Here is a 72,089-nt window from a genome sequence, read left to right as displayed (position 1 = left end):
TTGAAGGTTTGTATTCAGCCAGGGCCAACTTCAAGGATATATATATATATATATCATAGTTCTTGTTGTGTTCGTGTTTGTGGTGTCTCTCTGTTGTTGTTCATTCTTGTCCTTATTGTGGTTGTATATGTTATTCTGCCAGAAGACAAGTTAAGGAAGCAGGGATTCATCCACCATCTCCTCCTCTTCGTCTTCCTCTCCTCCTCCTCCTCCTCCTCCTCCTCCATTCTCGAGGATCCTGAGCAACGTTTACAGAGACAACAGTATCATCTCTGGTCGGCCAGAAAACAAATTAAGGAAGCAGAGATTCTCCCCCGTCCTCCTCCTCCCCCTCCTCTTCTTCTCATCTCCTCCTCCCCCTCCTTCTTCCCCCCTCTCCTCCTCCTCCTCCTCCTTCCTTTCCAAGAATCGTCTGCAACGTTACGTTTTTTATCTGTCCTATGACCTGGCTAATCCTTCCCCGCCTATTTCAGTTAACTTTTATCATCCAGATTTGCGCTAATCCTATCTTTATGGCGGACACTTATTTCCTATCTTTTTCTCTCTCTCTCTTTTTCGTCTTTACGCTTTTGTTCCTCTTTTCTTACCACGTTCCATATTCAGCTTCCTTGGACGTGATATATATATATATATATATATATATATATATATATATATATATATATATATATATATATATATTATTCTCGTTTTCATGGTTTTGGGGATCTATTTTCCTTGTATTTATCATCTTTGCGCATTTCTCAACCCTTGCGCTCTCTCTCTCTCTCTCTCTCTCTCTCTCTCTCTCTCTCTCTCTCTCTCTCTCACACACACACACACACACACACACACACACACACACACACACGGGCCTCCGAAGTGAAGTGGTTAGCACAACGACCGAACCAATCTCAGGGGCTCTTGGGTACGACTCCTGGACAGGGTAGCCGGCTCACAACCAACCCCACTGTTCATCCTCCCCCTGTCGGGGCCTGGGCGAAGAGCAGGTACCTGGCGTAACCTGGGGTATAATGTATATGAGGGACGGTAAATATGCGAGGCTAAGACGTGGGACAACACGAGCATAAAAACACTCCTCCCGTTAACACACAATCGCATAGCAATCAGACCGTATTCCAACCACAGTGACGCAAGTAACACTCTTAAAGTCTCACTCGGTCATTTTACAAGGTCAGTACTGAACACTTTCCCGGGCGACACAACACATTCGCGAGACTTAAGTTAACTTTCAAGTTCAACTTTCTGAGTGAAGCGGGTGGTGGCTGAGCTTGCAGGGCGTTGCGTGTCAGGGCTTCGACCTGTCTCCCTGATGGCGTCACAGACAGGTAAAAGATTACATTGTCTGGTTGTCGTTGAATAAGTTTTCTACACGGTGGTAGGCTCTCTCAGGCCAGCGATGGTAGCTTCCTTTCTTTCTTTCAAACTATTCGCCATTTCCCGCATTAGCAAGGTAGCGTTAAGAACAGAGGACTGGACCCCTGGGGGAATATCCTCACCTGGCCCCCTTCTCTGTTCCTTCTTTTGGAAAATTAAAAAAGAAAAAGAAAAAAAATGGTAGCTATCCATGTATATTTACTTTTTTTTTTTAGCTGAGATATCACGGGGAACTGAGGCCCTAATCAAGTTCATCTCATTAACCCTATGTATACCTAGTTAAAGCCATCTCATTAACCATATGTATATCTAATCAAGGTCATCTCATTAACCCTATGTATACCTAATCAAGGTCATCTCATTAACTCTTTGTATATATGTACCTAAGCCTGAGCCAGGTACCCATTTTCTCGATCAACCCTGAAAGTTGGATGAACAGCTGAGTTGACTGTGGGCCGACTGCCGCAACCAGGATTCGAACCTATGCGTGGCTCGACCCCTGGGCGGTCCTTGAATGCGTCAAGGTCCGGGAACGTTAACCACGGACAGAGTGATATGACTGCCAAACTTCTCATCATAAAACTAGACTGTATGTTAATGGTTTCATTTCTCTCATCCTTGATGTTCATAGATTCAATAGTACGATACTGGGAGATTGATTATAATGCTCAGATGACCTCGTGCATCCACAATAGAGACACCCTTACCGCGTCGGGAAACATACAGGCGCCACACACTTTCATGCATACGTAAATATCTTCATCTTGTAAGTGTTCCTGTAACATGCCACTATCATGCTTAGAAAACACGATGCTTCTCCTTCGTCATTCATTATGCATTTCAACGTCCTGCTTATGCAAGGTGGAGGACAAGGCTTTCATCACATGATGATAACCAGGTGTTGTGTGTGTGTGTGGCATATATTTTGGAGACGTGTGTTAGTCTCGTGCCGATGGATTGTAGGCTGTCTCATATCATTTCCCATCATCATTTCCCCATCATCGCTTCCCATCACCTTCCGCTGAGCGAGTGATTTCAGCGGTGCATCGCTAGCCTCTCTCACTGTTCCACGTTTAGATTCTTGGATAAGAAGGTAGAATCGCTCTGGACGACGGTGCAGCCTTCGGAGTGTGTGTGACGTCCTGGCCCTTTTCCAGTTGGGTCGTCGTAAGGTCGTGCTCGGGGGGGGGGGGGGTGTCGTCGTACCACAGTACCACAGAGATTTCCAAATGATGACCCCCTCCCCCTTTTTCTAATTATGGAATTCCTTTGAAGATCAGTCTCTTGATGTCCCTTTTGTTAACACCCGCATGACAGCCATAAGCCACAATTGTACTGTCGTATCGTGTGAAGAAGAATGGGGGTGAGGGGGTGGCTGCCCTCCTTGATGGAGGCCTTATAATATAGCATATTCTTTGGCTGGTACCCGGCTGCTGGCAGCGGTAGTTTCCGAATCAATAGCGAATGTTTACCGGCACAGTTGGCTGGAATGGCACCATCTTAATTGAATTTCATTATCAGTTGCTTCTTGAATAGCTCGTTGGTGGCTGGTCGAGCAGACGTTGTCAGATGTGTCGACCCCCCGCCGCCCCCCCAGCATTTCATAGTACTCCAGAGCATCATAATAAACACTGTTTGTGGAAGGGAGTTGTTCTCGCTCACCCCTAGAGAAAATGGTGTGTCGATTGGCTGGTATCTCGGTCGACGAACATGGACGGTGGATTTGTATACTGCTAGTTGGACTGTTATGTTGTCGGTGACGACAGCGAAAACCAACCCAACGTTTTCCAGCAAAGACTCTTGAGGGTGTAGACTAGGCTGAGATAAAATTTCTGACTCGATCGCTTTACTTTGATCTAGCGGTCTCTGTCATTTGAAAATGGACTCATTCACGTGGTTCACCATTGTGTTCACTTTCTCATAATCCCTCTGCCATGACCCTTGTGTCGTGCCCCATTCGTCACGGTCTCTTTTTCTTCCGACAACTCTTGACCCGGTCCATCGGGAAATGGTCCACCTGTTTACACATTCCCGCCACCACACTCCCTAGACAAATACGAGTCACACTGTCTCGCTCAACGCTCTGGACATCATCGCCCATCGCTACCACACTACAAACACCGGGCCAGTACGTACACTCCAAGACCCTTCATGTCCACGACTCAAACTACCGTAAAGAAGACGCAGTGCACTAACTACCCAATTGTCTTACGCGCTCTGCACATTGGCGCACACACACACACATCACAGCACTTTATAACCCGTAGTCCCGACTGGTAGACGTGGCTTGCTCCCTAGGTGCTGCGAGAGCATCATAATGATAGAAGGAACTCCTGGGGCAGGGTAGGAAGCAAGAAAGTCAATCAGTCAGTAATCCCACTAAACATTGTCCTCCTCTTAACACACCCACACCCACACACACACACACACACACACACACACACACACACACACACACACACACACCACACACCCACACCCACCCACACACACACACACACCGTCATGACCTGTTTATCATAATTTAAGATCATGAATTTCTTGGACATTTTGCTGAACCCCCTCTGAAGAAGGCGAGACAATTCGACGACGTAAAGGCAATTACCACCATCCTCTGTCTCACCTAACAACAGACCTTCAAACACAACCTTCAAAGCTCCTCCTTCCAAAACCAAAATATACAATATTCTTTTGTAAGGTTTTCGTACAATGATTAACTGGTTATAATCTGATTGGCCAAGTTTCTCTTTGTTGTCCCCAACGCTCTTTGAGGCGATTCCTAAATGATAATCCCAATAATTAGACGTCTTTGTAAGATTCTGTGAACATTGTTGTCGACCCGAAAATATAATATGTTTACGAAGCCAAGATCGTCCCACCGTGTTCGGTGAGCGAGGATGTTGCAGTAAAGCCTTCGTTAATGAGATACAACTCCATTAGACCCATTTATGAAATGGATTATTTGTAGTTTAGGGAAAGGATTCCTCATCAGTCCATATCAGTTTGAGGAAAGGTACGGAGGCTTCGAGAACCGTCTGTACGACAGGATGTCTAAAATAGAGATTTCGTGACTTGAGGGAAGTGAGGTTGCTTAGACCAGACGCAGGGATGTTGCCGAGAGAGAGAGAGAGAGAGAGAGAGAGAGAGAGAGAGAGAGAGAGAGAGAGAGAGAGAGAGAGAGAGAGTGATTTAAGAACATGGTATGATGATACACCGCCAGAAGCAGGTGACATTGTTTTCTTCGAGCCAAAATGGAATGACTTTGTTAAGAAGAGGTACAGGTGATGGCCTCCCCCGAGGCCAGCTGGCCCAGCTCTGGCGAGGCCAGCCGAAATAATGCGTCACGAGAGAGAGACCCACGGAATAAACCTCGTCGAGAACTAAGGGGGTAAATCCGGCGTAGCCTAGGGCCACCCGAGGGGCCGTTAGGGCCAACCGAGATGGTAACACCTCCAGGATGAAGCAACATGACGTTGCGAAGGTGAACGATAACCGACGGGACCAGGCAGAAGAATAAGAGATATCTCTAAGAGACCACATAGGGTATGATAGCCGTCGAAACCAGATGATATAAATGCTGAAAAAGAAAAAACACCACGTAACAACACGCTTCCTGCGCCCGACGCAGCGATAGCGTCAAACACAAGGTATTACGATACCTTCATGTGAAGATGGACGGCGATGGTGAACAGTCGAGGGGCGGGAAAATGATTCTACCGTGTGGCCATACCGCCTTCTGTCGCATCAAGAAGAAGGAAGAGAGGAGGAGGAGGACTAATAAATGTTGCGAGAGCAAGATTGAATTTACTCTCTCCATCGTGTCGTGTATACGGCGCCAAATGAACTGATGCTGTCGCAAGCCTTCGGGGCGGAGCAAGCGATGACTGTCATGTGACAGAAAATAAAAGGAGGATGGTTTGTTGACGTCGTGTAAGTCTTTAAGTAGTTAGAAGGCGTTGGTGAAGTGGAAGTTTGGTAGGATAATAAGAGTTGTTAAGGATGGTTTGATAGTTTCTGTACGGCTCTTAAGTTGACGATATATTAAAAGAAAACACGTATGACTGTTTGAGACGAAGATAAGAGTGTGAAGAATCTTCTTTTTTTGATTTCTCCTGAAGATCTTTTAACGACGCGTAAGTGATTTCGTTATATTGATCGTGACTGGGTGACGATTCCCCTTCGTTAATGCACCGCCGACGTCACCCGCTTACTCAGAATATGAGAGAGAGAGAGAGAGAGAGAGAGAGAGAGAGAGAGAGAGAGAGAGAGAGAGAGAGAGAGAGAGAGAGAGGAGGTGTTCCTCCTACCCCAATGGCAAGGTGATAACTAGCGAGACATCATTGCCCGTATCAGCGCAGGTCGCTCGCCAGAATGGGCCGGAGCCACAGCCCAGCTGTTCCCTCTCCCGTGGAGTCAGCCCTCGAAATAGATCAGATAGAAAACGCATCCCTCGAAATAGATCAGATAGAAAACGCATCCCTCGAAATAGATCAGATAGAAAACGCATCCCTCGAAATGGATCAGATAGAAAACGCATCCCTCGAAATGGATCAGATAGAAAACGCATCCCTCGAAATGGATCAGATAGAAAACGCATCCCTCGAAATAGATCAGATAGAAAACGCATCCCTCGAAATGGATCAGATAGAAAACGCATCCCTCGAAATAGATCAGATAGAAAACGCATCCCTCGAAATAGATCAGATAGAAAACGCATCCCTCGAAATAGATCAGATAGAAAACGCATCCCTCGAAATGGATCAGATAGAAAACGCATCCCTCGAAATAGATCAGATAGAAAACGCATCCCTCGAAATAGATCGGATAGAAAACGCATCCCTCGAAATAGATCAGATAGAAAACGCATCAAAAGTTCTTTTAATGAGTAAAAGGATGAGACATGTTCTTTTTTTTCTTTTCCTCGGTGAAGTAAGTGATACGTATCACATCGTCTGTTAGAATGAGATCCACAATGTAGAGTTAATTGCTCTATGTTGTCGTCAGACGTAGAGAGAGAGAGAGAGAGAGAGAGAGAGAGAGAGAGAGAGAGAGAGAGAGAGAGAGAGTCATCCATGGTGTGTGTGTGTGTGTGTGTGTGTGTGTGTGTGTGTGTGTGTGTGTGTGTGTTTTGCATGCATGTGTGTATGTGTTTGACGTGTCTGCATGTATGGGAATGAAATGTTACGTTCATGTGTCTATAATTCAACCTTTTTTTTTTTTTCATGTACTGTTTCTTAGGCTTTCCAATACTCGTTGCGTTCACTTTCTCCCCCACCTAGTGTGTCTCGGTCTCCTACATCCGTTACTGTAAGAGTTCTCTGTCATTCTTCTTTCCTTCTGCCTGTGTCTCTTAAGGCAGTATCGACACGGTCGTATATAAACCCATCATCAGGTCACAACTCTTATGATGTGGGTTTGTTTTTTGGCACTGGGTCCAACGTCGACCCTTACCTGTAGGTTCCAGTAGCATCATGTTCTGTGTGAAATGGTCCCCACTACTGGTCTCCCTCTCTCCCGCCTGCCTTTGATACCTCGCCTTTTGGATTGAAGTTGGGTCACCCATGTACTCGACCAATGGTGGTGCCTGTGTAAGCCTTCTATGTGGGTCGTTCCGACAGGATCATAGTTACCTGTAGGTCTGGAGGGTCATTTGATAAGTGTGTGTGTGTGTGTGTGTGTGTGTGTGTGTGTGTGTGTGTGTGTGTTGCTCCGTGACCTATCCCGCTACCTTCAGTGTGTGACCTCGTGGATAATGCCTTATCTCCCTTATCTCCCATGGAGGAGATAGCGTTATACTCTTCAGTGATTCCCCCAATGGCATCATTATAGACTTAACTACCATAGGTATAGTTTGTAGAACGAGTCAAATGTCGTGCACTTCCCTTCCAGTCGGACGTTGGTGTGGGCTATCGGTTCCCATTTTCTTTCTATAAAAGTCTTGATAATTCTTTCCCCCCCCCCCCTCGAGATCGCGCCCGGTACTGTCTCATATTTACCCAGCGTCTTCACTCTGGACGCCAGCTATATTGAGCAGCCTTATCTCACCTACAGCTTCGAGAATTCAACCTCGCCTCAAAGCCCAGCCCGCCCACCCTCAAATCCTCGCGTATCTTTCGCCATCCTCTCATCTCGCTTATACACACTGCAAGTCCAGTCCACTTCCTCGAAGTGATGATGCATGATGACAAGACGAGGTGAGGTGGGGAGGTGAGGTGGGGTGAGGTGAGGTGAGGTGAGGTGAGATGGGGTGAGGTCTCATCTCCTGGTTATCTACCTCCGGGGGGCAAACTTGGCTGGGGTCCTCGAAACAAGCATGTATGTTAGGTCGGAATTCTCATTAGAGATGGACAACTTTCGTTGTAACTTCGCCTTCCTCCTCCTCTTTTTTTCCCCCCCTCCTCCTTCCCTCCCCCTCTACCTTGAGGGGTTCATCTGCAGATGGCGTGTGGTGGTGGTGAGTCTCCTCCTCCTCCCCCCCCCCCCCCCCCCCCCCCAGCGGAGTTTTAATTAGCAAAGTCTCAACTCCTTCTTGAACTTATCGTATCTCTCTCTCTCTCTCTCTCTCTCTCTCTCTCTCTCTCTCTCTCTCTCTCTCTCTCTCTCTCTCTCTCTCTCTCTCTCTCTCTCTCTCTTTAGTTCTTTAACGCGCTCTACGTTCTTCTTCCCTCCTCCTCCTCCTCGTCTCTTATTCTGTTCTCCGTACATCTTGTGTTCGAAGTTCTGTGTTCTTCACTTCCTAGTTGTATATCAGCTGACTGTCATATTTCTCTCTTGTAGACGTCTCCCCTGATGATGTGATGATTACACGAAAGTGCACTTGGGAACTTATCGTGTTTCATTTCCCGTGGACTCATAGGAATGTATGTGTGTGTGTGTTGTGTGTATGTGTGTGTGTGTGTGTGTGTGTGTGTGTGTGTGTGTCCTGAGGTTACATGGTTACATATATCGCCAATCATTTTGTAATGACATTATATCTCCATCTCTTTGTATCATAAATGATCATCCTCGACTGGTGAATGTTTCTTAATCTGCAAGTCGATGAATGATGAAGCCCTTAAGGTCTGTATGATAATCAGGAGCCTTAATGGAACGCGTCAACATCGCAGTTCAGTACTAGCGTTCGTGAATCGTCTCCGTTGAGAATGTTTTCCTTTAGTCCCCCCTCCACCCCTCTCACACACACACACACACCCAAAGGAAAAAGCTAAAAAAAAATAAAAGGGGAAAAAAAGTGTTTAGCTTCGTCCCTTGATGTGGGTTCAGAGGAGCTGGTGAATGAGAGCTGTTGGTTATGATTAAGGATGGGAGGTGGGTTGGTTTCCACATAATGCGACGCACTGAAGATGGTCCAGGGGACTTTGAGAGAAAATTATGATGTTAATCAAAGCGATTCCGTCTCATTCGAATTATACCATATTCACTATAATTCTTTGACAAAATCATTAAGACTTTTGATGCACTAAACTGAATGATACCTATTTCATGTGCAAGACGATTATTTTGATACGTGTACATATGTATATATGATTATTTTTTTTTACCACAAATCAATAAAAATTATATATTGAGTTGTGGCCTTGAGTGTTGCAGGTTGCGAAATATTTCTGGCAGACGTGGGGTTAGTGGATGATATACCCTAGCCTAAGCCAGGTACCCATTTTATCGACTCACCCCTAAGGGAGGATGAACAGCTAGGGTGACTGTTTAGCCAGACTTTTGACCATTTTAAGTCTCAACGAGTCTCCTGCATCATCTTCCATGATCGTAAACACCTCAGTGGTCTGTTGCCGTTTGAATATTCCTGTATTCTTTTGTATATACGTTATAGAAAAGGGAGATAACCCAGGCATAGAATGCAAGCAAGAGATAGAGCGGTTGAAAGTCTATTTGAGAATACGTATGAATACGTAGCAACGGCTGAAAGTCTATTTGAGAATACGTATAGATACGTAGCAACGGTCGAAAGTCTATTTTAGAATACGTACAAATACGTAGCAACGGTTGAAAGTCTATTTGAGCATACGTATGAATACGTAGCAACATAAAGCGAGTCTTTAAGACACATGGCAGTGAACTGTTGATGAAATGGGGAGTGGACCAGGTTGGAGTTAGCGGAGGAAGACGGGAGTGATATTGGGTAACTCCTGGCTGGAGTTGAGCGGTTATTGTGAGAATGACGAGTCCTCTCTCTCCTCGCATGGTTCCTGGCGTATCCGTGGGTTTTGATGCTCCCGGTACAACGGGAACAATAGCCTCTAACGAGCCAGCGACACTGCAGGTGTAACAGAAGACTCAATTTGGACCTATACAGGAGAGAATTGGAATACCTCGCGTGATGTTTTGCACAGCAAAAGAGAGATGAAGTCAGTTCGGCCTTGGATATGATTCACGAACTATGTCCCCAGCTCTCACTGTTCCGGTAATTACGGCAGTACATTAGGTGATCAGCAGTTAACGAGTGGCATCGTTTCATATCGTCGTCTCCATATTGTGCCAACCAAATTGGCATCTTTTCACATCGTCGTCTCCATACTGTGCCAACCAGCTGTGGTTCTTTTTCCATCCAAGCTCCTTTCTAGGCGTGCAGCGCAAGGGATCATAGTTCCTGTTTAAAGGAATTGTGGCACTCCATTGTTACAGGAGCCAGAGCCTCGGCCGGTATTCTTAATCATAGATATCGTTATAGGAATCCCAGGAAGTTCGCCGTGGGTGTGATTCTAACGGAGACGCAAGAGAGTATATGTGTTCGACGGGCAACATTGTTCTGGCTGAGAGAATAGGATCAGATCCCATGTCATGGGCTTCAACGCTGTTGCTGCGTTAGTCTTCGATCGGTACCGCGTTCTGCTCGGTTGGTACTGGATCCTTTGTGTTAAGCTACTACAGACGTGTTTTTCCCGTCATAGATGAAATATGGATTTCGCATCGACGACCATAGGAGACACGTCCCGCGAAACATATCACCCACGTAGAGGAAGGAGTCGTGACCAACATAAGAAGGTGGATGTGACGGATGGCCACAACGACGTCTGGCTGCAAGAGGTACTAGAGGAACATGACTCACAGCAACACGGCGTCAACACCAGGGTGAGGACAGACCTCCTGGCGTCTTGTGGGTATAATACGATCAAGGTGGCCCGCTGGTATTGACCCCAGGGTGAGGACAGACCTCCTGTGGTTATAACACGATCAAGGAGGCCAACTGGTATTGTGAGGTGAGAGAACCAACACCCGAAAACGCTGGTCGAAGAATTCGTCACATAGGGACTGTAAAAGGCAGGGGGGCGGGCTTCTAGCTGTGGAGTGTAGCAGGATAGGGAGGGCCCTAGCTGTGGAGTGCAGCAGGAGAGGGTGGGCCCTAGCTAAGGAGTGCAGCAGGGGATGGAGGGCCCTAGCTGTGCAGTGTAGCAGGAGAGGGTGGGCCCTAGCCGTGCAGTGCAGCAGGAGAGGGTGGGCCCTAGCCGTGCAGTGCAGCAGGAGAGGGTGGGCTCTAGCTGTGGAGTGCAGCAGGAGATGGAGGGCCCGAGCTATGGAGTGCAGGAAGGACTGTGGCCCTAGCAGTGGAATGTAGCAGGGTAAAGAGTCCTGGCTGTGGAGTGTAGCAGGGAAGGGGGCCCTAGCTGTGGAGTTCAGTAAGGAAGGAGGTCCATATCTGTGGAGTGCAGAATGGGGGGAGACCTGGCTATTGTGTACCCTATGGCTGTGGAGTCCAAGGGAGGGAGCCCTGGCTGTGTGGTACAGAGAAGGGGTCCTGCCAGCAGGGTGTGAGGGAGGTCTTCCCTCGCAGATGTACCTCACGAAGGTTCTTGGTGGAGATAATCCTGTAGGACGAAGCCGTAGCAAGGGAGAGGAGACTTATGGACGGGTTGGAGGTGTTGCCGAACTCGCCAGTGTCCTTGTGAGACGTGACAGACATATCGTGTATATGTGTGTGTCGTGTATCCATAACCCTTGATGGAGAAGGAGAAAGGTTGGTGCAAGGCGCCCATGAAAAGGTGATGGTGGAACGCGAGTGTTGAGGTGTTGTGTGGATGACAAGAGCAAGTCCACCACTATGTCATTGGCTCCCTGTCAGGACACCACTTTGAACAACCATCTAAGAAGAGGTCGAGTCCTTATACTAGTGGTTGTGGTGCCCAGCAAGGATGTTATGAGAAGCGACAGTGTGAGTGCCACATATTCTGAATGTCGATAAATCGATCGATTATCTTTATATTCAATTAAGGGTGAGATTTATTATCAGATTTAACTTCAGTAAAGAACTTATAATGAATTTCTTTTTTTCAAGAACAGAACTTGGTCGCTATTTTCTTCCCACCGAGTCCTTAAAAACCAGTCATGCCAATGAGTAGAGGAATTTGAACTTGTATACACAACGACACATATTGAGAGAGATTCCAGTGTCAGACTATATAATACTTTATTCTACTACCATTATAGAATTTCCTTAGAGTCTCTATATTCCTTTTGCATATTAGATTTCTTTTTCGTGTAAAGGTTGGTTGGTTAGTTTGGTTCGGGCTTAGGGCCAATCAACTGTCAGGGTTCGTTTAGGGGACGTAAGCGTCAATTATGCATTAACCGCCCAACCAAAATACTTATAACATCTTATTTAAGGTTTTAAGGGGATTCTTAGACGATGTACGCTCTCATTATGCATGTGGCCCCGTGCATTGCTGTGTTCCTGGCTCCAATAACACTACAGGAAGAACGAATGAGAACAGACTGATGTCTGTCATAGTATAATATTCACATATAACAGAATATCATTTGATAGAGCATGTAAATAAATGAATGAGTGAATAAATGATCAGGGATTTGAGTGAGCTGTCCATTATTCATATAAGCACAAAGCTGCATCGCATGTGAATATCGTGTATATCAAAGCCTTTAAGTAGATGATGAATGAATAAATTATTAGGGTTTTTGATGACTGTAACATTGTTTTGTCCATGACGAAACGTTAAAGACGATTTTCCTGGTTCGATTGGTGCCCGTCCCGTGCATAATTCTTGCCCACCTCTCACTTCTCCTTCGAGTGGGTGTAATGCAAGGATCGGGCGTCGCTCCCTCCCTCGACCCATCTTCATTACCCTCTTATTCAGTTGGGCTCAGTGCCTCAATATCTGGGGGGGGGGGGGGGGGGGCGCTTTGTGGACTACGATTCATGCACTAAACGGCTAGGCAAGGGAGGAACACACGGGGTATGGTGTGGGCCTGGTGTGGTACCCTGCTGTCGGCGGTCAGCAGTCGTCCTAGCTGTTCATCCTCTCCTATACTGCAGGTCGATGAATTAGGTCCCTGGCTTAGGTTAGGATATATATATATATATATATATATATATATATATATATATATATATATATATATATTCTCTTAGATGCATCTATAAAGTGCCATGTGGAAATTGTGATAAATTTTATGTTGGGCAGACTGGTAAGGATCTTTCTGTTAGACTTAAGCAACATAGATATAGTATAAGAACGGGACAAGAATCAAATGCCTTGTTTAGTCACGTTAAAAACTATGATCATTGTATTGACTGAAGTAATGCCATCTCAGTTATTAACTCAACTCTGTTACCACGACAAATATCATTGAATCTTCTATTATTAGATACACAAAGAATTACAATCTTATTATTAGTGATGGTCTTTACAAATTAGATAACTTTATTGTTGATAAAATGGCGTCCTGGCTTTGTCTCTTCGATGTATATCAACTGACATATATTTCTCTCTTGTGTCTCCCCTGATGATGTGATTATTACACGAAAGTGCATTTGGGAACTTATCGTGCTTCATTTTCCCCATGGACTCATAGGAACATATATATATATATATATATATATATATAGTATATATATATATATAGTTATATGAATAGAGGAGGAGCCAGAAAGAAGGCACAGATAGATGCATATACAATAGTTATATCATCACTTACGTATAACCTTATATGAGGTGAACGTGGGAGACCGTGTATAGGGAAAGTATATATACGTAACGGTAAAACGGATTGAAAACCTCCACTCCCGCGTATGTCGAATTTTGTGACCGTTCACTTTTTACTTGGGGTGAGGAAGGGAAATGCGGGAGTCCGTATCGAGATAACGTTTTCTACATAAAAATTCTCAAATCCGGGGAGAATGTGAGTATTTTGTTACAGGAGGAGGAGGAGGAGGAGGTTGTGGCGAGGGATGGAGGAGGAGGAGGAGGAGGATGGGAAGACGGACGGGTGACTCCACCAGGAGATGAGGCCATGGCTGGAAATTGGATTCGGTGGGTGGGGGGTTGGTCGAGCTGTTTGCCATCTTCGGGTCTGGGTTTATGAGGAAGCCAAGGGAAGAACATGACGGTAGGGTTATGGGGCACTGGCACACACACACACACACACACACACACACACACACACACACACACGCATCGGAACGTACGTGGACGACTGGAGGAGTGTAGAAGAGATAGATAGATAGATAGATAGAGAGAGAGAGAGAGAGAGAGAGAGAGAGAGAGAGAGAGAGAGAGAGAGAGAGGAGGGGGGGGGGGGGGAAGGGAGGCCCTAGCAGCTAGGTCGTCCTAGGAGGACCACGGGAGTGTAGGCATGGCATGGGGGCCCACGACTGATGAGCGTGAGGGAAGACTTAGAACAATGAAGATAGTCGTGACGGACCATGACAGCGGTAGACCATGGAAATGAGGCTTGTGGCAGAGAGAACATGACAGGAGGATCATGACTCAAGGGCCCACCTTGTCATTTGGCGACTGACTGACAGTTCATCTGGGACACAGGGCCGGCATAACATGACTGCCTTTACCCTTAATCCCCTTACATCACAGACCTGAATTGTGCACCCTGATCTCCCAGCCCTTGACTCTCGTATCCTGGCTAAGCTTAGATATCCACACCCTCGACCCTGACCTCTCCCTTCTTGATTCTAACATCCTGGCGATGGATGTGACTCACAACTCCCAGCCTCAGTTCCTTACATCCCAGTCTCTAGTATTCCGTTCTTGACCTCTGTATCCCAGCAGTCACTCAGACATCCCAGCCCTCGGTCTTACATTCCAGCCCTCGGTCTTACATCCCAGCCCTCGGTCTTACATCCCAGGCCTAGGTCTTATATCCCAGGCCTAGGTCTTATATCCCAGGCCTTTTCCTCCCCGACGTGGTCTTTGATCTATATTTTTTCTATCCATTCTGTTAGAATCTAATATTGCTTCAAGATTTCTCTTGAATTGTATTTTGTTTTTAATCTTTTTAATTCTATCTCTCCTTTTTTTTTTATCCTCTTGTGTCTGTCATAGTTGTCTCCCTCATTGCCCCCGTGCAATATGCCACAGTATTCTTCCAGCAGTTCACCTTTATTTCCACAAATCATATGTTACGACCTCGATTGCATTCAAACATTTTCGAGAAACTGCTTGCTGGCTCACATCTCCATCGCGTTTTCTTATCATATATTCTATGCATCAATTTCTGTATGTACACAGCAGTATCTTTGGCATTTCGTCTGGCTATATAACCTTTTTTTCTATCTCCCGTTATTTTGCAGTAATCTTGCGTGAAGACGATTACAATATATTTAAAGTTCATTGGCAAAGGGTAACATGTTAAGTCCGTGGGGGGAAAAAAGATATTGAGTTTAGATACTTTTCATCCTTAATAAGCTGATTAATTTGACTTCACATGCCAGTTCGATGAAGAAAGAAAGAAAGAAAAAAAAAGAAATTGATAACATCCATTTGATTGCATGGCTTCATTCCCTTCTTAAAATGTTGTGAGTGGAATTCCTAGTATAGCGTGAATGAAGCTTTCATTTCACTCGCATTGCATGCACAGTCGCTGAATAGTCTGTAGCTCTTGAGCAATCGCGTCTTGTTAATGATATTGGACGCGGTGGAAACTTTCTGATCATGCTACTTATGGTTTGGTTCGGTCGGAGGGCAAGTTCGAACCATTTGGTCATTGTTTCCACCAAGCCACCAGCCCCGTTGGTTTGGTCGGAGGGCAAGTTCGAACCATTTGGTCATTGTTTCCCCCAAGCCACCAGCCCCGTTGGTTTGGTCGGAGGGCAAGTTCGAACCATTTGGTCATTGTTTCCACCAAGCCGCCAGCCCCGTTGAGCCCCTTCATATGGTAGACAGTGGACTCTTTAAGTGTCTGGTTGGTATGTTCCTCCCACCTTCAGCTCCGTCCGGCAGCCCCTTGTGGTAGACAAGGGCTCGCTCTCTGGTCGGTGTTCCTCCTCCTCCTTCAGGCTGTACGGTGCATAGAGGCGTCTTGCGTTTGCAGGGCATCTTCCCTCTGTGACAGCCGACAACAGTGGCATTTTATGTTACTGGGACCCTTGACCCATCTCAGGTCTAGAAACATCCACGTATCCCTCTCCTTACTGGTCCAGTCAACAACCACCCATGCCTCCATTTTTTCTACGCAGTACAGTAAAAGTACCCGCGATGATGCCCCTCTTCTCACTCCTCATGCATTCCCGTGCCGCTCACATTCGCTTTCCCACCTCATCCCAACTGAAGCACATCCATGCTCGCTGCCTTTCGCCTTCGAGCCCGGAGCCATTCATTGGTCCCTCCTGTTCAACGCGCCGTCCACTTTTACAGTCGCCCATGTTTCCACACACCCTCCGACCCCGTAACTCGTCCAGCAGTCAAGGGACTTCCATTATTCCTCTCCCACCTCGTCCAGTCTGGAACCAACACACGCTCACCTCTCCAAACGTCCTTTGGCCCGTGTTGCCCGTACCCCACGCCTCCTTCCTCCCATCTGGTCCAGTCTGGAGCTGCCAGTGTGGTGCCCGTTCCACCTCTTCCATGAGAGAGAGAGAGAGAGAGAGAGAGAGAGAGAGAGAGAGGGTCGTCTATGATCCTGCGCAAGGAGCCGTTCACATTCTCCGTCTTCCACACTATCTCCGGTGTCCAGCCACCCACGTATCCTCCCTCTCCAGCTCGTCCGATCTGGCCTCACCCGTGCCTCCACTCCCGCCTCCGCCAGTCGCAACTCACACATGAACGCGAAGACCAAGAGCTTCCTGCGCTCACAACACCTCGAGAACCACGACTAAAGATAACCCATAAGTAAAGCACAACCTTTGTTGTGTGTTCGTGGTCACCTGAGGGTTGTGGCTTGGTTGCCGGGACTGCCACGGTAAATTGGCTGCGCCAGTTTAAACGTGTGTAGTCCGGGGGGGGGGGGGGGGGGTGGCCTTCGCTGATGTGTTCATTTAGACAAGAGAAAGGGTTTGGGTTTCTGTGGCTTCGCCCTGATTTTCGAGGGGCTTTTACCCGTGGTAGCAATTGTGAGAATAGACCCGGGCTTTGTTTTTCTTACTCGGTGCACACACACACACACACACACACACACACACACACACACTCTCTCTCTCTCTCTCTCTCTCTCTCTCTCTCTCTCTCTCTCTCTCTCTCTCTCTCTCTCTTTTGTTTACCGTTTCCTGCCTTAACTGAAGACATTTTTATGTGTGTCTATATATATATATATATATATATATATATATATATATATATATATATATATATATGTCACATGAAACAAAACCATGATACAATGTTCCACATCGTTACAAATACTACCGGTGAAAAGTTAACGTGATCTCCGACAGTTTTTGGTAATGAGCGATGATGTGTGATAAGAGTTGAGAGATCTGGGCAGTTTTTGACGAGCTGTGTGTAATTCGACGCGGGCCAGCGTCAGCGGGGAACGTGCCCTTGCTTGGTGTCACCCACGGGGGTGGTGGGTTAAGCCCTATGGCATTCAGGAATTGCCATATCCAGCTACAGATGTACGTCGAGCGAGATGGTCGCATACACCATTGAACAGGATTTCGGACGTTTTCTCGTGAGAGATTGGTTTGATTATGGTTGTAGAATCGAGGAGCGTTTATAGGGATTGGCACCTTTTGATCTTTTCAGTTCGCTTTCGTCGTGAGAATTAGATTTGAGGTATATATATATATATATATATATATATATATATATATATATATATATATATATATATATATATATATATATATATTTATTATATATATATATATATATATATATATATATATATATATATATATATATATATATATATATATATATATATATATATATATATATAAAGCTTGATGTTTCCTCAGAGGCCCAGTCCTCTGTTTTTAACGCTACCTCGCTGAGGCGGGAAATGGCGAATAGTAGTAGTATGATGATAAAACTTGAAAAGAAATATAATGAAATGGCTCAAGACGCACACTCGAAGTGATTAACGAACCCCAGTTAATGAGGATGAATCAGGAGAAAATGTACATCTTTTCAAAATGTTCCCTTCGCTCCGTGTTGGCTGGCTGGCTGTACGTAGCTGCAAACCCCCCCTCCATGTTCCTCACTCGACAATAATTTCAGCTGAGCGCGCGTCATCACCACGACAACACTTTGGCCTGAATGAATTTCCACCTGACCGCCGTGCCATATGCACAGTTCAGTGGGGGCGGCGCGGGGGGGGGTGTGCGGGGCGAGAGAGGAGGCAAGAACCACAATCCGCTGCTAACGTAATAAATGAGAGAGAGGCATCGCTACATGCCCGCGCCCTTTATGAGGGCGGAAGCAGGCAAGAGAGAGAAAGAGAGAGGGAGCGAGCGAAAGAGCGAGCGCCTCCCTTCCTCCTCCACGCCGTTCGACGTCCATAAATTACAGGGGTAATAGTTCCGCCGCGGCTGCGGTGCACGGGACGCGGATACCTGCGGCAAATGGCGTATTGCTAATGACAGATTACTGGGCGGCGCGACGGAGCTTGAAGGGTCGGTCATGGTGGCGAGAGACGAGGAAAAGGTATGAAATTTCGTGGCAGCAAACGCTGATTTACAAGTAAGATTTATCACGTGAAGAGGGAAGGTGGTGCGGATATATATATATATATATATATATATATATATATATATATATATATATATATATATATATATATATACATACATATATATATATTGGAAAGGATTACAATTTTGCGCGTGATCAAGACATTCCTATGAGTCCGCGGGTATGTCTTGGACAATCGCATGTTTACCAAATGGCGTCCTAGCTTCGTCTCTTCGATGTATATCAACTGACTGTTATATTCTTCTCTTGTGTCTCCCCTGATGATGTGATTATTACACGAAAGTGCGCTATATGAATATTATCCCTGGGGATAGGGGAGAAAGAATGCTGCGACGAAGAAAATTTCAGTCTGCGTGCAACAACGTCTACAGACGCCGTCAATCAAGGATCTTCGCGGGCCACATCACCAGGGTTACAAGAAGTTCCTCCTCCAGCGGAACCGTAGCTCTGCCCTTCCCTGACTATGAGGACGAACTTCCAGATCTTTATAGTGGAAGGTGAAGGTCTAATCTATTCGACCCCGCGACGAGCGTGGGCGCCTCTCATGTCCATCGGCTTCTGGTGAGGGCCACGAAGGCGCCCTTCTCTGTCCTGCGCTGCGCCTCCCCCACCACCCTCACACACACACACACACACACACACACACACACACACACACACACACACACACACACACAACATAGGGGAGCAGACGTCACGGAGTGACTACGCGCTACACCGCTCGCCGGTCAGTAACTCACTTGCGCTATGGATATTGAGGCGCGTTCGCCGGTATCCTCCCTCTCCCAATAGTTTCCCCCACTCTCACTCAAGTTGGCTCCATACCTTCAGTTAACGAAGCTCCGGCCGTCTGCAGTTTGGAGCAAGTGTTCGATCTACTCCGTTGCAGTGCCTTTCGGAGAGAGAGAGAGAGAGAGAGAGAGAGAGAGAGAGAGAGAGAGAGAGAGAGAGAGAGAGGACCGTCTCCACGACTGCATGGGGAGAGAACATATAACCTTGATTTGCCGCCGGAGGAGGTTTATAGAGGGGAATCCAGATACTTCTGGCCAGTTATAGGGCCGTCCTCGACGGTCGATGGTGGGGTGGGGACAGTACTATTGAGGGAGAAGGAGAGGAACTTTATACCCTCGGTTTGTGTCTGTGGAATTTTGCCAGCTGAAGTGACCCCATATCCCACTGTCGACTTGCCCATTGCGCCCACACTGCACGGAGTTGCTTCCAGTAGGGAAGACAGAAAGCGCCCAAGAGTAGGTCAAGCAGAGATTGATGCTCTTTCGACTATAATGTTCGATATCCTGTTTAGAACAAAGTCTATACAACATCTAGCTCACAACCTATAAGTTTTCTTTCGTGTTATAATGCACGAAATGCAAAGTGTTGTCATATTCTGGTCTTTCGCCTCCACACACAGTGTTTCTCATCGTTCTTTTACTGTGTCATCTCTGTGTTACATGTTACAGATATATTCTGCATCATCTTCTGTATTACATGTTACAGATATTTTCTGTATCATCTTCTGTATTACGTGTTTTCTGTATCATCTTCTGTATTAGATGTTTGATATTTTCAGTATCGTACCCTGTATTAGACGTGTCTGTATCGTACCCTGTATTAGACGTTTCTGTATCGTACCCTATATTAGACGTGTCTGTATCGTACCCTGTATTAGACGTGTCTGTATCGTACCCTGTATTAGACGTGTCTGTATCGTACCCTGTATTAGACGTGTCTGTATCGTACCCTGTATTAGACGTTTCTGTATCGTACCCTGTATTAGACGCGCCTGTATTGTACCTTGTATTAGACGTGTCTGTATCGTACCCTGTATTAGACGTTTCTGTATCGTACCCTATATTAGACGTGTCTGTATCGTACCCTGTATTAGACGTGTCTGTATCGTACCCTGTATTAGACGTGTCTGTATCGTACCCTGTATTAGACATGTCAGATCCTGTAATGGAACACCATGGAGCTGGAGGCGTCTTGCTCACCAAGGCATCGCAGGATAACCCCAAGTCCCTCCAACACTGACTCACTATCCCTTCCTCCCAGCAACGCGTTAATTGTGCCCGGCCATATCTCACGTCAGGATGAGGAGGAGGAGGAGGAGGAGGAGGAGATGGTGTCCGTCTGTACCATCTGGGCACGGCAGATGGTGAGGCGACAGCTGTTGGCTCCTGATGGAAATGTAAAGGCGCGACACGGAGCTGGACGCCCGTCCCTCATGCTTGGTGGGTGTGCGTCTCACAAGTTGATGTTGTTGTTGTTGTTGTTGTTGTTGTTGTTGTAGGTGGGTGTAGTCGGTGTATCCTCATGGTCGATCCTCCCGTGGGGTGTTGTCCTCGTCGGCGCTCTGGCGGTGGTAGTGGTTCTCGCGGGTGGTGTAACACACTCGGTGTCCTCGCACCGGGTGACGTCGTGCCCCGGGGAGGCCTCGTTGTTGCTGGTGTCGCCACCGTACCTCGCGTCCTCGTCGCTGGCGTCGCCGTACCTCGCGTCCTTGTCGCTGGCGTCGTCGTAGCTCGCGTCCTCGTCGCTGGCGTCGCCGTAGCTCGCGTCCTCGTCGCTGGCGTCGCCGTACCTGGCGTCCTCGTCGCTGGCGTCGCCGTACCTCGCGTCCTCGTCGTTGGCGTCGCCGTACCTCGCGTCCTCGTCGATGGGCCGTCGCCACCATGCCTCGCGTCCTCGTCGCTGGCGTCGCCGTATCTCGCAGTCTCGTCGATGGGCCGTCGCCACCATGCCTCGCGTCCTCGTCGCTGGCGTCGCCGTATCTCGCAGTCTCGTCGATGGGCCGTCGCCACCATGCCTCGCGTCCTCGTCGCTGGCGCCACCATGCCTCGCGTCCTCGTCTCTGGCGTCGCCGTATCTCGCAGTCTCGTAGTAGATATCTAAGCAGCGAGGTTATCTCTCGAGGAACAGCTTCCTCTCGGCTACCATTTTCACAAGGGGTCCTTATCTCTCGACCCTCCTCCTCCTCTTCTTCCTCCTCCTCCTCCTCCTCCTCCTCCTCCTCCTCCTCCTCCTCCTCTTCCTCCTCCTCCTCCTCCTCCTCCTCCTCCTCCTCCTCCTCCACGCTGTTGGGGCGCGCCACCCTCACCAAACCCCCACCTTGGAGGAAGATACTCGTCCCTGAGTGACAGCCTTTTTATTTTACCAATCATGACTGACAGTCTTTTATACAACGCTGATATTAACACGTCTATTTCACATGCTTTGATTGACGTCTCTCATTTTAAGCATATACTGTAATGTTAAGCGCCTGAATTACGCAAGGTCGCCAGCACATTTCAGCGATGTGGATTACGCGTTAGCTTCCGTATATTTTTCGCAAATTTTCAACCATGTCTTAGTTCCCGGTGAATGGAAATTCCTATACTTACAAGGAGGAAGAGAATCGAACGAGGTAGAGGGGCGCCTCCCCTGTGTGTGTGTGTGTGTGTGTGCTTGAAGCCTTCGTGTGGTTCTTCACGACGCGAATTCTCATCTCTCACTTTGTCCCTTCAGAAGGACATGGGTTGTAGTTAATGCGTTGCCTTGATCCTGAAACGTAATCCAGGGTTAGATACGTCGTATTAGGAATTATTTTCATAATACGTCTACAAAAGTAGTCATCTATTATAACCCGTCGTTGCAGTTGTTATTACAACATAACTAAATTGTACGTCTGTGGTTGTGGAACTTAGATATTTAATTAATCGTGTATGTAAAGGAGTAAAGATTATACTTTTAGTAATGTTATCTCCACAGTGTTGTAAGACGATCAGATGATTTCTTTAGTAGAAGTTGCAGTCTGTGGTACTGCAGGAGTGAAAGAACGATGATTGAAGTGAGGATTTTACCCTCTTAGGCTCAGTCCTCTCCTCTTGACGCTACCTCGCTAACGCGGAAAATGGTGAAGATGTATGTGTGTGTGTGTGTGTGTGTGTGTGTGTGTGTGTGTGTCCACATAATAAGTTTATGATACGCTCGTTGTCTGTCTTGGACAATCACATGTTTACCAAATACCGTCCTAGCTTCGTCTCTTCGTTGTATATCAACTAACTGCTATATTTCTCTACTGTGTCTCCCCTGATGATGTGATTATTACACGAAATTGCACTTGGAATCCTATCGTGTTTCATTTTTCCCGTGGACTCATAGGAATATATATATATATATATATATATATATATATATATATATATATATATATATATATATATATATATATATCTGATCTATGTTTGTGTGTGGAGATATGCATGTATTGGCCATCTTATAACCATTGCCGTCGTGTCCCACATGAACTCAGCATTCCATTCCTGGCCAGAGCATCTTCTGGCCATTTCCAGGCTACATCTCCGAATTTACCCATCCCTCACGCTGACGACTCACGCGTAGCGCGGCATCATCCGGCCACCAAAGCGCCCATTTCATCAGATTGCATTCTGCTCGCCAGTCTTCTACAGCGTCTCCACCCCGCCCACCCACCCACCCCTCACCTCCCTCCTGCCCATCCATCAATCTCGTACATTCAGAAAGATGGCGAGAGAGAGAGAGAGAGAGAGAGAGAGAGAGAGAGAGAGAGAGAGAGAGAGAGAGAGAGAGAGAGAGAGAGAGGCATTTCCACGAGACGGCTTTTCTCCTTTGCTGTCAATTCCATCTTCGCGCGCACTTTCCCCCAGACCACGGACGAACCCTTGCCGTTCATCATCATCATCATCATCATCATCATCATCATCATCACTATCTAACCATCCCCCATCCCACACCCACACCGTCCCTGGTCGCTTACGATCCTTATCTTCCCTATTTTCTAATCACGCTTCTTGAATATTTTTCTTAAAAAAAAACTTTATCAACTCATTTTACGATGCGATTTTGCTGTAATATCAGATAAAGCGGTTTTACCCAATTTTATTTTTCCCCCCCTCTCAAATTTACGTTCGTCCTTGCATGATTCTTCTTCTTTTTTTTCCCACAAATTCATTCATCCAGAACTAAGACACATTCCTATACCTTCATGAATTCATAATGTAATATGATTTGGAGTGTGGCTCTTAGTATAATTGACCTGGTGCGCTTGGCACCTTCCCGACTAGCTCCTTCCTTCCTCCTCCTCCTACACACCACACACACACACACACACACACCTCGCTTGGAACCGCTGAACGTATGTAGAGATAGATAGTGCGGTGCTGAAGCTGTCCACTGCTGACTCCAGCGATTGTGTGGCAAGCTCTCGCTCCCTCGTGCGTCGTAATGTGCTGACTACGTGTAAGCTCGCTGTCCCCCTTCCTCTTCCTCCCTTGATTTGCACCGGTCTTATCAAGCATTAGTGACGATTTCAGTTTTAAGTTGGGGGAGGGGTGGCTAGTAGCACCTCCTGCTGCTGAGAGAGAGAGAGAGAGAGAGAGAGAGAGAGAGAGAGAGAGAGAGAGAGAGAGAGAGAGCACCACATTAAGGCCCGAACTCCACTGACTTATAGAGAGGATTGTGATAAGGGGTTTAGGGGAGGGAAGGAGGAGAAAGAAGAGACATGGGGAAGTATTGACGAGTTTCGTAAGGAAGTGGAGAACCTGTGTTCTTTTTACATTATGCCAGGTCGTAGTTACTGGGAAGGACACGAGAGGGTAGAGGGCGCTGGTAATACTACATCTCCAACCTCTCGAAGATTTTTTTATGCCCGTTAGTATAACAAAGTCTCTACGTCATTCGCAGGTGCACGGAACGTTTTCTGTGTAAAAGAAAATTATTGTTTCTGGTTACTTTCGTCTCTTCGCCTCTTTTTAATTGTCTTTTCCCTCAAACAGAGTTTCGCTGAAGGATTCTGTTTTCCAGAATGGTGGAATTTCTGTACAGATACCAGCTACACACACACACACACACACACACGCACAAGATCAAACAGATAGCAGACTGATATCATAAGGCTTTTCTCTCATTATCGTACTGGATATTAAAAGCTTAATGGTAGCACAGGATCACTATCAGGCTAAAGCCATAAAAAAGAAGAGGTCTTAAGGTTCATTCACGGCTGAAAGACTGTGGAATTCATACGATTCTCACCACCACCCGCCGGACCCATGAAAATGTCTTGTGACATTTCTAACTTTATCGCTGCTCTTCATCTGCGACAGATGCTTTTACGCAACGCCCCAGAGCGGAAGGGCAACACATACAGCAGCATTAGGGTTTTTGCCAGCACGAAGAAGGAGGGACACCCATCCTCTCCTTGTTAGCTGACTGTGGGTGGTTCTTGCCCCGAACATGAGAAGAACAAGCTGAACACTTGAGCGGAGTTGGTCCAGAGAGAGAAGAGGTTTGCCAGAACAAAGTTCTCGTGTTTACTGTGTCCTCCTCCTCCTCCTCCTCCTCTTCTCCTCCTCCTCCTCCTCTCTCCTCCTCCTCCTCCTCCTCCTCCTCCTCCTCCTCCTCCTCCTCCTCCTACCCCTCCTCCACCTCCTCCACCTCCTCCTCCTACACACACACACACACACACCGTAAACACTGCCAGGGATATATTGACGTTCTCCTAAACATTTTCCCTTGTTCAACGTTCAATTGCATCTTCGTGTTCTTTGTGAATCAGAACCAGGTTGGGCAAAGTATGATGTGACCTGTACAGTACGTTTTCTTTCTCCCATATGATCAGCGAGACGACTTTCCATTTCTCGTTCTCGAAATTTATATATCCGACTCACGATGCAGATCACAGAAAAACGGAGACACCGAGCACTTGCTCTGTTCAAGGCAGAGTATTAAGACAACGTCTTAGGGCGAGAATGAGAGTGGAACTTGACGGCCACTGAAGTGGTGATGCTGCTGGCTTACCCTGCGATAGTCATATGAACTCTATCGGTAACAACCAATTGAAGGGGGGGGGAGGGGGGCGATTAGTAATACCGTTGGTACAGTAGAGGTGGCTGAGTAGCGCCTCCTGCTGCTGAGAGAGAGAGAGAGAGAGAGAGAGAGAGAGAGAGAGAGAGAGAGAGAGAGAGAGAGAGAGAGAGAGAGATTCCAGTTGGCACCATCGTCGACCAATTGCCTGACATAGTCATCTCATGTTTAGTTCCACTTGACGAAAAAAAAAAAGATGTGCTGGAAGGCCTTTTTTTTTTTGGCCTTTTTTTTTTGCGGGTCCGAAATGGGAATTTTTGAAGTGGAATATCAGGGCTTAAAATCGGTGGTGTAAAGAGAGAGAGAGAGAGAGAGAGAGAGAGAGAGAGAGAGAGAGAGAGAGAGAGAGAGAGAGAGAGAGAGAGAATTTTTGTACCGTGCTAATTGTTAGCGGAGAGAGAGTGAGTGTAATCTCTGAAACATTAATTCATAAGCTGCTGGGCCACTGGAAGCCCTGGTTGGAAATGCACAAGTTATTGGCTGTGGATATATATATATATATATATATATATATATATATATATATATATATATATATATATATATATATATTCCCCCCCCCCCCTTGTTTGGCAAGTATTAGCTTGTTGCCAGCGGTCCGTTTTCTGTCATCAGGCCCTGGTCGTTGCCGGCAGTCCGTTTTCTGTCATCAGGCCCTGGTCGATGATGCCCCCCCCCCCCCCAGCAGGCGACTGATTGACTGGCTGTGCTGTGTTAAAAGAACGGAAGTCTCTTGTATTATCATCATGGAATGAAATGGAGAATGTGTATTGTCATTTCAGACGGTATGATGGCGACGGAATTTGATACTACATAATTTAATGATTGTAATTATGGTTTTTTTTTTGGGGGGGACTATGATTATTTTGGCCACTATGATTATTTTGGCCGCTATGATTATTTTGGCCACTATGATTATTTTGGCCACTATGATTATTTTGGCCACTATGATTATTTTGGCCACTATGATTATTTTGGCCACTATGACTATTTTGGCCACTATGATTATTTTGGCCACTATGATTATTTTGGCAACTGATTATTTTGGCCACTGATTATTTTGGCCACTATGATTATTTTGGCCACTATGATTATTTTGGCCACTATGGTTATTTTGGTAATGATCACCGCGAAGTCATTAGAGGCCACTGTCAGAACCTTATACAACATGAACCGTTAGATGGCCTGTTAGAAGGAAAGTCAACCGTTAGATGGCTTGTTAGAAGGAGTGTCAACCGTTAGATGACCTGTTAGAAGGTAAGTCAGCCGTTAGATGACCTTTTAGAAGGTAAGTCAATCGTTAGATGGCCTGTTAGAAGGTAAGTCAGCCGTTAGATGGCCTGTTAGAAGGAATGTCAACCGTTAGATGACCTGTTAGAAGGAATGTCAACCGTTAGATGACCTGTTAGAAGGAAAGTCAACCGTTAGATGACCTATTAGAAGGTAAGTCAACCGTTATATGACCTGTTAGAAGGAAAGTCAACCGTTGGATGACCTGTTAGAAGGAAAGTCAACCGTTAGATGACCTATTAGAAGGTAAGTCAACCGTTATATGACCTGTTAGAAGGAAAGTCAACCGTTGGATGACCTGTTAGAAGGAAAGTCAACCGTTAGATGACCTATTAGAAGGAATGTCAACTGTTAGATGACCTGTTAGAAGGAAAGTCAACTATTAAATGACCTGTTAGAAGGAATGTCAACCGTTAGATGACCTGTTAGAAGGAAAGTCAACCGTTAGATGACCTGTTAGAAGGAAAGTCAACCATTAAATGACCTGTTAGAAGGAAAGTCACCATTGGTCAACACTATAAAACTTCGCGTGACTATTTCCGGGTTCTTAAGAGAACCTTTTTTTTCTTTCCTTCTTTATTTTGCCAAACAAACACAAAATATACGAGATTTATTTGACTTTATATTTAGAAAATGATGATTTCGCCGTCGCTCACGTGAACGGATTTCACTGTCCTTCACGTGAACGGATTTCACTGTCCTTCACGTGAACGGTTTTCACTGTCCTTCACGTGAACGGATTTCACTGTCGCTCACGTGAACGGATTTCACTGTCCTTCACGTGAACGGATTTCACTGTCCTTCACGTGAACGGATTTCGTTGTCCTTCACGTGAACGGATTTCGCTGGGACTTCTTGTGCCCCGTCCTCAGATCACGCGAAGTGGCGACAGTGTCTTGACACCCGTCCCTCGTTTTCTCTCCTGATGTCGCCTCAAGCCAGCGTCTGTGCCTTCCATTCGTTCACGTTGCTGAACAAGCCATGTGTGTGTGTGTGTGTGGACGCCAGAAATGACCGGCCAACTCAAAGCCTTCTCAGCAAATGTCGTTTATGGGTTGGTTCGTTTTTCTTTTCTTCTAGCCACCTTTTTAACTTCGTAGAGAATATGGAAGGAAGGGAAGGCGTTCATCGAAGTCGCTTGCACGACCAGCTTCTTGGTGTTGACATCTAGAGCTCAATATCCCACCAGCTCTAGAATTCGTTCCTTGAAGGACAATGGTTCATAAGAAACAGACCTCTTAAGAGAAAGGGAGACGGAGGCCCCTTCAGAAGCGCGAAGGATCAGGACACAGTATGATGATGTATGTATGTATATGTGTCTGTATTTGTATGGAAGCATCGCATCCAGACAACGCCACCGGGGTTGCTCTACCGTCAAACATACCCATCTTTGCATCTGAAGACGGTGACGTGTATGGATCGTGTTCACTTTAGAGTCCTTCCCATCTTTGAAGATGTCAGAGCAGTCCCATCGACTTGTGTGTTAGCTATTCAACACAGCCCTAATTCAGAGGGCAGATGTTAACTTTAGGACTCTAGTTCTAGTTATGTTCCGCAATATCGTCTCTTAATAACATCTGCTACCAAAAATCAGAAGAACCAACGGATCAGATAACCTCGAGGGAAGGATGAACAGCTGGATTGACTGTGGACTGACTTCAGTGACCATGAGTCGAACCTATGTGGGCTCGACCCCTGGCGGCCCCATATGCAAGCACAGAACCGAGACACATCGTGATTTGCCTCAAGACGTACGCGTTGCTCTCGTGACTTAAAATGAGTCTTTTTGCTTTCGTGGCTGAGGGAACGTGTGGGTGAGGTGGCCTTCGCTGATGTTGGGATGTTGACTTCATTCGAATCCCCCAAGCACGAAGTGGCCACAGGTTTCGCCCGCCGTCTCCAGGCGACATGCAGGAGCAAGCAGTGTGGCACGCGCGTTCACAACACCGACGACAGGCAGACCTCAGAAGATCGCAACAGTGGAGTGCAGAGGCAAGCACATATAGTGATGATATTTATCATCTTATCACCGCGCGCTTCTCTCATTTCTTACTCATTGGGCAACCCCACACGACCATTTCGCGAGGGGTTCCTGGGGACACTGTATCCTTAAGACCTCCCCTCACGCAGGGGCTTATGGAGCGCCGTGGCTGCGCTTCCCTCAGTAGCAGGGGAGGGGATTTTACTCCTTCGTGGCGATGTGTGTGAGGAGGTGTCCCCCTGCCTCGTCAGCTGACAAGGACAAGGCCAAGCCAAAGGTCACTCCTCACCCGCGGTGTGACCTCAAACAGCTGGTGTCCGCTATCACCTATATATATATATATATATATATATATATATATATATATATATATATATATATATATATATATATGTATTATCCCTGGGGATAGGGGAGAAAGAATACTTCCCACGTATTCCCTGCGTGTGGTAGAAGGCGACTAAAAGGGGAGGGAACGGGGGGCTGGAAATCCTCCCTTCTCATTATTTTTTTTTTAATTTTCCAAAAGAAGGAACAGAGAATTGGGCCAGGTGAGGGTATTCCCTCAAAGGCCCAGTCCTCTGTTCTTAATGCTACCTCGCTAACGTGGGAAATGGCGAATAGTTTAAAAGAAAAAGAAATATATATATATATATATATATATATATATATATATATATATATATATATATATATATATATATATATATATATCCTCTACGGCAAAAAAAAATGAAAAACAAATAAAGATTAGCTTATGTTCTCAAGTGTTGCGTCGTCATGCACGAAGGTCGAACTGTCGTGCTCAAGGGCCGTCATGCACGAGGGTTATCGATGCCATGCTCTCTCTCTCTCTCTCTCTCTCTCTCTCTCTCTCTCTCTCTCTCTCTCTCTCTCTCTCTCTCTCTCTCTCTCCATCCTCACATAACATTTGTGCCTGACGTTGGAAATGTATTTATCGCCCTAATGAACAGCTCAAAAAGGGGGAGTGGGGGGTGTTTTGACGATGACCCCCCCATCTGGTCGTTGGGCACTAATTAAATCACACATCGTCTCTTATCTCTCGTTAACGGCAGTGAGTTTAGAACGATTTAGGGAAGGGGAAAACAAAAAAAAGAAAAATGAATTGAAATCCTTTGATGATGTCTGATGATGATGAACGAGTGAATGAATGCGCCCGCCCACGGTAGCCGCCACTGTATTTCTAGCTCCGGCGATGGAGATGATGCTGCTAACATAATGTCTCCAATGAAGATAAGTGCGATGGAGAAATTAAATCACTCGCTTCCAGTCTGTCCTAGAATAGTATGGCGCAAAGCATTAACTTCCAGGTTAGATGAAGTCGTCCAAATTGGTTCGGGACAGACTTCGTCATTTCTGTCAGTCTTAAAGAACAGATTTTTTGGGTTTTTTTTTTCACGTATTTTGTCCATGGGTCGTGTTCATTCTGTGACTTTCCCCCGGTGTTTCAGTTGAACAAGTTCTTTGGTTGAATGGGAAAGCGAAGTCCAGACATAGTACTTAGCGGGGTTTTGACGAAGGGCAAATGCTAGAACGTAGCGCTGACCGCTAGAAAATCTACAAATACGAATGACGTCGTGAGTTACGTGTTGTCGTGTGTTGCGTTCGAGGTGGAGAGGTTGCGTGTTCGTGAGGCCGAACGCCAGCAACCTGGGCCGAAGGAGTGAAACTTGACGGCCACTGAGGTGTTGGGTCGCCTCGCAGCCAATCGCGAACCAGGAGAGAGAGAGAGAGAGAGAGAGAGAGAGAGAGAGAGAGAGAGAGAGAGAGAGATGAGATCATTTTAGAGGTAGGGTGAACGTAGTGAGAAAGAAAACGTTAAAGAATGATTTTCTAATTAATGTAATCATTAGAAAAATGTTTAATGCCTCCAGGCCAAAATTGATCGAAGCCAAACATTACTTTAATTGGCTTCCGTAATCAGAGATCCTCCCAGTTAACAGTTACGAGAAAATGAAGAGATAAAAAGATAAGACTTGCACTGAAACGCGAACCCACCGCTGGTAAAGCTAACTTCCCTCTCAACTGTGTAGTCATAATGATACACCACTTCCCTCTCAAGTGTGTAGTCATGATGATACAACACTTCCCTCTCAACTGTGTAGTCATGATGATACAGCACTTCCCTCTGAACTGTGTAGTCATGATGATACAGCACTTCCCTCTGAACTGTGTAGTCATGATGATACAGCACTTCCCTCTCAACTGTGTAGTCATGATGATACAGCACTTCCCTCTCAACTGTGTAGTCATGATGATACAACACTTCCCTCTCAACTGTGTAGTCATGATGATACAGCACTTCCCTCTCAACTGTGTAGTCATGGTGATACAACACTTCCCTCTCAAGTGTGTAGTCATGATGATACAACACTTCCCTCTCAACTGTGTAGTCATGGTGATACAGCACTTCCCTCTCAACTGTGTAGTCATGATACAGCACTTCCCTCTCAACTGTGTAGTCATGATGATACTCCACTTCCCTCTCAACTGTGAGTAGTCATACAACCAGAACGAAACAAACAAAAAAAAAGAAATAATGATAACTGCAGATGGAGAAAACGGGGACAATGATGATAATTGCAGATGAAGAGAACGGGGGACCTGCATTCATTCTTGCGTCTTGCTGAAGAGGGAGGGGGGGGAAAAAAAAAATAGTTCCCTTAACTACTAAGGAAATTCGCTCGTGGCTCTCCAGGCGAATTGTGCTGTGGCTTTAGTGGGGAGGAGGTGAGGGAAGAAGAGGAAGAGGAGGAGGAGGAGGAGGTGGGAAGGGTAGGGTAAGGATGGATCTTGTGGGGTTGCCTTCCATTCATAAACTTTTAGCCTCTCTCTCTCTCTCTCTCTCTCTCTCTCTCTCTCTCTCTCTCTCTCTCTCTCTCGTCGTCTTCTCGTTTGGTGTGGTGGGGTAAAGAGGGTTGGTTTTGGGGTGGGAGGTCTGGTCTGTCAACTCAGGTATCGTCATTTTGAGTTTGAACTTTTTTATATACATATATATATATTAACTGCTCTTTCGTAAATGTATTTTTTTTTTGAGTATGCTCTCTCGCCCACCAGGCCTTATTTGCTTCGCCCGTCACACCGCATATTATAAAACTTTTCTAACGACTGCGAGATGGAGTGGAGTGGCCTTCCCTGTGTATTCCGCCGGGATATCTTTGCAGGAATTGTGTGTGTGTGTGTGTGTGTGTGTGTGTGTGTGTGTGTGTGTTGTGTGTGTGTGTGTGTTGTGTTGTGTGTGGTTGTGTTGTGTTGTGTGTGTGTTGTGTTGTGTTGTGTTGTGTGTGTGTGTGTGTTGTGTTGTGTTGTGTGTGTGTGTGTGTGTTGTGTTGTGTGTGTGTTGTGTTGTGTGTGTGTGTGTGTGTGTGTGTGTGTGTGTATGTGTGTGTTGTGTTGTGTTGTGTGTGTGTGTGTGTGTGTGTGTGTGTGTGTGTGTGTGTGTGTGTGTGTTTGCGTGTGTGTGTGTGTGTGTGTGTGTGTGTGTGTGTGTGGACTCGGGTACTACCTACCTGGGTGGCGGTGTTGCTGCTTTGGGAGAGAGAGAGAGAGAGAGAGAGAGAGAGAGAGAGAGAGAGAGAGAGAGAGAGAGAGAGAGGTTCAAGAAGGGGCGGGAAGAGGGAACAGAAGAGAGGGAGGGAGAATGAAAGATGAAGTTTGGAAAGATGAGTAATGTTGGTAATGAAAGGAAAAACCACAGTAATGATAATGGTAAAATGATGATGATGATGATGATGATGATGATGATGATGGTTGTAAACAATGATAACGACAGGAATGATAAAGATGGTGACACCGATCATCTTAGTAAATGTAAACAAAGTATAAATATGGTGATAGTAAGAGGACCACGAATGTCAAGTCACAATGGGGCAGAACAAGAGACATGTGTATAGTTATGATGATGATGATGATGATGAGTGATAATAGTAACATGATCATAGTAAAAACAGGAAGAAACGAAAGACTGAAGAAAAAAAGTGAAAAGAAGAAAGAAAGTGAGTGGGAGGATAAAAGGAAATAGGGAGCTAATAATGAAATAACACGAACTCTCTTGGGGAAACGTGAAGCCGCCTTTGTTTCCTGACCAGAGTTGAAAAAAAAAAAAGCACCCAGGCCACATCATTTTGTTCTTTACGAAGCAGAGGATGCTGAAGAGGTTTGGACGTATGGAGAGGATGAGTGAAGAGAGATACAAAGAGGATCTGTGTGCGAGAAGTGGAGGGAGTAAGAGGGAGGAGAAGACCGAAGAAGAGATGGAAAGATGGTTTGAGGTGCCGTGGCCTGAACATTGAGAAGGGAAAAAAAGGTATGAATGGGATAGAGTAAATTGAAGTGATATGGTACATGGGAGGCGACGTGCTTTTCAATGGCAAATCAAGTGGTAAGGAGAGACTGCTGAATTAGTCTCTGAGGCTTGGTTAAGGAAGATAGGCTCTGGTTTCGGTGCATTACACATGACTGTTTGAGACTGGATGGGAGAAAATGAGGCTCTGGTTTTATCTTTTCCAAGCGCTACCTCGCTAAATTAAGAAATTCTTTACAAGTGCTAAGAAAAAAAAGATTTACCCATCTGAAATACGACAAAGCATTTCTCGAGAATCTATTAGATTCCATATGAGAAGAATTTGAGAATACTATCATCAGTAAGGACATACGTGAATGAAGACCCGATTATAGACATAGGTACCATTATATTCACGATCAAATATCATGGCGAGGATTGAAATATGGTAGAACGATTCTCACCTGCAGCGAGTGTTTCCGTCATGAGTCAGAAGAAAGAAATAATGTAGAGGGATTGAAATAAAGGATGAGTGGAAAGGGGATTGATATAGAAACTGGAATTATATTCAAGAGCAGCATGGCACGAACTTCAGTCATTCAGCGATGATAATGGTAAAAGAAGATCGCTCCACAGAAATCTTTATTCAAGCAATGAAAGTTGTCAGTTCCAGCCGCAATTATCCTGGGGGTGTGTTGCCTGCAGTTCCAGCAGCAAATTTTCTGGCCCTGTGTTGGCAGTGAATGTCCTGGAAGTGTGTTGGCTACAGTTCCAGCAGCAGATATCCTGGAAGTGTGTTGGCTACAGTTCCAGCAGCAGATACCCTGGAAGTGTGTTGGCTACAGTTCCAGCAGCAGATATCCTGGAAGTGTGTTGGCTACAGTTCCAGAAGCAGATATCCCGGAAGTGTGTTGGCTACAGTTCCAGCAACAAATACCCTGGAAGTGTGTTGGCTACAGTTCCAGCAGCAGATATCCTGGAAGTGTGTTGGCTACAGTTCCAGCAGCAGATATCCTGGAAGTGTGTTGGCTGCAGTTCCAGCAGCAGATATCCTGGAAGTGTGTTGGCTACAGTTCCAGCAGCAGATATCCTGGAAGTGTGTTGGCTACAGTTCCAGCAACAAATACCCTGGAAGTGTGTTGGCTACAGTTCCAGCAGCAGATATCCTGGAAGTGTGTTGGCTACAGTTCCAGCAGCAGATATCCTGGAAGTGTGTTGGCTACAGTTCCAGCAGCAGATATCCTGGAAGTGTGTTGGCTGCAGTTCCAGCAGCAGATATCCTGGAAGTGTGTTGGCTACTGCAGGGCTGATCATCCACCGGCCACTGTTGCCTGCAGTCGGCCCATACCTCACCACCCATCGTGGCTGGAACAGACCTCCAGGACAGAGACTCTTGTGGCCTCAGAATGTCAGCTGTTTCGGTCAGCCAGTATCCTCAACAGAGGTGGACACAAGGGTGACCAGAATGAACCAGGCCTTGGACTACGTCGCCGCTTCGAAGGTTCTGTTCTTGTACGCAAAGGGACATCTCCACTGAGGATGTTTCGTCCATTGTGAAACTAATTGAAGTAGATTACACCCAGCGGTTACATTTGAAGCATTTGAAGGAAACTGATGAGTTCGGTCCAGTGGTGGCAGCGAACTGAACGAACCAACACGCATACCGACTTTATCCAGTCATCAGTTTGCTAACAAGTTTGATCGCTGCTCTGTGTGTTCACAAGGACTCACAACTGGTACTGCCGATACGTTTAACCGCTGATGCTCTGGTGACATGACGTATCATTACGACGCAAACACGCTAAAGTACCTTCAATGGCTGGCTCCCTATCACTACTCCGCACACCCTTTTGAACTGGGTTTAGGGCCCGGGTGGTTTAGCACCGGGTTTTATGTATTGATCTTAAAGGCTACACAGTCCAGTGACATGTGCTTTAGTGTTTGAATGATTGCCGAGGGACCAACAGGAACGCTTGACAAGACAGTAATCTGCTTTTCATTTATTCATATAGATTTGGTTCACTCGCCCACCGCACACACACACACTCACACACACACACACACACACACGCGCGCGCGCGCGCGCATATATATATATATATATATATATATATATATATATATATATATATATATATATATATATATATCTTTCTTTTTTGTTATACTATTCGCCATTTCCCGCGTTAGCGAGGTAGCGTTAAGAACAGAGGACTGGGCCTTTCAGGGAATATCCTCACCTGGCCCCCTTCTCTGTTTCTTCTTTTGGAAAAAAAAAAAAATGAGAGGGGAGGATTCCCAGCCCCCCGCTCCCTTCTCTTTTAGTCGCCTTCTACGACACGCAGGGAATACGTGGGAAGTATTATTTCTCCCCTATCCCCAGGGATATTATATATATATATATATATATATATATATATATATATATATATATATATATATATATATATATATATATATATATATATATATATATATACTCTGGTTTCTGGTTTCAGCTCAGCTAATCCCCTGTGTTGAGACCATAAGCTCAGGTGTGTCGCTGGAAGGCAGCTACAATCGCATGAATACAAAGCCGGGGTTAAAAAACACGATAATGAGTGACGTTTGGCCTCGAGCATCTTTTCATCTTCGTCGTGAGGGCGGAGTCTTGGAGCTCATTAGTGCCTTGAGGTGGTGATGGGTGACTTGATCCAGCCAGGTGTGTGTGTGGGGGCCACTGCCGCACCTGGGTCTTGGCGATGTATTCAGGGCAACGCTTGAGGAATAATCTCTCTCTCTCTCTCTCTCTCTCTCTCTCTCTCTCTCTCTCTCTCTCTCTCTCTCTCTCTCTCTCTCGTGAGCACGAGGATAAGGCAATTGAGAACGATGATACGGCCCTCGAGCGCGGGGATAAGGCCACTGGACACGATGGTACGACCCTTGAGGATAAGACAGTTGAGCAAAGAGGTACGACCTCTGATCGGAACGTATGCCATTATAGGTGTGATAGTCAACCTTAGAGATCAGGTCAAAGGTCAGGCCGAAGTACCCAGGATGTGCCTAAGGATCCTGAAGAGAACTAATGAGGAGAGGTTGAGGAAAAGGATATATATGTCAGAAGTGGAGGTGAGGAAAGGAGAACGGAGTGACCGAACGGGAGCTGGAAAGATGGCGTGAGAAAAATTTGGATGCCCGAGGCCTCTACACGCAGGAGGGTGAAAGGCGTGCACGGGATAAAGTGAATTGGAGCGATATGGTATGCAGGGGTTTATGTGCTGTCACTGGACTGAACCAGGGCATGTCAGGCAGCCGGAGGAAACCACTGAAAGGTGTTTGGGGCCTGGTTGTGGGTAGAGAGCTGTGCTTACGGTCTTCATAAGTCGCAGAGAATGTATGAGTGCAGGAGGCATTTTCTGCATCTGGCACTACCCCACTGATGCGGAAAACGGCGACCAAGTATATATATACTCCGGTCAGTCCACGGGAAAAATGCAACAAGTTTACCAAATGACGTCCTAGCTACGTCCCTTCGTTGTATATCAACTGGCTGTTATATTTCTCTCTTGTGTCACCCCTGATGATGTGATTATTACACGAAAGTGCACTTGGGAACTTATCGTATTTCACTTTCCCCGTGGACTCATCCGAATATACCTGATCACGCGCAAAATTGTGATCCTTTCCAATATATATATATATATATATATATATATATATATATATATATATATATATATATATATTCTCGTCTAATGTTTCACGGCCTTTGATTCCAAATACCTGCCCAGCGCGGTGGCCGTAAAGGGCCGTAAACCTCTTACTCGTGTTGTGGATGTGTAGATTTGTGTATACATGTATGTGTTAGTGTGTGTATTACTCGGTTTGTACTGGTGCTTAAATGTGTGTGTGTGTGTGTGTGTGTGTGTGTGTGTGTGTGTGTATAAAGGTGTTTGTTTATATTTTTCTGTGGCTGTGTTTTGAGTCACATATTCATTATGATTGATATCTGTTCGGGTATATACGTCACTAGCATCACACACACACACACACACACACACACCATTAATGTATTTGTTTCTAGTTGACAACAGCGTGATAATGTGTAGACAGAGATAGTCCTCATCCTCATCATGAGTTTAAGCAGTGAACAGGAGATGGGGGTTGTGTCATACCTGGGGAAGCATTTCATACAGACGGCACGAAAGAACAGTGTAACATATGTAACCAGGTTATGTAAACGAAGCCCTTCTTCCCGTAGACACTAGACATTGGACCAGGAAGAAAGAATGACACAGCGTAACGCTTAACATCTTCACTGAAGCAGTTGAAAGATGAATTCAGTAGATGCAAATGTGAGGTAAATCCTTCCCCTCAAATGATCCTTAGATGTGTTTACAATCACGTCCGGATCAAGCTACTTACAGAGAGGATATGATGGCCATTTTTCGCACGTCTCTAACTTTTCAAACGTTCACCTCTGTCGGGATGGGGGAAAAAAAAAACCTTTTTTTTTTTTTTCCTTCACCTCTGATATCGAACGGCATCGTCCCTCACTGGGCGCCTCATGAGCGAAATAACATTACAGGCAATTTAAGCTTTTCCAGGAAGTCATATATGCCATTCCCTCGCTCCCTTTTTGTATGATTCCAGCCTTGTATATGGGAGGGCTCAAGCCACCTTCCAGCTGGAAGCTCGCCAGTCTGTAAAACTTTGAGGATTGCGAAACCGCCCAGCCACCGTTAGCAGCGCCAATCACCCACTCCTCGACAGGGATGTATTATCAAAACTTCACGACTTAAGTAGCCATCTGTGTTGGCGTTTAACCCACACAGTGAGAGTTGACGCTACAGATCCGGTGAGGCTTCCAAACCTCGACCCCATTGGAGACTTTTCTATGGGTGGTGGGGGAGGGGATACTCCGGGTGATGATGGTGATGGCATTAGATATGGACTCTTTTTACTGCCGTTTCCTTCGCTTCGCAATGATAAATAAGAAAAAACTTCTTGGATTTTCAGCGAGTGTTGTAAGTGGTCGTCTTGTCGCAGAGCTGGGATGTAAAGATCTCCAGGTCGCCCGTAATCGTAAGTGTTTGTGTCGAGCGCTACGTAACGTGAGCTTCTGTAGTGTCGTCGGAGGCTGCTTGACGTAGCCTCGACTTCGGGTGCTGCTTGACGTAGCCTCGACTTCGGGTGCTACTTGACGTAGCCTTTCTGTGTCGGGTGCTGCTTGACGTAGCCTCTTTCTACCGGATGCTGCTTGACGTAGCCTCGACTTCGGGTGCTACTTGACGTAGCCTCTCTGTGTCGGATGCTACGTAATGTAGTCTGTCCGTCGGTATTTTTGATCTTTGTGGATAAATCTATCGTGCGCAGCTCTTGGAAGTTGTTCTCTCTCTCTCTCTCTCTCTCTCTCTCTCTCTCTCTCTCTCTCTCTCTCTCTCTCTCTCTCTCTCTCTCTCTCTCTCTCTCTCTCTCTCTCTCTCTCATCTTTCGTTCGTCTTTAGTTATCTTCCTCCTCTGGACCAGGTTCCCCCCACCCTCATCTGTCCACCACCAGATACACACTCTTCCTCCGCAGTGTCCTGTATTCCTTCTGCAACCTTGTATTCCACTCCTACATCGCTCGTGTGTGTGTGTGTGTGTGTGTGTGTGTGTGTTTTCCCCCGCGTGCTTTCCTCCCCCTCCGTCCCGTGTGTTCACGACTGGCCTCTCCGCTGGGGGTGTCCCTCTGTCCCAGAAATGACAAACTGATTGGTATTAGCCATTCATTACCTACCCCGGGAGGCGGCGGGCGGGTAGGGAGTTGCCACGGGCGCGCGCCAGTCGACGACCCATTCCTGGAAACCTATTTGCCGTATCGCAAGCAAAATAAATACCTCGTACTTCAAAAAAAGACAAAAAGAAAGAGGAGGTTTGGGAAATTGGCATTCGTCCGTTCGCGCGTACTACGCAGTCAGGCGTGGGGGTGGAATGGTGGGTGGGTGGAGGTGGAGTGATGGGGTGGGGGTGTGATGGTGGCCTTCGAATTTACGGTGGTTATGGAGAGTGACGAGGGGGTGTTTCAGCGCGCGTTGGCGTGGGCGAGGATGGACGTTACGTTATTTTGGGGGGGTGTGTGAATGGTACTACCGTGCTCACGGACGACCTGGTTGCTGAATGGTTAAGAGACGATTGTGGGAGGAAGGACGGGTCGTCCATGCGTGTGTGCGTGTGTGTGTGTGTGTGTGTGTGATTAAAGAGACTGTGTGAGATGAACTACACACACACACACACACACACACACCAAATATATATACCATCTTCCTCTTTCAGGTACTTAATACTAACAGCAGAATGGGCACTGTTGTCCTCGCACGCATTTCAGAATGATTACGCGTTCAACACGGGCGGAGTAAGGTCAATGTGGAATAAAGAAAACGTATGGGAGAGGAGGGGAGAGGGGTGACTAAAGGAATACAGCCAGCCAGGTGAAAAAGGGGCCGCCCCTCGAGTCAGGAGGGAAAGAACCAGACGCGGTGCCCTCCAATACCCACGCCACGTCCTCCTCCTCCCTCCCTCTTCCCTCCCCACGATCCTCTTCAGGGGGGGGGCTTACAATCCCCTGGGGGGGGGAGGAAGAGGGGGAGGAGGAGAGGAGCCGTGATATCCCCAGTCTAGGGTCTGGGAGAGAGAGAGAGAGAGAGAGAGAGAGAGAGAGAGAGAGAGAGAGAGAGAGAGAGAGAGAGAGAGAACGACCCTTTCCCCTCCAGACCTTTAAGCTCCAACCCCTCCGTGCTGGGAACACCCCCCCCCCCTCCCCAACCCCTTCCCTCCCCTCCCCCCCCCCAAAAAAAAAAAAGCTGGCTTCGTGGTCCTTGAGTCGTGTGGGATGGGGGTCGTCCTCTTCCCTCCCTCCCCCCCATGCAATCCCCTGATGGACGAGTCGTTCTCACTACGTCCAAATCCCTTCACCTTTAAATTCATACATCTCTCTCTCCCTTCCCCCATTCCCCCCTCCCTACCATTCCCCATTATTCCCCCCCCCCCTTGCTCTCAAACCCCCTCCTTTGACCCTTCCTCAGCCCCCCTTACTCTCAACACCCCCCCTTCTGTTGGACGTTACCAAAGGCAACAGGAATTCAGGCCAGCATTTATAACACCCTGTACAGTCTTAGTGTCTCCCCGACCCGCTTCAGAGAGCCAGGACAGAGTGTCAAATACCATAACCATGTTAACATGAGCAGAGGATGTGGAGGAGTGTATAAGTGGTGTCAGCGAGCGTGAGAGGGATGTGGAGGAGGAGTGTATAAGTGGTGTCAGCGAGCGTGTATGTTATGAATGAGATGTACCTTGGGCGACGTGTGATCGAGGAAGACCACACGGAAGGAAGAAGACCACATACGGGCCAGGGGGTTCGAAGGTGAAGACTGAACTTACACTTCCAACGATATTATTGACACACACACACACACACACACACACACACACACACACACACACACACACACACACACACCCACACACACACCCACACACACACCCACACACACACCCACACACAAACACAAACACAAACACATACACACACACACACACACACACACACACACACACACACACACACACACACACACACACACACACACACCGTAAGATTTTATTTCCATACGAAACACTAGAAGGTAGCTCAAGTCTCGCGTCGTTAAAGCCATGGAATAGAGTAATTCAAAAAGAAAAAAAATTGATGGTTTTTGATGAAAACAATTGGTCTCCGAGCTATACGCGCCTCCCCCCAGCGCTCACATTGCCCGAAATGTTTTTTTCTCATCTGCTTACGTTCGACCCAAAGCGCCATTTGAAAACGGGTTGCATAGGGTTGTGATGTGGCCTGGGGGATGTATGTCCTCCCTTGTGGGAGCACTTGACAGAAGAGGAGAGAGACGCCCACAGCACATGACGACGAGACAGAGGATTGGACGGATGACATGACGACGAGACAGAGGATTGGACGGATGACATGGCGACGAGACAGAGGATTGGATGGATGGCATGACGACGAGACAGAGGATTGGACGGATGACATGACGACGAGACAGAGGATTGGACGGATGACATGACGACGAGACAGAGGATTGGACGGATGACATGACGACGAGACAGAGGATTGGATGGATGGCATGACGACGAGACAGAGGATTGGACGGATGACATGACGACGAGACAGAGGATTGGACGGATGACATGACGACGAGACAGAGGATTAGACGGATGACATGACGACGAGACAGAGGATTGGATGGATGACATGACGACGAGACAGAGGATTGGATGGATGACATGACGACGAGACAGAGGATTGGACGGATGACATGGCGACGAGACAGAGGATTGGACGGATGACATGACGACGAGACAGAGGATTGGACGGATGACATGACGACGAGACAGAGTCGGATGTAAGGCGATCACAGATATAGGGACGTAAATGAACACAGATGTAACATGTGCAATAACGGACGCAGCTGTGTCGACGTGAAACGGACGCAGATGTACACGTCCAACGATCGCAGATGTGCACGTACAACGAACGCAGATGTGCACGTACAACGAACGCAGATGTGCACGTAAAACGAACGCAGATTTTCACGTACAACGAAAGCAGATGCTCACGTACAACGAACGGAGATGTGCACGTACAACGAACGCAGATGTGCACGTACAACGAACGCAGATGCAGACGCGTTAAGAAAAGAACGTTCGGAGCAAACTCTAAAGGGCTGGTTTGGTGGTGCTGGTAAACCATGCCAAGCTGCAGGGAGGAGCATGAGTGGAGAGGTAAACCATGCCTAGCTGCAGGGAGGAGCATGAGTGGAGAGGTAAACCATGCCAAGCTGCAGGGAGGAGCATGAGTGGAGAGGTAAACCATGCCTAGCTGCAGGGAGGAGCATGAGTGGAGAGGTAAACCATGCCTAGCTGCAGGGAGGAGCATGAGTGGAGAGGTAAACCATGCCTAGCTGCAGGGAGGAGCATGAGTGGAGAGGTAAACCATGCCTAGCTGCAGGGAGGAGCATGGGTGGAGAGGTAAACCATGCCAAGCTGCAGGGAGGAGCATGGGTAGAGAGGTAAACCATGCCTAGCTGCAGGGAGGAGCATGAGTGGAGAGGTAAACCATGCCAAGCTGCAGGGAGGAGCATGAGTGGAGAGGTAAACCATGCCAAGCTGCAGGGAGGAGCATGAGTGGAGAGGTAAACCATGCCAAGCTGCAGGGAGGAGCATGAGTGGAGAGGTAAACCATGCCAAGCTGCAGGGAGGAGCATGAGTGGAGAGGTAAACCATGCCTAGCTGCAGGGAGGAGCATGAGTGGAGAGGTAAACCATGCCTAGCTGCAGGGAGGAGCATGAGTGGAGAGGTAAACCATGCCAAGCTGCAGGGAGGAGCATGAGTGGAGAGGTAAACCATGCCAAGCTGCAGGGAGGAGCATGAGTGGAGAGGTAAACCATGCCAAGCTGCAGGGAGGAGCATGAGTGGAGAGGTAAACCATGCCAAGCTGCAGGGAGGAGCATGAGTGGAGAGGTAAACCATGCCAAGCTGCAGGGAGGAGCATGAGTGGAGAGGTAAACCATGCCAAGCTGCAGGGAGGAGCATGAGTGGAGAGGTAAACCATGCCAAGCTGCAGGGAGGAGCATGAGTGGAGAGGTAAACCATGCCAAGCTGCAGGGAGGAGCATGAGTGGAGAGGTAAACCATGCCAAGCTGCAGGGAGGAGCATGAGTGGAGAGGTAAACCATGCCAAGCTGCAGGGAGGAGCATGAGTGGAGAGGTAAACCATGCCAAGCTGCAGGGAGGAGCATGAGTGGAGAGGTAAACCATGCCAAGCTGCAGGGAGGAGCATGAGTGGAGAGGTAAACCATGCCAAGCTGCAGGGAGGAGCATGAGTGGAGAGGTAAACCATGCCAAGCTGCAGGGAGGAGCATGAGTGGAGAGGTAAACCATGCCAAGCTGCAGGGAGGAGCATGAGTGGAGAGGTAAACCATGCCTAGCTGCAGGGAGGAGCATGAGTGGAGAGGTAAACCATGCCAAGCTGCAGGGAGGAGCATGAGTGGAGAGGTAAACCATGCCAAGCTGCAGGGAGGAGCATGAGTGGAGAGGTAAACCATGCCAAGCTGCAGGGAGGAGCATGAGTGGAGAGGTAAACCATGCCAAGCTGCAGGGAGGAGCATGAGTGGAGAGGTAAACCATGCCAAGCTGCAGGGAGGAGCATGAGTGGAGAGGTAAACCATGCCAAGCTGCAGGGAGGAGCATGAGTGGAGAGGTAAACCATGCCTAGCTGCAGGGAGGAGCATGAGTGGAGAGGTAAACCATGCCAAGCTGCAGGGAGGAGCATGAGTGGAGAGGTAAACCATGCCAAGCTGCAGGGAGGAGCATGAGTGGAGAGGTAAACCATGCCAAGCTGCAGGGAGGAGCATGAGTGGAGAGGTAAACCATGCCAAGCTGCAGGGAGGAGCATGAGTGGAGAGGTAAACCATGCCAAGCTGCAGGGAGGAGCATGAGTGGAGAGGTAAACCATGCCAAGCTGCAGGGAGGAGCATGAGTGGAGAGGTAAACCATGCCTAGCTGCAGGGAGGAGCATGAGTGGAGAGGTAAACCATGCCTAGCTGCAGGGAGGAGCATGAGTGGAGAGGTAAACCATGCCTAGCTGCAGGGAGGAGCATGAGTGGAGAGGTAAACCATGCCAAGCTGCAGGGAGGAGCATGAGTGGAGAGGTAAACCATGCCTAGCTGCAGGGAGGAGCATGAGTGGAGAGGTAAACCATGCCTAGCTGCAGGGAGGAGCATGAGTGGAGAGGTAAACCATGCCTAGCTGCAGGGAGGAGCATGAGTGGAGAGGTAAACCATGCCTAGCTGCAGGGAGGAGCATGAGTGGAGAGGTAAACCATGCCTAGCTGCAGGGAGGAGCATGAGTGGAGAGGTAAACCATGCCAAGCTGCAGGGAGGAGCATGAGTGGAGAGGTAAACCATGCCTAGCTGCAGGGAGGAGCATGAGTGGAGAGGTAAACCATGCCTAGCTGCAGGGAGGAGCATGAGTGGAGAGGTAAACCATGCCTAGCTGCAGGGAGGAGCATGGGTGGAGAGGTAAACCATGCCTAGCTGCAGGGAGGAGCATGAGTGGAGAGGTAAACCATGCCAAGCTGCAGGGAGGAGCATGAGTGGAGAGGTAAACCATGCCTAGCTGCAGGGAGGAGCATGAGTGGAGAGGTAAACCATGCCTAGCTGCAGGGAGGAGCATGGGTGGAGAGGTAAACCATGCCTAGCTGCAGGGAGGAGCATGAGTGGAGAGGTAAACCATGCCTAGCTGCAGGGAGGAGCATGAGTGGAGAGGTAAACCATGCCAAGCTGCAGGGAGGAGCATGAGTGGAGAGGTAAACCATGCCTAGCTGCAGGGAGGAGCATGAGTGGAGAGGTAAACCATGCCTAGCTGCAGGGAGGAGCATGAGTGGAGAGGTAAACCATGCCTAGCTGCAGGGAGGAGCATGAGTGGAGAGGTAAACCATGCCTAGCTGCAGGGAGGAGCATGAGTGGAGAGGTAAACCATGCCAAGCTGCAGGGAGGAGCATGAGTGGAGAGGTAAACCATGCCTAGCTGCAGGGAGGAGCATGAGTGGAGAGGTAAACCATGCCAAGCTGCAGGGAGGAGCATGAGTGGAGAGGTAAACCATGCCTAGCTGCAGGGAGGAGCATGGGTGGAGAGGTAAACCATGCCTAGCTGCAGGGAGGAGCATGGGTGGAGAGGTAAACCATGCCAAGCTGCAGGGAGGAGCATGAGTGGAGAGGTAAACCATGCCTAGCTGCAGGGAGGAGCATGGGTGGAGAGGTAAACCATGCCTAGCTGCAGGGAGGAGCATGAGTGGAGAGGTAAACCATGCCTAGCTGCAGGGAGGAGCATGAGGTGGAGAGGTAAACCATGCCTAGCTGCAGGGAGGAGCATGGAGTGGAGAGGTAAACCATGCCTAGCTGCAGGGAGGAGCATGAGTGGAGAGGTAAACCATGCCTAGCTGCAGGGAGGAGCATGAGTGGAGAGGTAAACCATGCCTAGCTGCAGGGAGGAGCATGAGTGGAGAGGTAAACCATGCCTAGCTGCAGGGAGGAGCATGAGTGGAGAGGTAAACCATGCCTAGCTGCAGGGAGGAGCATGAGTGGAGAGGTAAACCATGCCTAGCTGCAGGGAGGAGCATGAGTGGAGAGGTAAACCATGCCTAGCTGCAGGGAGGAGCATGAGTGGAGAGGTAAACCATGCCTAGCTGCAGGGAGGAGCATGAGTGGAGAGGTAAACCATGCCTAGCTGCAGGGAGGAGCATGAGTGGAGAGGTAAACCATGCCTAGCTGCAGGGAGGAGCATGAGTGGAGAGGTAAACCATGCCTAGCTGCAGGGAGGAGCATGAGTGGAGAGGTAAACCATGCCTAGCTGCAGGGAGGAGCATGAGTGGAGAGGTAAACCATGCCTAGCTGCAGGGAGGAGCATGAGTGGAGAGGTAAACCATGCCTAGCTGCAGGGAGGAGCATGAGTGGAGAGGTAAACCATGCCTAGCTGCAGGGAGGAGCATGAGTGGAGAGGTAAACCATGCCTAGCTGCAGGGAGGAGCATGAGTGGAGAGGTAAACCATGCCTAGCTGCAGGGAGGAGCATGAGTGGAGAGGTAAACCATGCCTAGCTGCAGGGAGGAGCATGGGTGGAGAGGTAAACCATGCCTAGCTGCAGGGAGGAGCATGAGTGGAGAGGTAAACCATGCCTAGCTGCAGGGAGGAGCATGGGTGGAGAGGTAAACCATGCCTAGCTGCAGGGAGGAGCATGGGTGGAGAGGTAAACCATGCCTAGCTGCAGGGAGGAGCATGAGTGGAGAGGTAAACCATGCCTAGCTGCAGGGAGGAGCATGAGTGGAGAGGTAAACCATGCCTAGCTGCAGGGAGGAGCATGGGTGGAGAGGTAAACCATGCCTAGCTGCAGGGAGGAGCATGAGTGGAGAGGTAAACCATGCCTAGCTGCAGGGAGGAGCATGAGTGGAGAGGTAAACCATGCCTAGCTGCAGGGAGGAGCATGAGTGGAGAGGTAAACCATGCCTAGCTGCAGGGAGGAGCATGAGTGGAGAGGTAAACCATGCCTAGCTGCAGGGAGGAGCATGAGTGGAGAGGTAAACCATGCCTAGCTGCAGGGAGGAGCATGGGTGGAGAGGTAAACGAGGTAAACCATGCTAGCTGCAGGGAGGAGCATGAGTGGAGAGGTAAACCATGCCTAGCTGCAGGGAGGAGCATGAGTGGAGAGGTAAACCATGCCTAGCTTGCAGGAGGAGCATGAGTGGAGAGGTAAACCATGCCAAGCTGCAGGGAGGAGCATGGGTGGAGAGGTAAACCATGCCAAGCTGCAGGGAGGAGCATGGGTGGAGAGGTAAACCATGCCAAGCTGCAGGGAGGAGCATGAGTGGAGAGGTAAACCATGCCTAGCTGCAGGGAGGAGCATGAGTGGAGAGGTAAACCATGCCTAGCTGCAGGGAGGAGCATGGTGGAGAGGTAAACCATGCCTAGCTGCAGGGAGGAGCATGAGTGGAGAGGTAAAACCATGCCAAGCTGCAGGGAGGAGCATGAGTGGAGAGGTAAACCATGCCTAGCTGCAGGGAGGAGCATGAGTGGAGAGGTAAACCATGCCAAGCTGCAGGGAGGAGCATGGGTGGAGAGGTAAACCATGCCTAGCTGCAGGGAGGAGCATGAGTGGAGAGGTAAACCATGCCAAGCTGCAGGGAGGAGCATGAGTGGAGAGGTAAACCATGCCTAGCTGCAGGGAGGAGCATGAGTGGAGAGGTAAACCATGCCTAGCTGCAGGGAGGAGCATGAGTGGAGAGGTAAACCATGCCAAGCTGCAGGGAGGAGCATGAGTGGAGAGGTAAACCATGCCTAGCTGCAGGGAGGAGCATGAGTGGAGAGGTAAACCATGCCTAGCTGCAGGGAGGAGCATGAGTGGAGAGGTAAACCATGCCTGCAACGCGAGGAGACACACTGTGGACGGCACAGCCGGGCACAGTGCACACACACACACACACACACACACACACATACGACACCACCCCTTCCCTCTCTTCCCGACGTCCTCCTCCTCCTCCTCCTCCACCAACACCACCAGACCACAAAGAGCCTTAAAATCTCTCTCTCTCTCTCTCTCTCTCTCTCTCTCTCTCTCTCTCTCTCTCTCTCTCTCTCTCTCTCTCTCTCTCTTCTCTAGTACCCGAGGCGCGACAGCCACAAGGAGAAGGATTTATCCCCCCTTCCCTCCTTCCCTCGTTGCGCCCTGTTACGTGGAGTTGTCTTTGACTTCTGGTGATGGTGGTGGTGATGGGGAATGGGGCTTATGCTCGTGTGTGTGTGTGTGTGTGTGTCTGTGTGTGTTCCAGGCACAGTCTCTCTCTCTCGTCTGCGTCTCCCGCCCTGCGTGTGGTGCGACCGCGACACCGGCGTGTGGGTGCCCCTGCGAACATATGTGTGACTGTCTCTCTGTTGCCCCCGAGGGCGTCATACACCCAGGAAGTGACCGGGAGTCAACACACGGTCTGCTGTGAGTCGATGTCGAATTGTTGTAAATAAGGAGATGCTGGACTGTAAATAACCCGTAAATAAGATGTTCAATTGTATATAACCCGTAAATAGGGAGATGCCGTGGGGTGAGATTTTCGTCTCGTTTCCTTGATCTTATGATTCAAAACCTTATTGACGTGGTAGAAGAGTTTGGAACACCTTGGCGGCCGGAGTTTGGCACCCCCCGCTCTCCTAACACACACACACACACACACACACACAAACACACAGGTGTTTCAGAAGATCAGTGTGAGGTCTTCTACAAAACGCTCATTTCCCCCACTGCGTTTCGCCATTTGGTGGCTGTTTACTACAGCTGCGTAAAGTAATTAGTTCTTGGCGGTTCGATGTCGTCTTTGCCTTCGTCAATTACAGTCGATAGAAACACTAGTGTTGCTGGTGAAGTACATGTCGTTATGGGAACGAATATGACGTATTGAGACATATAAACAGGTCCCCGATGAGTCACGCCGGTTAAGAAGGAGAAAAAGGGAAAGGAAGACGGAAAAAATTACAGGGGAACGTATACACAGCAATAAGCGCGGGCGTTTCGTCTGGTGGGTAACAGGCATTTGTCATCATTTATTACGCAACAGAATTCACAGCGCGAACATTCTCCTCTCTTACATCAGGCTTGTATGACGGCTGGAAACGCGTTTCCCCTCCTCGCTGGTGATTACCCTCTAGCACATTGCCAGCGCCAGTTTTCTGCAATATGTCTGCCTTGATCTTTACATGCGCGCGCCCCCGCGCGCTGGGGCAGATCCATTGCTGGAGGAAGCCAAAGGCCAATATTATTGTGGAGTTAGAATCCTTTGGTTTGCAGTGCTGCGCTGTTTGGAACTTAGACATACGCGCACGCACACACACAGAGATGAATGCATTTCCGAAATATTTTGGTATACATGACGTAAAACCATAGCAAGTACAGAGTAAACAATAACTTCTTTATTTTGCCCACAGTATTATCAAAGGAGTTTGTTTAAAAAATATGGTTTTTTCGTTACGTTTCCCTGATACCTTCTGTAAAAATCATTCTCATTCTTACTCATTTTTTTTTCTCTCCTTTAACTGCTGCATTTTCGAAATAACAGTTGATTTACATTTTTTTTTAGTATTCTTTCTGGGCCTCCGGGAAATAAAAAGATAAATCGCAGTTTCACTGCTGTGCAAATGGCAGTTATCGTAATTTCCAGCAATGACCCGTCGTGTTTTGGATGGGCGGGGTGCACATCTCCCAGGAAATTAGCAGCATCCAATATCCGGGTTAGGTGTACGTGCACCAGGGGCCCCCACTTGGCCTCCCCTGATGCTTACGTCAACCGCACTTGGTCCGAGCGGCCTCGTCTGTGATTGGCCGGCAGGTGCCTACGTGAATGGGACAAGGGATAGGATATGTACCACTGATTCTTCAGTTCTGTATCTTTTTCTTTCTCATGTATGTGATGTGATGTGGCTTTGCGTGTGTGTGTGTGCGTCTATGCCTACTGTTTGTGAGTTACAGGAAGGGTGCTGTACACGTTCATTGTCCCCCACCGTCTCTTAAAAGTGTATATATAATCCATGCTCCTACTCCTATTTGAGTGTAAACGCACACACACACACATATATAACACAGGCAAAGATGAGGTGGAAAGATGGAGTGGGTCTTTTGAACGTGTTATATGATAGGGTCGCAGATGTGGGACGTTTGGGAAATTGATGCATGCGAGGCGAGAGTATCATGGTAAGTGCTTTGGTGAAAAGAGAAGAAGTGGTGGAAGGTTAGCGTTAAGATGAAGTGTGACAAAGAGGCGTGGAGTGGATAGGGACTACAGGTAAGTTTCTCAAGAAAGGTGATGGCAGTGTTGGCGGCTGGTTAGTTAGGATTTTCACTGTATGGATCAAGAAGAGATGCCATTGGACTGGTGAAATGCCACGGTATAGAGACTAGAGGGACGAGAGTGAATGTTTGGATTTAAGAAGTTTACTAAGTTTGTTGAGTGTAATTAGTAATTTGTATGGTAGAGTGGTGACAATCACATGTTTACCAAATGGCATCCTAGCTTCGTCTCTTCGTTGTATATCAACTGACTGTTGTATTTCTCTCTTGTGTCTCCCCTGATGATGTGATTATTATACGAAAGTGCACTTGGGAACTTATCGTGTTTCATTTTCCCCGTGGACTCATAGGAATATATATATATATATATGTATATATATATATATATATATATATATATATATATATATATATATATATATATATATATATATATATATATATATTCTTTTTTTTCTTTTAAACTATTCGCCATTTCCCGCGTTAGCGAGGTAGCGTTAAGAACAGAGGACTGGGCCTTTTTTGGAATATCCTCACCTGGCCCCCTCTGTTCCTTCTTTTGGAAAATTAAAAAAAAAAAAAAAAAAAAATGAAAAAAAACGAGAGGGGAGGATTTCCAGCCCCCCGCTCCCTCCCCTTTTAGTCGCCTTCTACGACACGCAGGGAATACGTGGGAAGTATTCTTAATCCCCTATCCCCAGGGATATATATATATATATATATATATATATATATTTTTTTTTTGCTTTGTCGCTGTCTCCCGCGTTTGCGAGGTAGCGCAAGGAAACAGACGAAAGAAATGGCCCAACCCACCCCCATACACATGTATATACATACGTCCACACACGCAAATATACATACCTACACAGCTTTCCATGGTTTACCCCAGACGCTTCACATGCCCCGATTCAATCCACTGACAGCACGTCAACCCCGGTATACCACATCGCTCCAATTCACTCTATTCTTTGCCCTCCTTTCACCCTCCTGCATGTTCAGGCCCCAATCACACAAAATCTTTTTCACTCCATCTTTCCACCTCCAATTTGGTCTCCCTCTTCTCCTCGTTCCCTCCACCTCCGACACATATATCCTCTTGGTTAATCTTTCCTCACTCATTCTCTCCATGTGCCCAAACCATTTCAAAACACCCTCTTCTGCTCTCTCAACCACGCTCTTTTTATTTCCGAACATCTCTCTTACCCTTACGTTACTTACTCGATCAAACCACCTCACACCACACATTGTCCTCAAACATCTCATTTCCAGCACATCCATCCTCCTGCGCACAACTCTATCCATAGCCCACGCCTCGCAACCATACAACATTGTTGGAACCACTATTCCTTCAAACATACCCATTTTTGCTTTCCGAGATAATGTTCTCGACTTCCACACATTCTTCAAGGCTCCTAGAATTTTCGCCCCCTCCCCCACCCTATGATCCACTTCCGCTTCCATGGTTCCATCCGCTGCCAGATCCACTCCCAGATATCTAAAACACTTCACTTCCTCCAGTTTTTCTCCATTCAAACTCACCTCCCAATTGACTTGACCCTCAACCCTACTGTACCTAATAACCTTGCTCTTATTCACATTTACTCTTAACTTTCTTCTCTCACACACTTTACCAAACTCAGTCACCAGCTTCTGCAGTTTCTCACATGAATCAGCCACCAGCGCTGTATCATCAGCGAACAACAACTGACTCACTTCCCAAGCTCTCTCATCCCCAACAGACTTCATACTTGCCCCTCTTTCCAAAACTCTTGCATTCACCTCCCTAACAACCCCATCCATAAACAAATTAAACAACCATGGAGACATCACACACCCCTGCCGCAAACCTACATTCACTGAGAACCAATCACTTTCCTCTCTTCCTACACGTACACATGCCTTACATCCTCGATAAAAACTTTTCACTGCTTCTAACAACTTGCCTCCCACACCATATATTCTTAATACCTTCCACAGAGCATCTCTATCAACTCTATCATATGCCTTCTCCAGATCCATAAATGCTACATACAAATCCATTTGCTTTTCTAAGTATTTCTCACATACATTCTTCAAAGCAAACACCTGATCCACACATCCTCTACCACTTCTGAAACCACACTGCTCTTCCCCAATCTGATGCTCTGTACATGCCTTCACCCTCTCAATCAATACCCTCCCATATAATTTACCAGGAATACTCAACAAACTTATACCTCTGTAATTTGAGCACTCACTCTTATCCCCTTTGCCTTTGTACAATGGCACTATGCACGCATTCCGCCAATCCTCAGGCACCTCACCGTGAGTCATATATACATTAAATAACCTTACCAACCAGTCAACAATACAGTCACCCCCTTTTTCAATAAATTCCACTGCAATACCATCCAAACCTGCTGCCTTGCCAGCTTTCATCTTCCGCAAAGCTTTTACTACCTCCTCTCTGTTTACCAAATTTTTTTTTTTTTTTTTTTTTTTTTTTTTTTTTTTTTTTTTTTTTTATACTTTGTCGCTGTCTCCCGCGTATTGCGAGGTAGCGCAAGGAAACAGACGAAAGAAATGGCCCAACCCCCCCCATACACATGTACATACACACGTCCACACACACAAATATACATACCTACACAGCTTTCCATGGTTTACCCCGGACGCTTCACATGCCTTGATTCAATCCACTGACAGCACGTCAACCCCTGTATACCACATCGCTCCAATTCACTCTATTCCTTGCCCTCCTTTCACCCTCCTGCATGTTCAGGCCCCGATCACACAAAATCTTTTTCACTCCATCTTTCCACCTCCAATTTGGTCTCCCTCTTCTCCTCGTTCCCTCCACCTCCGACACATATATCCTCTTGGTCAATCTTTCCTCACTCATTCTCTCCATGTGCCCAAACCATTTTAAAACACTCTCTTCTGCTCTCTCAACCACGCTCTTTTTATTTCCACACCTCTCTCTTACCCTTACGTTACTTACTCGATCAAACCACCTCACACCACACATTGTCCTCAAACATCTCATTTCCAGCACATCCATCCTCCTGCGCACAACTCTATCCATAGCCCACGCCTCGCAACCATACAACATTGTTGGAACTACTATTCCTTCAAACATACCCATTTTTGCTTTCCGGGATAATGTTCTCGACTTCCACACATTTTTCAAGGCTCCCAAAATTTTCGCCCCCTCCCCCACCCTATGATCCACTTCCGCTTCCATGGTTCCATCCGCTGACAGATCCACTCCCAGATATCTAAAACACTTCACTTCCTCCAGTTTTTCACCATTCAAACTCACCTCCCAATTGACTTGACCCTCAGCCCTACTGTACCTAATAACCTTGCTCTTATTCACATTTACTCTTAACTTTCTTCTTCCACACACTTTACCAAACTCCGTCACCAGCTTCTGCAGTTTCTCACATGAATCCGCCACCAGCGCTGTATCATCAGCGAACAACAACTGACTCACTTCCCAAGCTCTCTCATCCCCAACAGACTTCATACTTGCCCCTCTTTCCAAGACTCTTACATTTACCTCCCTAACAACCCCATCCATAAACAAATTAAACAACCATGGAGACATCACACACCCCTGCCGCAAACCTACATTCACTGAGAACCAATCACTTTCCTCTCATCCTACACGTACACATGCCTTACATCCTCGATAAAAACTTTTCACTGCTTCTAACAACTTGCCTCCCACACCATATATTCTTAATACCTTCCACAGAGCATCTCTATCAACTCTATCATATGCCTTCTCCAGATCCATAAATGCTACATACAAATCCATTTGCTTTTCTAAGTATTTCTCACATACATTCTTCAAAGCAAACACCTGATCCACACATCCTCTACCACTTCTGAAACCACACTGCTCTTCCCCAATCTGATGCTCTGTACATGCCTTCACCCTCTCAATCAATACCCTCCCATATAATTTACCAGGAATACTCAACAAACTTATACCTCTGTAATTTGAGCACTCACTCTTATATATATATATATATATATAAAGACTGAGTCAGTTTGGACCATGTGATATACGCAAGCGCTTGGCACTTAGTATTTTCGTATCCTTATGGTTATATCTGCATTGTATGAACACTCGCTCCTGTTGCTTCACAGCGTGTCCTATAGTCGTGTGCCAGGAGAAGTTAGAAAAAAACAAAAAATAAGAGGATCCCGTATGAGAGCAGTGTTGGCATCAAGTGCTCCGGAACCACTTCAGGTGCACACGCTCAGATGGACAGTAATCGTATTAAGTCCTACATGATTCTTTATCTTCTCCCGGGAGAGCGTTCGTAATCGGATTCGCCGTTTCGGTCACTCCGTTTATTGTCTGGATCATACGATGGGATTCTCCTCAATCAATCACAGAGGTCAGACCTCCTCTTGAAAAGGGTTTGAGGAGGGAGGAATATCTACGAAAATGAAAAAACTTCGAGAAATACTTTTTTCTCCCATTCAGTCCTCAAATCAACAGATGGAAAGTCTTTCATGATCTTAGGGAAGAAGAGTCGAGGCAAAGACGCCACGTTTCGCTACTTTAAAAAAAAAAACTTGTGAATGTTTAATGATATTGATAGTGTATTTGTAATTGATGTATCTCAAACATACGCTCGCTGTCTGAGTGCTCAAGTTTGGTCCCTGTGTTACCAAAGGGTTTCAATGTGTCTGTTAATACTTCTTGGTAGTTTGTCTATGTCCTCGTCATTTATAGAGTCAGATAGTAAAGGGGAACTTGTACAGTTTATCAAATCTGAAGACTATGATAAGAAAAAGCGATCACAGTCATGTGAGAATTAGAGTACAAAAAAAAAAAAAAATACGAGGGAGTGGTCAAACAGCAGACCAGTTCTCTCACTCGCTCGCTCATTTTAAGACGTCCCTCGTAGCCTACACAGAGTCAGTCAGTCTATCACTCACTCACTCACTCACTCATTTAGTAACGTGAGCGTATGTATGACTGCGCTGAGCGTCAAGTGTCGTAGAAGCAGACTTTTGCCGTCTGTGCGTTTGCCTCGTTGACGATTTTGGGCCATGGAGATGCACACTGAGGGGGGGTCCATTTCCACCCTCATCTCAAATGACTATTCCTAACCTGCATCGTCTCTCTTACTCTTAGAACGTTTCTGCCCCCCATCGGCCATTGGCTTAAAACCCTGTAAACGTTCCTCCTTCTCCTCCTCCTCTTCCTCCTCCTCTTCCTCCTCCTCCTCCTCCTCCTCCTCCTCCTCCTCCTCCTCCTTCTTCTCCACACTGCCTAGATCCGAAGCCATAACTCACCTCATCTGGCCACCACAAGACACAGGGGCTGGTCCCTCTTTTTTCTTCTCTTCTTTCTCATTCTCCCCAAACGTCGACTCACTTTCCTCAGCCCGGATCAACACGCTGCTGCCCCAGTCCCCCCTCACATTAGTGTTCTCGTGCCTTGCATAATTCACGGTCTCTCTCGGAATGCTCACGTCGCCCCCCCACCCCCACCAAGCTTTTCAAAGACGCTTAAAAAAAAATAGAAAATTAGAATAAAAAAAAAAAGCGATTAATTTTTTTTGTGTGTGTCTCTCTCTCTCGTCCGGTCATACTTTTCCGTGTGCCTTCTGCACGTGGAATACTGCGCATGCATAAAGAATGAGCCGAGGGAGAGGAGAGAGAGAGAGAGAGAGAGAGAGAGAGAGAGAGAGAGAGAGAGAGAGAGAGAGAGAGAGAGAGAGAGAGAGATCCTCCGTCTTAACACACTGACACTCATAACTGGACGCTGGAATGCATGTTAGGCCAGAGAGATTGTACCGAATATTCTGCACCTCTATATGTTACTGGAAGTCTCTCTCTCTCTCTCTCTCTCTCTCTCTCTCTCTCTCTCTCTCTCTCTCTCTCTCTCTCTCTCTCTCTCTCTCTGTGTCACAGACAGCCAAGCAGTTATAAGAAATTCTGTTTGACTACACTTTGATCCGAGCTGTGCTGGTAGCGTACCGCAACATCTTGATATCTGGGTTCTTCTGGGGTCTTAAACCTCTGTATATATATATATATATATATCTTTCTTTCTTTCATACTATTCGCCATTTCCCGCATTAGCGAGGTAGCGCTGAGAACAGAGGACTGGGCCCTTGAGGGAATATCCTCACCTGGGCCCCTTCTCTGTTCCCTCTTTTGGAAAATTAAAAAAAAAAGTGAGAGGGGAGGATTTCCAGCCCCCCGCTCCCTCCCCTTTTAGTCGCCTTCTACGACACGCAGGGAATATATATATATATATATATATATATATATATATATATATATATATATATATATATATATATATATATATGTATATATATATACACAGCCGGCCCGGCTGTTCATCCATCCCTTGGGCTGGTCGATAAATAGGTACCTAGCTGAGGCTGGGATATGTGTGTTTGTGTATATGTATATATACACACATAAGAGTAATGACATGGTACATATACGAGGTTGTTAAGAGACGAGGCAATACGGGTGTCAAACTCTTTCCCCTTAAAAGACAAATAGCACTCACACACAAACATGTACTTTGATACTCTAAACGTGAAGAAATTCTTTGATAATAACATTAAGCACAAAGAAGAGGAGGAAACTGAAAATATAGAGTATGGGAGATTGCGTAACACGGAAGAAAGTTTAAGAGGTGGGGCCCAAGAGTGTAAAACCTCCTCCCCATATGTCTTCCATTAGGTATTCACACACCGACACACACACACACACACACACACACACACACACACGCACACACACACACACACACATACACACACAGAGGGCATAAAAGTATCGTAAAAAGGAGTATTTTTAAACCTCATATAAATCTATATACGATAGGGATTGTATTAAGAAAACTCATATCATTTAAAAAAGAGATGTGCTGTGGTAATTGAAAAGAAATAGAGAAAGATAAATGAATAAACCTGCGGTAGAGAGCACATAAAAGGGTCTTCCACAGGGAGAAGTGGAAGTGAAAGCTGTTCAGAATGTCATACAAAGTTGGACAGAAGTAATCCTGTAAGGCTATCTCATGGGGTGCGGCCGACAGCCACGCGCGACTACACGTCTTGTCAGACACACGCTTCACAGAGCTGTTTTGTGAGGCACAAGTCGGCTGTGGGGAAGGGATGTGGGCGAACGGGGAGGTGGGTAGCTTTGTGTGGATGTGTGCTTGGAGGAGGGGGGTGAAGAGTGTTGTGTAGGGCGGGTTAGGGGGGGAATGGTTGTTGGGTTATGGGTGGGTATTGGTTGTGTGGATGCGTTGGGAGTGGTTGTGGGTGGATGTGTTGGGGAGTGGCTGTGTGGATGTGCGGGGGAAGTGATGGTGTGTGGATAAGTGTTGTGTTGGAGTGGATGTGTGGGGTGTGTGGAGCAGTGTTACGTGGGCGTGTGCCTTTTGTCTAGAAAAGTAGGACGGATGGAACTCGAAGTGACCCGTAACCAACGTGATAAAGTATATCAATAAATTTGCGCTGAAAAAGAAAGAAATTGAACGTCAAAGTGAACGCCAGCATAAGGAGCGTATTGCTGAAAATAGCAAAAAGAAAATATGAGGAGTTTTATAGTTGTGCTAGAAGCAAGACACGTTATCTAGTTAATTAGTCCATCAATTATGGAAGGCTATGAATTGTTTCAAAACAACGAAGTCTTGGCAAAGATCCTATATTTTTTTCATCTTTATTTATGAAGGAAGACAGAACTCACGTTCTAAATCCACTTCCATTGCTAAGAGAGGAATACATTGAACAGCATATTTACATAAAAGCCATAGATGTACCAACGGCACTAAACGGAATGAAAGTAACTAAATTGACAGGCGTAGATAAGTTATATCCCAGGACAAAGAAAGAGCCGAAAAATGAGATAATTATGCCCTTTACAGTTGTTTTCCCTTGTCCTGGGAAAGTTACAGAGGCTTGGAAGTTTGCCACTGTAACACCGAAATGATGTTGTGTACCATGATAGTGACAGGGTTGTGCTTCGATGGTTAGGAAATTGGTTGAACAGCCGTAGAAAAAAAAAAGAAGTAGTGAAAATTGTTCAGCCTCAGAGTGGTTAGATGTAAGAAGTGGTGTGCCACAGGGGATCAGTCTCGAGGCCGGTTCTCTTTCCCATGTGTATATTCTGATATTGCTCACGTGCTGCATTGTCATATATCAACATTTGCAGACGATATATCGAGGTGGGAAATATATCTACGACATAGACTGGACTTCTGCAGCTTCAGACAGACACAGACAAAACTGATAGACTGGGGATCACAGGGGGGGGGCAATATGAATTTCAGTGTCGGTAAGTGCGCGAAGATTTACATATCGTTAGTTAAAAACGAGGAGACAAACACAGGGTAACGGAATCTGTTGTGCAACAGAGGGTAAATGAGGAACAAGATTTTAGGTGTCATGATCTCTCACGACCCAAATCCAAGTTAGCAGGCAATGCGTAGAATCACATCACCCCCTTGTATTCGTACTTGAAGCCCTTTGGAAGCTACCTCATTTCTGGAGCGGGAAAAGTGAGTTTTAGTGGAGAAAGCAGCTCGATTAGAATTTCCTTCGCGATTCTCTCCCATCCCGTTTTTCGTTCACTTGCTGCACCGAGTTTGAAGTTCTATAAACTTCTGGCCTTTTTTTTTTTTTTTTTTTTTTGAAGATTCTAAAAAGTTACTTTTCGCGAAAACTAGACCGGTCGCTTACCAGGAATTTGTTGTTGAACTATTATTATCTCGCTTAATTACAAAAAAGAAAAAGAAAAAAGCTGACCTGCATGAGGCTTAACCCTTCTGCCGTCGACGCGAAACACTTAGAAAAGAACTTGAAAAAAAAAGTTCGTATTGATTTCGTTCCCTGATATTTTCAGTCCTTTAAACGGAATTTATTTATCCTTTTTTTTTTCATCGTATTTCTTACGTGAAGCTGGATCGCTCAGCTTGAAGAGCTACGTCGCTACGTCGTCGCTGGGGCCCTTACGACTCGTCCTTGTATTACGACCTCGGCCTTCGACGACGCAAGGATCGCAACGTAATTTTATTGCATTTCTTTTTTTTTTGCCACATTGAAACGCTCCTTCTTACGCGTCCATAAACATAGGGCGAAGCGGGCGTGTGGTAGGGCCTGTGTGTGTGCGCGGGAGAGACAATCCCCCGCCACCACCTCCTTTATCGCTGTACATAAACAGTTGGGCGAAGCTGCAGGATGGGAGAGAGGGGAGGGGTGTGTCTGCGGAGGGCCTGAAGATCCTCTTCTGATACCGTAAACTGGGTGAGGGAGGAGGAGTAACGCACGGGCCGTAAGGGGAGGTGATGAAAGTCCTCCCGCCGCGAGCATAGACACCAGGCGAGGAGGAGGAGGAGGAGGGAGGGTCATATACAAAGGGTCCTACGCTGGTGTAAGTGCGTAGGTGGGGCAGATCATCCACGTCATGTGAAAGAAAAAAGATATGTGTGTGTGTGTGTGTGTGTGTGTGTGTGTGTATTGAAAAGCAACGATGTTCCTGAGAGATGAGACTATGTGAAGCTATGAATGAGTCATGGGCGACGTATATGAATCGTGTGCCCACGTCACACGGGAAACTTGGATGAATGGCCATGGGTGACTCGCGCTAACACAGTCAACCCAACAACGCAAAAAAGAAAGAAAAATAAAAGGCTCTTAAGTGAGGGTGGAGCAGACCCTATCACGCCAGGGCGAGGAAGTAAGGCGAAATATGCAGGCAAGAGTTGACTGACGATGGAACACATGGTCTCTCTCTCTCTCTCTCTCTCTCTCTCTCTCTCTCTCTCTCTCTCTCTCTCTCTCTCTCTCTCTCTCTCTCTCTCACACGACATGATCCTCTCCCTTCTCCGAAGCTGTTCCGTTCACCTACCCTCCTGCAGGACCTGCCCGTTCCCATCCTCTTCTCCTCCTGCTTGGGGGGAGGGTACTGGTGGAAGTCATTGGGATTCGTGCAGCGTCCCGGCCGATGGCCATTACAGTCTAGCTTCCACTCTCTCTCTCTCTCTCTCTTCAGCATTTCCTCCGGCGATCGACCTGTCCGGCTGGATTTGCCTGGAGTCGGCCAGGGAACAGTGTCCTAGAAGCGCATACTAAAGGGCCAGAGACGACCGTCTGTATGAAGGGTTCGTATGACACACGTGTGTGTGTGTGTGTGTGTGTGTGTGTGTGTGTGTGTGTGTGTGTGTGGACTTCCGTGGTGTAGCGGTTAGCGTTCCCCCTGGCCGTGACGCACTCACGGGTCGAGCCACGCATAGGGTTCGAATCCTGGTTGCGGCAGTCGGTCCACAGGCAACCCAGCTGTTCATCCACCCGTAGTATACGTTACCGATAGGCTCTCTGTAACACTTGGGATGATTGGCTTTTGAGGTAGTTCGGTAGTTGTGCCACGTACAACAATACCTCTGGCATAGATACAGGGAATTTATTTTGACTGTATCAGCAGCGACAGAGAGGAACAGAGGCGTATGTAGAAAGGTTCATCAGCATTTGTGCCATGGTAACCCTTTTGACCACGACGGTACGATCAGGTCAAAGGCAGGGTCGTCATCTCCAAAAGTCGTGCCGTTGCGCACAGGGGGTCGTATCGTCGTACACAAGAGGGACATAGTCGTACCCAAGAGGTCGTACCTTCGTGCTCAGGCGTCTTAATGTGTTGAGTGCTCACTCTTGTCATGCTTAAGGATCCTGTAGTCGTGCTTAAGGGTCGTACTGCCGTGTACAGGGGTCGTATCACCGTGAACAAGGGGTCGTACCATCGTACGCAAGGGTCGAACCATCTTGCGCAAGGGGTCGTACCATCGTACACAAGGGTCGTACCATCTTGCACAAGGGTCGTGCCATCGTGCACAAGAGGTCGTACCATCGTAAACAAGGGTCGTGCCATCGTACACAAGGGTCGTACCATCGTACACAAGGGTCGTACCATGGTGCACAAGTGTCGTGCCATCGTACACAAGGGTCGTACCATCGTACACATTGGTCGTGCCATCGTACACAGGGGTTGTAAAGTCGAACTCAAGTGTCGTGCCATCATACACAAGTGTCGTACCATCATACACAAGGGGTCGTACCATCGTGCACAAGGGTCGTACGATCGTACACATTGGTCGTGCCATCATACACAAGGGTCGTACCATCGTGCACAAGGGGTCGTACCATCGTGCACAAGGGTCGTACCATCATACACAAGGGTCGTACCATCATACACAAGGGTCGTACCATCGTGCACAAGGGGTCGTACCATCATGCACAAGGGGTCGTACCATCATACAGAAGGGTCGTACCATCGTGCACAAGGGGTCGTACCATCGTGCACAAGGGGTCGTACCATCGCACGTTAATGGACACCAGGATAACTTTGCCACTAAATCTAGCCTCCGTGAGCGGTAATATTAGCCGGTCTATAACTAATGATTTACAACGAAAGTTACAGAAAGTCTCTCTTGTCACGAATAATTAAATCCAGCAGTTCTAATCGTGTTCCATACGTAATACACATCTGCCTAGATTATTAACATCATTAGCACTTTATGTACTAAATATATATATATATATATATATATATATATATATATATATATATATATATATATATATATATATATATATATATATAAGGCATGTACAGAGCGTTTGCGAGGTAGCGCAAGGAAACAGACGAAAGAAATGGCCCAACCCACCCCCTTACACATGTATATACATACGTCCACACATGCAAATATACATTCCTACACAGCTTTCCATGGTTTACCCCAGACGCTTCACATGCCTTGATTCAATCCACTGACAGCACGTCAACCCCGGTATACCACATCGCTCCAATTCACTCTATTCCTTGCCCTCCTTTCACCCTCCTGCATGTTCAGGCCCCGATCACACAAAATATTTTTCACTCCATCTTTCCACCTCCAATTTGGTCTCCCTCTTCTCCTCGTTCCCTCCACCTCCGACACATATATCCTCTTGGTCAATCTTTCCTCACTCATTCTCTCCATGTGCCCAAACCATTTTAAAACACCCTCTTCTGCTCTCTCAACCACGCTCTTTTTATTTCCACACATCTCTCTTACCCTTACGTTACTTACTCGATCAAACCACCTCACACCACACATTGTCCTCAAACATCTCATTTCCAGCACATCCATCCTCCTGCGCACAACTCTATCCATAGCCCACGCCTCGCAACCATACAACATTGTTGGAACTACTATTCCTTCAAACATACCCATTTTTGCTTTCCGGGATAATGTTCTCGACTTCCACACATTTTTCAAGGCTCCCAAAATTTTCGCCCCCTCCCCCACCCTATGATCCACTTCCGCTTCCATGGTTCCATCCGCTGACAGATCCACTCCCAGATATCTAAAACACTTCACTTCCTCCAGTTTTTCACCATTCAAACTCACCTCCCAATTGACTTGACCCTCAACCCTACTGTACCTAATAACCTTGCTCTTATTCACATTTACTCTTAACTTTCTTCTTCCACACACTTTACCAAACTCCGTCACCAGCTTCTGCAGTTTCTCACATGAATCCGCCACCAGCGCTGTATCATCAGCGAACAACAACTGACTCACTTCCCAAGCTCTCTCATCCCCAACAGACTTCATACTTGCCCCTCTTTCCAAGACTCTTGCATTTACCTCCCTAACAACCCCATCCATAAACAAATTAAACAACCATGGAGACATCACACACCCCTGCCGCAAACCTACATTCACTGAGAACCAATCACTTTCCTCTCTTCCTACACGTACACATGCCTTACATCCTCGATAAAAACTTTTCACTGCTTCTAACAACTTGCCTCCCACACCATATATTCTTAATACCTTCCACAGAGCATCTCTATCAACTCTATCATATGCCTTCTCCAGATCCATAAATGCTACATACAAATCCATTTGCTTTTCTAAGTATTTCTCACATACATTCTTCAAAGCAAACACCTGATCCACACATCCTCTACCACTTCTGAAACCACACTGCTCTTCCCCAATCTGATGCTCTGTACATGCCTTCACCCTCTCAATCAATACCCTCCCATATAATTTACCAGGAATACTCAACAAACTTATACCTCTGTAATTTGAGCACTCACTCTTATCCCCTTTGCCTTTGTACAATGGCACTATGCACGCATTCCGCCAATCCTCAGGCACCTCACCATGAGTCATACATACATTAAATAACCTTACCAACCAGTCAACAATACAGTCACCCCCTTTTTTAATAAATTCCACAGCAATACCATCCAAACCTGCTGCCTTGCCGGCTTTCATCTTCCGCAAAGCTTTTACTACCTCTTCTCTGTTTACCAAATCATTTTCCCTAACCCTCTCACTTTGCACACCACCTCGACCCAAACACCCTATATCTGCCACTCTGTCATCAGACACATTCAACAAACCTTCAAAATACTCATTCCATCTCCTTCTCACATCACCACTACTTGTTATCACCTCCCCATTTGCGCCCTTCACTGAAGTTCCCATTTGCTCCCTTGTCTTACGCACCCTATTTACCTCCTTCCAGAACATCTTTTTATTCTCCCTAAAATTTACTGATAGTCTCTCACCCCAACTCTCATTTGCCCTTTTTTTCACCTCTTGCACCTTTCTCTTGACCTCCTGTCTCTTTCTTTTATACTTCTCCCACTCAATTGCATTTTTTCCCTGCAAAAATCGTCCAAATGCCTCTCTCTTCTCTTTCACTAATACTCTTACTTCTTCATCCCACCACTCACTACCCTTTCTAAACAGCCCACCTCCCACTCTTCTCATGCCACAAGCATCTTTTGCGCAATCCATCACTGATTCCCTAAATACATCCCATTCCTCCCCCACTCCCCTTACTTCCATTGTTCTCACCTTTTTCCATTCTGTACATAGTCTCTCCTGATACTTCTTCACACAGGTCTCCTTCCCAAGCTCACTTACTCTCACCACCTTCTTCACCCCAACATTCACTCTTCTTTTCTGAAAACCCATACTAATCTTCACCTTAGCCTCCACAAGATAATGATCAGACATCCCTCCAGTTGCACCTCTCAGCACATTGACATCCAAAAGTCTCTCTTTCGCACGCCTGTCAATTAACACGTAATCCAATAATGCTCTCTGGCCATCTCTCCTACTTACATAAGTATACTTATGTATATCTCGCTTTTTAAACCAGGTATTCCCAATCATCAGTCCTTTTTCAGCACATAAATCTACAAGCTCTTCACCATTTCCATTTACAACACTGAACACCCCATGCATACCAATTATTCCCTCAACTGCCACATTACTCACCTTTGCATTCAAATCACCCATCACTATAACCCGGTCTCGTGCATCAAAACCGCTAACACACTCATTTAGCTGCTCCCAAAACACTTGCCTCTCATGATCTTTCTTCTCATGCCCAGGTGCATATGCACCAATAATCACCCACCTCTCTCCATCAACTTTCAATTTTACCCATATTAATCGAGAATTTACTTTCTTACATTCTATCACATACTCCCACAACTCCTGTTTCAGGAGTATTGCTACTCCTTCCCTTGCTCTTGTCCTCTCACTAACCCCTGACTTCACTCCCCAGACATTTCCAAACCACTCTTCCCCTTTACCCTTGAGCTTCGTTTCACTCAGAGCCAAAACATCCAGGTTCCTTTCCTCAAACATACTACCTATCTCTCCTTTTTTCACATCTTGGTTACATCCACACACATTTAGGTACCCCACTCTGAGCCTTCGAGGAGGATGAGCACTCCCCGCGTGACTCCTTCTTCTGTTTCCCATTTTAGAAAGTTAATACAAGGAGGGGAGGATTTCCGGCCCCCCGCTCCCGTCCCCTCTAGTCGCTTTCTACGACACGCGAGGAATACGTGGGAAGTATTCTTTCACCCCTATCCCCAGGGATAATATACATATATATATACACACACACACACACACACACACACACACATACATATATATACATATGAAAAATGTAAGAAACAATTTAGAAAACAAACTTTTAGCTTGAAATGAATGAAAAAATGAACGTCACATAATGGTTCAACCTCTGGCTATGGAAAAGGAAATGTACAATTTATTCACACAAACGTCAATAGCAGTTCTCATCAATTTCACCACTGAATCAATAAGCTTCAATGTCTAAGCTACATATATATATATATATTATCCCTGGGGATAGAGGAGAAAGAATACTTCCCACGTATTCCCTGCGTGTCGTAGAAGGCGACTAAAAGGGGAGGGAGCGGGGGGCTGGAAATCCTGCCCTCTCGTTCTTTAATTTTCCAAAAGAGGAACAGAGAAGGGGGCCAAGTGAGGATATTCCCTCAAAGGCTCAGTCCTCTGTTCTTAACGCTACCTCGCTAACGCAGGAAATGGTACCATTATTATTATTACTATTATTGTTATTATTATTATTGTTATTATCATACTTGGTCGACGTAGCGTCACGCTATCACATCTCCGTCACGACGCCGTCAGTGTTACGACGACGCCGACGCCGGCGTCGTCGTCGTCGCCAGCTGCACCCAAGCAGAGCAACGGTAGAGCTTAACAGAGCCGTTAGACCAACGGCGCGCCAACGGGATGGACAGACGTTAGACCAACGGCGTGTCAACGGGTTGGACGGCTGTTTAGACCAAGGCTTGAGGAGAGAGAGAGAGAGAGAGAGAGAGAGAGAGAGAGAGAGAGAGAGAGAGAGAGAGAGAGAGAGAGAGAGAGAGATCCTGCAGTGAGCCAGCGTCGTGAGTCCGGGGGATACATAATGGGCGATAAATTTGCCGGGGAGTAAGACCACCGGAAACCGTGGCAGTGTGACGAGGTTCGTCCGGCAGACCAGCCCCGGCCCGTGTGCCAGATTTTACGGGGACGTCTGTACACACACACACACACACACACACACATACATACATACACACATCTGTCTCTATCCATGGCGGCTGTCTGTTTAACTATTGTGTGTGTGTGTGTGTTTTTAGATGATGATGTGATCATGACACGAAAGTGCACTTGGGAACTTTACCGTGTTTCATTGCCCTGTGGATTGTCGTCTTGGACAATCGCATGTTTAGCAAATAGCGTCCTAGCTTAGTCTCTTCGATGTATATGTCAACTGACTGTTATATTTCTCTCTTGTGTCTCCCCTGATGATGTGATTATTACACGAAAGTGCACTTGGGAACTTTACCGTGTTTCATTGCCCTGTGGATTGTCGTCTTGGACAATCGCATGTTTACCAAATGGCGTCCTAGCTTCGTCTCTTCGATGTATGTCAACTTACTGCTATATTTCTCTCTTGAGTCTCCCCTGATGATGTGATCATGACACGAAAGTGCACTTGGGAATTTTACCGTGTTTCATTGCCCTGTGGATTGTCGTCTTGGACAATCGCATGTTTACCAAATGGCGTCCTAGCTTCGTCTCTTCGATGTATGTCAACTGACTGTTATATTTCTCTCTTGTCTCTCCCCTGATGATGTGATTATTACACGAAAGTGCACTTGGGAACTTATCGTGTTTCATTGCCCTGTGGATTGTCGTCTTGGACAATCGCATGTTTACCAAATGGCGTCCTATCTTAGTCTCTTCGATGTATGTCAACTGACTGTTATATTTCTCTCTTGTGACTCCCCTGATGATGTGATTATTACACGAAAGTGCACTTGGGAACTTACCGTGTTTCATTTTCCCCGTGGACTCATAGGAATATCTTGATCACGCGCAAAATTGTGATCTTTTCCAAGACCTTATCACATGTAGATACATCATGGCCCACAAAGCGTACCACTAATTTTCAAGCCTCCATTTTCCTCATTCACACTTAGTTAGATAACTGGGCATTAGAAGTACCCCAACTCTGGTTCAGATCACCGACGCCTTTTGCTTTTATACAAGTATCATATCCTGTCCTTTATGTGGAAGAGAATAAACATCCTTTTAGATTCCCCCCTAAAAAATAACACCGATTTAGAAAACGTAGATGTAAAGAATTTCTTAGAAAACATAGAGAGAATGTCTCAGAAAACGTAGATGTAAAGAATTTCTTAGAAAACCTAGATATGAAGAATTTCTTAGAAAACGTAGATGTAAAGAATTTCTTAGAAAACGTAGATATAAAGAATTTCTTAGAAAACGTAGAGAGAATGTCTCAGAAAACGTAGATGTAAAGAATTTCTTAGAAAACGTAGATAGAATGAATTTCTCAGAAAACGTAGATATAAAGAATTTCTTAGAAAACGTAGATATAAAGAATTTCTTGGAAAACGTAGATATAAGGCATTTCTTTCCCTTTCCCTTACGTTTACTTTGATATATGAGGTAATACTAAATTATTTTCATACAGATATGAAGGGCACTAACACGGGAGTTCTCCGGGGGAGTAGAATATAGATTCTGTAGCTGACTAAATAGGAGAAAATTACCGTAAATACTTCGCGTTTTTACTCTCTCTCTCTCTCTCTCTCTCTCTCTCTCTCTCTCTCTCTCTCTCTCTCTCTCTCTCTCTCTCTCTCTCTCTCTCTCGTCGTAAAATACTAAGCGTGTTCGGATTACAGGATTCAATATTCAGTCTCCGGTGAGATTTTTTTTTCTTTTCCCTCCATAAAAATCGTATTATCATGTGTTTCAGTGCGCGCGATCTGGAGTTATACACACACCCACACCACACACACACTCACGCACACACACACACACGCACACACACGCACACGCACACAGGGCGCCAGATGCATAACTTGTTGAGAGACCTTCATTCTCAAGAAATTATTTAGAGAAGTCTTCAGTTTGTAGTTTTCGTATGATAGATATTTGAGAAGTACAAGTTCTCGTATATATATATATATATATTTGTGGAAGCTCTGAAAGTATACAATTTGCAACAAAACTCTTATATATATACTTCTAAAGCAGGCCCTCCTCCCCCCCCCTCCTCCCCATTTTCGTCTGGCTAACGAGGGGAAAATGATGTTACGAAGTAATTGGCCATTTCCTTGTTATAAATGCCCTGGGCATTTTGTTGTACGTTAGGTCGTACGTCATGCTCTCTCTCTCTCTCTCTCTCTCTCTCTCTCTCTCTCTCTCTCTCTCTCTCTCTCTCTCTCTCCCGTTGTGGTCACAGCCGTTTAAATTTATCTCCATTTTAACGCTGACCGATCTTCATTTGGCCGTTTAATGTACGGTATGACGAGGAATGAATGAAAGGACTTCTTCGGCGCTCGCAGAAAAGAAAACGGGCTGCGGTAAATCCCTTCCGCCGACCGTTTGTTTGTCAGAGAAACAACCAATTTCCCCTCCCCCCCTCTGAACCCCCCCCCTTCCACCACCCCCCCCTCATGATCTCCTGTGAAAATAAAGAGGTAGAAATTCCTTTTTCAGTCTTATTCGCTCCATTTCGCCGACAATATCTCTCACAAATCATTTTTATTGCCCGGGGGTCCATATTTTCGTTCTTCTGCCCCGGGCCCTACGTCTTGTGGCAGAGCGCGCGGACGTACTCCTCCCCCAAGGGGCGAGGAGCTGCTTGCTGCTTTCGCCCCACAGCCACGGCAGACACAGGCGGAACTGTCGCCATAGCCACAGTGGACCACTGGCCAGTCTTCACCACTGCCACAACATGCCAGTGGCTGTTCTCACCACAGTGGACCAGTGGTTGTTCTCACCACAGTGGACCACTGGCTCCGCTCACCATTACCGCAGCGGACCTGATACCACCATCACTGGCTCAAGCCACCGCATATCTGCAGCAGAGACCGTGAACACAGCGGCGGGACGCAAGCGGCTGCTGTGCGGCCGAAGCCACGGCAGACGAGCGTCTGCTGATAACCACAGATTACAGAAGACCTGACGGGCCCCGCTGATATACAGACCATCCCATCATCAACCTCCAACAGCTGATCAGTGACGAAGACCCTCCCACTCCACCCATCCCCTCATCTACATATTCAACAGAAACACATTTCATCTCGCTCACTTAAACGACGTTCACTCGACTACGCCAACTACATATCACTTAAGTATAAGTGAGCCTCTTGCTTTCGTGTGATTACTTGTTTATAAGTAGCTATATACATGTGTGCAGTGAAGGATGGGGGAGCTGTACACTCGTCTGGTTCCCGTCTGTTGATCTGTGCCATCATGTCACACAGTTGAACTTCAGTTGAAGCGTACCGTGAACACATGTACACCTTCATCACTCGCCTTGTGCGATGCTAGTCGCTGTGTGATTGCCTATCTGTACAAGACGGGGATGAGGGAGTTTTGTACTCTTGACTATTCTCCACTATCAGACGACTTTGGAAATTTATGTATTCTGTCTCCAACGACCATGTCTTCAGCCATTGTGTGTGTGTGTGTGTGTGTGTGTGTGTGTGTGTGTGTGATCCCAATACTGACTCACTAACAAGGTGTAAATTTAGTCCGATTTTTCCTTTCCTGCTTCAAATTAGACAAAAAAATCTAAGATTTTTTTTTCACTAATTGTCGTAAAGAACACATGCGAAAACTGCTTACGTCGCCGTCATAATTACCGGTACCCTAGTGGTGTACAGTTCATGACAGAACTCCTGGGGAAGCAGGATTGGTACCTGCTATTCATCTCATTAGCTACCCTTGTCCTACCTGTGTATTTCCCGCTTGGTTCATCGCTCGGAAACAAAGTGAGGGATGCCACACTCGGTTCCTGGGACGTTACTGCGCCTCTCACACACACACACTGGGGTTGTGAGTGGCTCCTTGCAACATCACGTCTCACAACCTGTTGCTTCAGTTATTTGATTATTTGCCCTTCCCAGGTGAGCGAGCGATGCATTAAGTGTTTCTTACTCTCTAATTAGCAAGGATAGCCTGGTTTACATGCTACAATTACAGCGCCAAACTATGCTGAGTATGCCATTTACTAAGTTTAACTACTTCCAAGCCTTCAATTACCACTGTGAATACATCAGTTACCACGTTAAACTACTGCAAATCCCCAATTATCCCCCCCTGTGCACTTGTTAGCTCGCTGGGAAAATTGGGTCGTCTCTGAGACTGGTTGAGACGCAGCTAAAAGGTCATGTGGAAGGGAACCCCCTCCCCCCTCTCTCCTATATTCTGAGGAGTCTCTCTCTCTCTCTCTCTCTCTCTCTCTCTCTCTCTCTCTCTCTCTCTCTCTCTCTCTCTCTACATAGCGACGTGCGCAACGCGTCCTTGGGATCTTCCGAAGCGACGGAGGAACGGTTGTGTGAGGAGGGACTGAACGGGCTGCGCAGGGGACCTGGACGTGTCGTTTGGTCGCGTGAGGTGATGTGATCAGGAGATGGATCAGTCAGCGAGGTTCACGAATTCGTTAGCTGTAGAGAAATGAGAAGTAGATTGGTACACAGGTAAGGTAGATGGGTAGGTAGATAGGTAGGTAGGGAGGGAGGTGGCCATATACTTATAGTGGTAGATGGTTTGGTAGTCGGGTAGACAGGCTGTTAACCTGGTGGGTAGAGATGTAGATATGTAAGTGGGTAGGAGGTACATATTTGTTCAGGTTGGTAGACTGATACTATGTGGGTAGATGAATAGATCGCTGGTGTGGATGAAGGTAGTTAGTTTGGACGAAGGTAGGTGGTTGTGTGGGTGAAGGTGGGTGATCCGGGTGAAGGTAGGTGGTCTGGATGAAGGTAGGTGGTATCCTGGATGAAGAGGATAGGTGGTCTGTTGAAGGCTAGTTGAAGAAGACAGTGTGGTCAAAGGTCACGTCGTCATAACCCATGGGGTGCCTACCTAAGGTTATATGCTCAAAGGTCAAAACACATTCATGTGGTACCACAGTCAGCGAACGAAACGCGACTACGGGAACCAGCGACCGTAAACACATTATTCCCTTCTGTAGATTACTCTCGTGGACAACATCTTGCCTTTGTAGAGTCTGGGAAACCTTAGTTCAGCCTCTTCGTAACGCGAGAATGTAATGAGAATGGTTTCTTGTTTGCTGATGCTAATGATTCCAAAGCTGTGTTTTGAAATCTTGCAGAATTTACGTTAATCTTTCTCGTGCCCTGAGAATTCGGAGGGTCACTGAAACCTCATTTGTTCAGCGATGAGTATGACCGAATGCTAATCATGAGATCGAGGAGAGAGAGAGAGAGAGAGAGAGAGAGAGAGAGAGAGAGAGAGAGAGAGAGAGAGAGAGAGAATGTAATTGGTCCACATAAAACCGGAGTTCAAAACGATTAGAATAAACTCTCCGTAAGATACCGAACTCTCCGTAATAACTGTAGAAACGAGAATTGGCCGACGTAAATTTTCCGGGGCTCCTGTAAATTGCCGGTTCGATCCCCCCCGTGTCTTGGCACTCGACTTTATATGGAATGGGAGAAACGCGGTGGCGGGCGGGTGGGCGGGGGCGTGTCTACTCCCATCTGGCTGTGTCTACTCCCATCTCGTTTGCTGTGGCTCCCTGCCGAAGCCACCGTCTTAAAACGCCGGCGTGAGAGGGCTGCCTACCACTATGCAGCTCAAAAACGCGTAGAAGTATACGATTGCGTAGACCAGTGCTACTACGTCTTGCTGAGCAGATCTATCGAAGAGTCAGTAGGTCAGAGGACTAGATCGGCTGCATTTCTGTATCTCGAGCGATAACTCAGTGCTGCCTCACACCCCTGTGTGTCTGTGTGTCAGTGGTGGTGATGACGCACAGACACACGGTAAATGAAGACTCTCCCTTGGGACTATCTAAAGCAGAGAATCGAGATGCGGGAATGGGTGAGTGAGAGAGGATTTAAGAGGTGCCATCCTCCCTGACCTGACCTGACCCCCGTCGTCCGGCATCTGGAAAACAGTAAAGGAGACAAGTTGTCTCCCTAGAGAACTTCTCGCTTCGGCGGAATTCCATCCTCTCACAGACTGCCTCAGAGCTACAGGAAACCCCCCCTTGTATAAGAGGGTCCTGAGGTTGATTAATGATACTAAAGATAGTGATAACGATGATAACAGTCATCCATGACCTCGAACTAACAAGCTGCTTGAGAATCGATTCGTCTGGTTTCACTCGAAGCAATGATGGATACAGATGTTTTACCTCGAACGAGGCGACGTACGTTTTCTTCAACGGGAACTATTAGTTTATGGAATGATTTGCCACATTATCTTCGCTTCCTCAGTTACACGAAAACTTCATACATTTGCCTCTTTGAAGTGCTCGTATGCCTCTCGACTCTTGCCACACTAATCTATGGGTTTTCTGATCTCTTCCGCTATCACACGCACACAGTCTCGTTAGGGCTTGTGTGTCGCTGTTTGAATTGTTTTGTGTTATATGTAAGTGAATATCACACAGACACATTACGTAAAGAGCCGTACAGCCGCCCATGTGATTATCCTTTTCCACCAGGTCGTGCAAATACAGAACTCACCATAAGGATGGATATATGGCTTATTATCGTATATAGCTATTGGGGCTCGTATTCCACGTTGCCCATTAGCCATGTGTGAGGCGAGGGCCACCTGGCCTTCGAGTGGATGTCGCCAGGGTGGGTGGAATGATCATGTATACATGAATAACAGGTAGTCTGGATGTGGAAATTTTACACTCGTGGGGGCCCCTCATCTCTTTTAACATTTTCTAATATCATACAACTTCTCAACTCTGTGTAAGCTTGTGTTTATGAACCATGTTCTCAGCCATTCTTGTTCCATTCATCCACCACCTTTATAGTATAGAATTAGTTCTTTACATCCTTTTTTCACAAGTTTCCTACCCAATTTCGTGTCATGTCCTGTGGTTGCCCTTCGACCTTCGTAGGATGATGATGTTTGAGCCATACACATTTCCTAACATGAGGTTAAAGACGTGGGCCTCTTACCGTATTACGTTCGATTTTAAGTAATAAAAAAAAGGGTAAAATCCACATTACATCTACGTCGACGGTTTCCGTCAGTAAATTACAAGAAAACTTACATATGCATATGTGTGTGTGTGTG

This window comes from Panulirus ornatus, chromosome 56, assembly GCF_036320965.1.
Source record: "Panulirus ornatus isolate Po-2019 chromosome 56, ASM3632096v1, whole genome shotgun sequence".
NCBI classification, from domain to species: domain Eukaryota; kingdom Metazoa; phylum Arthropoda; class Malacostraca; order Decapoda; family Palinuridae; genus Panulirus; species Panulirus ornatus.
This window is presented reverse-complemented; position numbering follows the sequence as displayed.